Below are 72,089 nucleotides of genomic sequence, written 5' to 3'. Positions count from 1 at the left end.
TTACAAAGCCATTATCAACTCATCAATTTGTATTTTTAAGATCCAAGCTACGGGTCATTCCCCGCCCTTAGCTTGCCAGGGTGTGTTAGACATAATGCACATTAGGGTTTAGCCCAATCATATAATGGGCTTTAGGATTTAGGTTAACAAAGTCTATCTATACCCGATGTAATACATTGTTCAATATACAATAATACAACACAACTATTTGGAATTATAAATGATGATCTATGTATCGAATACCTAACTGATTATAAATATTCAAAAACTTTCCTCTACATAAACCTAAAATAACTTGTTTTGACCATAACCCAACCGTCTAACTTGCCACACTTATTGGGAGTAAAAATTTGTTAAAAATATATAAATAACGACCTACAAGAAGCACAAAAGTTAACGAATAACGATTTCCTCACTTTCCTTTCGTTAACATCTTTTAAATAGTTCTTTGTAAAAACCATAATGGATTACATTCAGATTACACTTGAATGTTTGGTGTATCTGATACCTAAGCACTTGCAACAGATACACAAAAAGGTCGTCATCATTGTAAGTTGAGATTTGTGTTTACAGATATTTAGTGAAGAGACAAAGATTTAGTGAACTACTACAAGGTTTTCTCTAACTACCAACATGCATATATTATTTTATAATATATGTATATGTATATATATGTATATATATGTATATATGTACATTTAATACAGATGAGGACACATATACCCGTGGAGAAAAACGTATACCCGAAGGTTAGTAAGTAAATGGGGACCCGGATACTCATGGGGAAACCTGTTTACCCGATAGTTAGTAAGTAAATGGGGACCCGAATACCCATGGGAAAACCTATATACCCGAGATAGTTGGTAAGTAAATAGGGATAGGCAATAAGTTAAACTTTTTAGTATCTAACTACAGCAGAATGATTACTTCTAATGACAACATACGCAATAAGTCAATATAACTATATAAACAGAAAATCAGGAGAGCAGATATACAAAATAAATATTACCTGTTGGACTAGTTATCCCAGCTGAACGTTGCCACGTCTTCCGGTGGTTCGATCCAAAGGCTATCAAATGACTCATCTTCTCCCCAATCATGACACTCTTTTCGAGGATAGTAACGTTTATGTTCAAGAGAGTACGATACACATTTTTTCCCAAAAAAACAAACTTTAGAGAAATAAACACTATTCCTCATTATTCCTACCATATCAGTTCTCGCATGTGTCGACAAAAAACTCGCAAAGAACGTCACCCCATCAAGATCCTTCACTTCTACCCACTCTTTCTTCCCTTGATCGAGCTTATAAATAATCGGGTTTTCACTATAACATGTGTATATAATAAAAATATCACCTTTATATTCCGTTAAAAACTTACCCTTCCACCATGTTTTCAAAATGAACTTATTCGGACATTTCGGTGGAGGTACATTACAAATACTCCAAGTCTGCTTCACTGGATCATAAACAATCAACCAACCCGTTAAACTCAAAACATAAAACAACCCGTTACAAAAAACAAGCTTATTCCAAATGCTACTAACATACGGAAACTGATTATGATAATTAACCGTAGTCCACTCATTTGCTCCTGGGCGACAAGTACTAACCGCAACAACGGTGTGGCTCACGTGCTTAACGGTAAAAACGATACAGTCGACAGACTTTGGTGAGGCTGAAAACGCAAGCATTTGATACGTCATCTCGAATTGTGGTAAATTAATCATTTCCCGCGTAAAGGGATTAAAGAATAGGACACGGTGTGTAGTTGGTTCGAATAGCAATAACCACCCAAATTTATTGTAACAAATTCTGCAATCATGTAACTCGGGCAATTCAACAGAATATGTTTTTCGTTTTGACGGATCATAGAATTCAAATAAGTCACTGTTGTCGAGCACTGGTAAGTACATAAGCCATGGTCACTTATTGACTTTTCGAAGAGAGATAGCAACTGACAGCCATCGTTTGCATACGGAAGATGTGCGAATGTTATCCTTTAAACTGAACCGCGAAAATATTAACTCCAAAAGTTCTACAGGAAGGACAGACCATGACTCATGATGCTCCTCATCGTTACTTTTTTTTATTGACATCTTTTTATTGTCCTTACATGTTTCTGACAACCTACATACACGCATTATAAAATTAGATCAAGAGCATTTGAGTAATATATTAATATATGTGACAATCTACAACACCCATTTCTATGCTTATAATTCAAATGAAACCTGGAAAACTTCTAACCAGTGTTGCAGAACTCGCAATTACTCGGCGAGTACTCGGTCAAACTTGATCAAAAATTGGTCAAACTCAGCCAAAAACTCGGGATTACTCGGAAAATCGGTCAAAACTCGGATTACTCGGGAAATCAGTCGAAATTAGTCAAAACTCGTTCAAAGTCAAATTTAGTCACATCCAAGTAGTCCCTGAGTACTCCCCGAGTTGCCGAGTACTCCCTGAAAATTCTGGACCGAGTACTCTCCAGTAGCAATTTTTGAAACCTTGGTTCTAACCGAATTCATTCAGGGGTTCATATCATAACCACATAACTAGTAGTCCGTACAAAGTAATGGGTATATAGATGTGTGCCATTATGACTACACGATGTCACAAAAACCAACTTTGCAATATTCGTCGAATCTGCTTGTATTTATACATTTAAGGGCAAACAAAATCCGATTGAGAAATGGGCATAGGAATTGATGTAACAAAACTGATTCATGTGAGTTTAACCAAGATTATATATATTAATATATATACCAGTAATTTTGATGGTAAGTGGTAACTATAGATTTTTCGAAATCCAATAGGTACGAAAGACGGTTTACTCAATCTAGTGCTAAAAAATATTTGGTGCGAAAGACAGTTTACTCAATCTATGGCAAAAAGAATTTGGCGCGAAAGAGAACTTACTCAATCCAGTGCAGAAAAGTTTTTGGCGCGAAAGAGGTTTACTCAATCTAGCACTAAAAGTATTTGGTACTTAAAGATCTTACTCAATCCAGTGCTAAAAAGTATTTGGCGCGAACGACAGTTCACTCAATCCAGTACTAATATTATTTGGCATCACAAGATCTTACTTAATCCGGTTCTAACAGTATTTTGCGCGAAAGACGGTTTGCTTAATCCAGTGCTAATAATAGTATTTGGCGCGAAAGATTGATCACCCAAATCTAGTAGTAAAAGTAACTGACACAAAAGACTATTTACTCAATCTAGTGATAAATGTTTTTGGGCGAAATATGGTTCTCCCAAGCTAATGCTAAAAGTATTTGGCGCGAACGTTTTCAAATGTAGGAAAATCAAGAGCCTACATTTATGTCCCTAAAAGTATAAAAATGCACAATTTAAAAGTTAATAAACCATTAAAGTTCTTGAAATTTTATAGTAATCACAAACCCAATCTAGCAACAAGATGGAATGTGACCGCCTAAGATCAAACCCTCAAAAAAAATTTCTTTTTTTTTTATACTGAAAACCTTAAAAAACCTAAAATGTCAAATTTAATAATCAAAATCACCATCCATCAACAAAGTAGACAATCCAATTAAGAAACTATCAATAACCCACTTGAAAGTTCTCAAATTTATAGCGAATTGGCCTAAATTGAATTCAATTAAACACACAAAGTACCTGAATTATACAATCAGACAGAGATCTCATGTTTATAAACCCTAAAGAACCAATATTTATTAAAACCCCAATAATAATAATAACTTTAAATTCAAAGTTTCAAATAAAATCGATCAAGATTCTTGAAATCCAATTGGAAAGTGCTTAAATTTCTTGAAATAAAATAGAAAAACTTACAATCTAAGCTTCTTTCTTTTCCTTCCTGCCATAGGTGTGTGTAACTCCGCCACTACTGTGTGTGTAAAGATATAAATCGAGAGACGTTTAAAATGAGCGTTTCGTTGAAAGTGAGAAAGCTATTTAGCATTGCTTTACTATTTGCACGTGTACATATTGAAGTCATCTAGTGTGACGTGTCCAGGTTTACGTGGCAGTGATTACTAACATAGTGTTTGGTATAGGATTAAAAAGCTGACGTGGGCAGAAGTAACTGGTTGGAGGGAATGAGGTGTTTGGAATATATTGGATGGTCTCACAACAACACTTGTATTGGTAGAATGTTACTTGACTTTTTGATTTTTTTTTTTAATGATTAAGACGTGTTTCTTTTTTAAGTGAAGTAGTGATGGTGTTTCTTTTTGGTGTTTCTTTTTGGTGTTAGTTAGGAGTATTGTAGTGATATGTTAAAATATAATTGGGTTAAGTATTAAAAAGGGATAAAAATAATATTTTTAAATTAATAAAAAAATATAAAAAAATAAGTGACACAAGTTTCTTCTTTCGTCACTTTCTAACGGACGCCTAAGTGACACCGTAGAGTGACACCCCGATACGGCCTCACATACGTTTCTTGCTCGCCACATAAGCAAGTGACGGCGTCACTTGACTCCGATACAAATGGTCTCATGGTCAGTCTCGTGTTGATGTGGGAGAGGAGACCAGATGGTTGAATTTTTTAAGTGTTGAGTTGTCAACTACAGGATGACATGTAATAATGGACTCAATCCGGCCCATACCATTAAATAAAAGAATAGCTCAATTTCAGGATTGATGGGCCATGGATCCTGCAGCCCAGTGACCTGCAGTCCAAGTGTGAAGTTATTTCGCTTGCAGTTTGAATAAGAAGTTACGCACGTGATATCCTTAATCTTTACCACCTGTTCTGACCCTCTTAAGGGCCATATATCCACTGTCAAACTGATAAATCCATTACAAATTGTGTATTAGACACTTGTACAGTACAACTGTGATGACCCGAAAATTTCCGACCAAATTTAAACTTAATCTTTATATGGTTTCGACATGATAAGCAAAGTCTATTAAATTGAATTTCAAAATTTTTGAACTATTTTATGAAATCATTTGACCTTCGACCAGTTCCGACGATTCACGAACAATTAGTTGTAACTTAATAAGTGTATATATATATAAATAATAATTGGAAACATAATTTTAAATATTGTATGTTGTTGTTACTAAAATTTATTTATGTAAAGTAAAATAGGATATTATAATGATTATTATTTAAAAAGTATCTCTCTCTATATATATATATATATATATATATATATATATATATATATATATATATATATATATATATATATATATATATATATAAATAAAGTGTATTGAATATATATATATATATATATATATATATATATATATATATATATATATATATATATATATAGTTTCGAATTTATTTGGAAAATGATAGTAACACTAAATTATCATCCGATTGATAATAAACAAGTTATAAACGAACTTATGTGATTTTAAAATAAACGGTGATCCGAAAATGAGCTATATAAATTTTAGGCTTATTAAAAATATATTTAGAAGCTAATAAATAAATTTCAACATTTTTCATATTTTACCCATAATCGAGAGGGACAGTTGATGTAATTTTTATTTATTAAATTAATGATTGAATTTTATACCATAATGACCAAAATAAATAAATATAGTTAATTTAAAAATATGGGATCTTTCTGAACACTTTTTGTAACAACCCAAACCAAACCACGAACAATCCACTTAAAATACCAAAATAAAAAAAAAATTGTTCGTTCAGCAACTGGCGCGGCGCGCCATATGGCCGCGCGGCGCGCCAAACTGGTCTGTCCCAAAAAGTTTGAAATGCGAAAAAGATCGGTCACTTTCCGACATAATTAGACAAAACGCTTTCAACCACACATTCATATATGTAAAACTAAAACGTTCCATTAATAAAATTAGTTTTACGAAGACCGGGCTCACATCGGCCGTTTTACGACTTTCGTACGAAAATACAAGTTTTCAACCACACGATTTGTAATACAAAATAAAGGCCGAGCATGGCGATTGGGGATACGCTACCCAATCCTAATTAATCCAAAAGCAAACCTTCTAAAGCAACTACGCGAGCCACTAGTCCCCGCTTACCCGAGCCTCTGCATCCATGCAATCTATAAAAAAAGTCAACAACGAGAGGGTAAGCTAACGCTTAGTGAGTGATAATATACTACATACATATATATGCATAAAATGGACACGCCACACAAATAATCAAATACCGCATACCGGAGCATCCATGTATAAGGCAACTATACTAAGCATACCGTACGATCTCTAAGCAACAAGCTTAAAGATATCAACAAAATATAAGTTCACCAACGGCGACGTGAACAACGCCAAATAGCTACACCTGGAGGGTTAGCTACATCACAACAATACATTAATATATAACAATATATAAACGCCCAAGGTTAACCCCTTAACCCAATACCGAAAACCGAATACCACAATGAAGATTGGCCGAACTACACGAGCCCTAGTAATCCGAAACCACACGAGATTACTATCTTCACAACATCGAGGTTGGCCGAACTACACGAGCCTTAGTAATCCGAAACCACACGAGATTACTACCTCAATAAGATGACCGAACTACACGAGTCATCGTGAATCTGAACTACACGCGATTCACTTCTCCAATAACAAAACCCACGGTCACGGGATTATAAAATCCACCACATCGGGTTATCCAAATCCACATCACAATACATGTGATAACGTATACACAATTGTACACCTCGCCAAAAGGAGGTCAACCAAAACGCACAACTGTGCCAATTGAACTCATATAAAAGTCCATTAAATCCACCTATATGTGAAGTGAGCTCTATAACCGAGAACCACTTCACCCGACCCGCACTCATCCTACACATACATATGCACATAGGATATTAACACTCACCTTGTCGCCTTGATGAATGCTTCTAAATAATCCGCAACTCATCTATGGAAAGTACCTATTCCATTATCATAAATATCACAACACAATTAGGATGGATTTACAAACCAACCCAATTCGACACTTAGTGCAATTTCGACCCAATTGCACTTTCAAGCATAAACCGTGCCCAAACTAACCAATGATCACTAACACGAGTGATAATGGTCCTAATAAGCCAATTAAACACGAACATAAGTGTTAAACACTTATCGTTCTCAAAATCGCCCATAAACCCTAATTTTGACCCATTAAGTCAAAATCTCACCAATTTCAAGTTTTGACACCAAGACATGTTTAACTCGGTTTTATACTTCAACTTAATCCATTTTAAGTTTATAAACCTCAACGACTCGACATTCGGGTCATAATCATCAACAAACCCTAATTTTGACTCTAGTCAAAATTAGTCAACCACAAGAACCCTAAAGGTCTCCAAATCATCAATAATCACTAATACTAGTGATTATACACCATTCTCAAGTCTTAAACATGGTTAAATCATTAACCAACCCAAAACCCGTCTTTAACACTTATAAACCCGAATCTTGGTGTTAATCTTCAATTAACAACTATATGGGTTCCATAGATGAATCTTACAATCAAAAGCCTCAAATTTGAATGATGAACACGAAAACAAAATTCGGAATTAGAGCTTACCACTAGTATCACCGTGTAGCTAAGAACGAGGAGAACAAACTTGTCTACTACGCCAAAGATCAAAACCCGCTTCTTCCTTTCCAAAAATCCCTTTGAATCAAATGGGTGTTTGAGTTCTTGAGAGAAAAATGAAAAGAAAAGGAAAAAGAAATGAATAAATGAAATGGGTGGATGAGGTTAAGTCCCCAAATCTGGCTCAAACACAAAAAGACCAAAATGCCCTTTTAAAACTCTTAAAATAACAAGGGAGTCTACCAGCGACATATGGCGTGGCGCGCGACCAGGTGGCGCGGCGCGCGACTTGCCAGAATCAGAATCCAGGTCTTACACTTTTATCCACCACTGATTATCAACGGGGCACGAATTTCAGTCCGTGAGAAACTGTCGGTAGTATATGGACAACTAATATTCACGAGTGTTTGTTAATTGTTTATTATTAATATTTTATCTTTACTTTATTCTCGTTGTTATGCCCGTGAAATTGAATTAACCAACCCAATTATTGTTTCCTTTACATGTTTCTTTTCTATGACCATTCCAATATATATGTACATGCATAACTAGTTATATAAACATACATCTTCTTTCTTGTTTCATTTCGGTAAACCATTGAACCACCGAGAACCAACTTTAGATCACCATTATCTTTGTTACATGCTTCTACTAAGTGGGTTGTCGTTAACCAAAGAAAAACCATCACAAAATACCCACGATCAACCCAAACTGACCATACACTCACCACCATTCGGCCTCCTTCTATATCTATATATATATACATGCATTTTTTTTTTTTGCTTTCTGTTTACTTTCCCAACGGAAAATCACCACCACCATCTTCAAACACTAACCAACACCTTTTAACGACAACTGTTACTCAATTCTGTTATTGTTTGAAGCCTTCAAACAACCACCTTCGGTTTACTTTTGTTTCCTATGTTTCGATAAACTGAACCAAAACCATATCAATACCCACTTGCAACTATTAACCTGAAATCAATATTCGTCTCTTCCGTTTCCTTCGTTTAAACATCACCCTCATCAACCGTCATCCATAACCACAACCTTGGAAAACCATGTAACCCACTTCAAAAACCACGAGACACCACCATTGTTGCACCTTCAATCTACAACCACCACCACCGGTTAATCCCAATCTCGTGAACTCACACCATCACCACCTCACACCCACTTCATCGATCACCACCTCCTTCTCCATGCCACCACCATCGTGAAGCCATAATCAACCGGGAATCACCTTCGACATTATCACTATCTTCACCTCCGTTGAACTACCCCGAGAACCACTACCCGTTACCATTCCCACGTCCACCTATCACCACCCTTCATCATCATGATCACGATAACACCGCCATAACCAACGTATACAACTTTCTTTCTCCACTCTCTCTAATTTTAAATTGTGAAACGTGTTGCTGCAAAATATTGATGTTTCACGATTTATTTTGTCATTAAACAAGCCACCATTGATGTCCAAATACAACGGTTATATATATATATATATATATATATATATATATATATATATATATATATATATATATATATATATATATATATATATATATATATATATATATATATATTTTACCCTTTCGATCAAGACCCATAAACCAATGGACTATTACAGCGATTCTTGAAAAGACCCATTCATATACATTATAAACGATTCACAATAGTTAATTACATCGCGAGGTATTTGACCTCTATATGATATATTTTACAAACATTGCATTCGTTTTCAAAAGACAAACTTTCTTTACATCGAAAGATGACGGCATGCATACCATTTCATAATACATCCAACTATAATTGACTTAATAATAATCTTGATGAACTCAACGATTCGAATGCAACGTCTTTCGAAATATGCCATGAATGACTCCAAGTAATATCCTTAAAATGAGCTAATGCACAGAGAAAGATTTCCTTAATACCTGATAATAAACATGCTTTAAAGTGTCAACCAAAAGGTTGGTGAGTTCATTAGTTTATCATAATCAATCATTTCCCATTTATATAATAGACCACAAGATTCTCATTTTTTCATAAATCTCATTACACTCGCAAGTGCATAAAAATCATTCATATGATGGACACCTGATAACCGACATTAACATAATACATATAGAATATCCCCCGCATACTCGCAAGTACGCCATAAATATTGGCAATCGCAATCACCATTTAAATCAAAGTACTAAAGCATTCCAAATTTCAGAATGGAGTTTGTTAGGCCCATAGATCTATCTTTAGGATTCGCGTCAATTAGGGGCCATTTCCCTAATTCTTAGGTTACCAGACTTGAAGGGGAGATATTCGGTATAGTAATCCAACCATACAATGTAGTTTCAAGTACTTGTGTCTATTTCATCAAACATTTATAAAAAACAGCGCATGTATTCTCAGTCCCAAAAATATATATTGCAAAAGCATTTAAAAAGGGAGCAAATGAAACTCACAATATTGTATTTCGTAGTAATTAAGCATATGATGGCATTGAACAAGTGCAAGGTTGGCCTCGGATTCACGAACCTATATTAATTATATATATTTATATGTTTGATCAATATCTGTCTAACAATTTAGGTCAAGTCGTAGTGTATCACAATCCTAATGCTCGAGACTAAATATGCAAAAGTCAACAAAAGTCATATTGACAAAAATGTCTTCCAAAATTTATACATGATTATTATATAGTTTAAATATAGTCGTTTTATATATTTAAATATTTTTAACAGATTTTATTAAAGTAAATAATATAGTTCTTTTATTAATAAATAAAATTTTATATTAAAATTTATATAATAAAAATATACTTTTATATATCTTAAATAATAAAATTTATAAAGTTCATTTAATATCATAAAAATAATATGATAGGTATTATTAATGTAATTATATTATACGTAGTAAAATATCTTTGTATCACATATTTATTTGATAAAATAATATTGATAATAATAATAATAATAATAATAATAATAATAAGTAAAAGTTGTATTATTTTGTAATAATTATTATTATTCTACTAATAAAAATAACAATAATTATATTTTCTAAAAATGATAAAATGATAATTTTTATTAATAATAGTACTAAAATGATAATAATAATAATAATAATAATAATGATCTTTCATATTAACAATGATATTTTATTAAAAATAATAATTTTAGTAAAAATGATAGTTTTAATATTAATAATATTATTAATAATAATAATAGTAAAATAATAAAAACGCTATTTTTTCCTTTAAATTAATATCTTACAATATCTTAATTTCATCGTGATACTCATACTCATTATTTCCTAATCGCTTCGTTTAATAGCTTTTAAGCTTTTAGTTGTCTTTTATATAGCATTCATATTAATAATAATAATAGTAATCATAATAATTAGATGTTACTAATATTAGTTTTAATTATAATAATACTAATAATAATAATATTAATGATAATACTAATAACTATTTGAATGATAATAATAATAATAATAATAATAATAATAATAATAATAATAATAATAATAATAATAATAATAATAATAATAATAATAATAATAATAATAATAACCTTAACGATAATAACGATAATAATAAAAATAAAAATAACAATAATATCTTTTATTAATAACGACAATAATAATAATAATAATAATAATAATAATAATAATAATAATAATAATAATAATAATAAGATTATAACGACGATAATAACGACGATAATAATAATCACTTTTACAAAAATTCAATTGACTATAACTTCTAAACCGTTCATCGAAACCATTCGATATCTAAATGAAAAGATCTCAATTTTTCGCTAGCTTTCCAACGACGTGCATATCATATACTTTATCTTAATAGCATATGTATTTAATTCAAGATTCGACATAAACTATCTAACAACAATAACGAACGTATAAGCATACATAATCCTATATACTCGAGCACTAGTCAGGGATACACTAATAATATATAAAAGTTAAGTTATGAGTGCTCTCGTATCAATATTGAGATTCAATATTGTAGGAAAAGTACGTAGACGCAACGGGGATGATAAACACTAGTTTGACTCACGAGCAATACTGCCGAACCATACCCATAACCTCCATAGCTATAACCCATAATTTCCTTAGCTCTATCTCACTCGAAAAACAATTTTGAAATCACTTGGATAGCACTCCGTCGTAATATTTTATGTATACTAATAATATCTTGAAATAATACGGAGTAAATATATATATATATATATATATATATATATATATATATATATATATATATATATATATATATATATATATATATATATATATATATATATATATATATATATATATATATATATATATATATATATATATCTATGTATATATATATGTATGTATGTAAATCGATTGAGAGAGTTTAGAGAAAAATATTTTCAATTTTCTATGAAATAATGAAACCTATTGAATTCTATTTATAATAGATTTTTGAATTATTAAAGTGAATTATTAAAGTGAATTATTAAAGTATGAATTATTAAAGTGAATTATTAAAGTATGAATTATTAAAGTATGAATTATTAAAGTGAATTATTAAAGTATGAATTATTAAAGTAAATTATTAAAGTTAAAGTAAAGTAAAAATAAAGTAAAGGTAAAGTTTAAGTATAGTAAAAGTATAAAACTATGTACGTATAATACGCGTATAAATATATATAATATTAATTTAAATCGTTATATATATTTAATAAAATAAAATATAAATATCGTTATCTTTATCATACTGGTTAAGTAATGAGTTGTCAAAAGTGGTTCTAGATATTTATAAAAGTTATATACGTTTTAATAATAAAGTTTTTTTTAAACTGAAAACGTGTTTGTACGTTTGAAACTAAATCAAATAAATATGATAATTTTGTTTTCCAAAACTAAATTTATTTAAGAATTATTTTGTTGAAAGGTTAAAATAATGGAAATCGTTATATCATAAAACGTTTTAGAAAAGTAGAATCATATATATTCATAATAGGTTTCAAGTTTTTAAATTACAGTCTGTTGGTAAAGTATGGAATAAAGTCCAAAGGTTAAATAAACGTATGAAATCATCTTAATGAAAAATGTCGAGTTACTTAATTTGTCAATATCCAACATCTAAGTTATTTACACTCCACGTTCTTACTTATAAATCAATTTACCATTTTCCGAATGTTGTCAAAAAGAATAGATTTCTTAAATCACAGTGAACCTCATAACATGGACCCGTAATCATATCACAATGTATCTGATAAATTAATCATTTGATATTATCTTCTAATTTCATCGATAAACATATTGAAACAAATACGTTCGTGTAAAGTATTATACGTTTAATACTTTATTAATATTCTCAAGTTATAATATATATATATATATATATATATATATATATATATATATATATATATATATATACATATATATATATATATGCATATATATATATATATATATACATATATATATACATATATATATATACATATAACGGTTCGTGAATCGTCAGAATTTGGTCGATGTTATAATGAATGTATGAACACAGTTTAAAATTCTTGAGATTTAACTTAACAAACTTTGCTTATCATGTCGGAATAATATAAAGATAAAGTTTAAATTTGGTTGGAATTTTCCGGGTTGTCACAGTACCTACCCGTTAAAGAAATTTCGTCCCGAAATTTGAATGGGATGGTCATGGCTGACAATGAGTATGTTTTCATGATGTATACGAGTTGAAAATTAGAGTTTTATTATCATCAAGTAATATAGATAAATCAATTTGATTTTTGTGAAGAGTACGAGTGAAGTTATCACAAAAGAATGAAATGAGTAAATGCACATTCTTTTTAACCAATGACATAGTCACGGCTGATTTTTGGAATTCAAGAAATTTAGAGAAAATCTTCGTAATAAGATTTGGTTCTTCAGTAATTAAGGAAGTTAGGATCCGCTTTGATTAAATACGATAATCTGTTTTGATTGCTCTGTCGGATATTTTACTAAAAATCCACCCCCTTCGTTTCCTTGTAATTTACACCTTCTATTCTTTCTCCCTCAACTCATATTTTAAAGTATTCGTCAATATGCTCCATCCAGTACTGATTCTTGATATACTCCTCACTTTCATATCTGTCATTCTTCTCTTTCATCTACCACCAGAGGATTTTATTTATTTCTACTATTACATTGGGGTTATAGTAATTTTAATACTCTCGTGCCTCTACGTGGCAATACGTATTGATATGCACGGTTTGTAAATTATGTGTTGTTGTCGAGCTTTATATTTTCTTTTATATTGAAGAGTTCCATACTTTTGTCTCCCCTTCCCGACTTCAAGTCAAGCGAATAATCGTCCAGAATTTGTAGGTATGGATTTCGGAATGAACATAATTAATGTTTTAAGAAAGGAATTGTAATGACAAAATCTTGATTTGTCAAATTACTATAATACCTCGGACAAGACCGAATCATCAAGAAAATATTTTTCTTGATATTCTTAGGGGTTAAATAGAATACCAGAATCGTGTAACATGGCACATGATGATGTTATGATCTGTGAATCATCACGTTCCATTTAGAAACTCAGCATGACTTACTGTAATATAATCACGTTGATCAAGTGTCATTATATTATACTAACTCATGCTTCAGTTTCCAACACTACTTCAAAAACATTCTTATTTTAAACTTGAAGGTTTCAGAATTTAGAAACAAAAATAGTTTCTTTTATGATGTAATACAGATAGTGCGAAGAGGTAAATGATTTCGGATAAGAATAATTATGGAATTATCTTCAGAAATATGGAGGATATTTATAATGAAAGATACGATGATATCTTAAAATTTATAATATCAGAGGATGATGAAGAATATTGTCCGCAAGGGTTTAGAGTCAGGAGCAAGGTATTCGTTAATGACTTCAGCAGATACTGAATCATTTGGATTCTTTGAAGGCGGTTTAGTCTTTGTGATTTGTCCACAGCCTCCTTCATAACTGGCTCAATCCGTTTTCCTGTTCCAAACCTTCTCTTTTTCTGAGCTTTGCCAACACACTATTCTTTATCATCAAACTTTTTACTGTTAAGGTCGTTTACAGTTTTTGCTGCTTCATCGGTATTTTTTCAAAATTTCGAGAACTAGTTCGAAGTTTAGGGTGTTTTTTAGAAACTTCACATTCGAAGTATGTAAGTCCAGGAGATAGATGTTATATGTACACATATAATTGTTGGCGTAGACATGCTGCGAGATTTCAAAATACGGATTGCTAATTCCCGATGATTCGTATGGGAATTCCCGTTACAAGATGCAGATGAGTAAATGATGGGGGTTTTGATGATTTTTCAAAAAATCCTAGATCATTACGGTTGCTGATAAGTTTACTGCTAATGTGGTGGAATATAAATGGTTCCCCGGTAACGATGGCGAAAGGGCAACGTATATATCAAGGTTATAATAAGGTTAGTCCGACTGAAAAGTTGAAGTCGACTTGCTGGAGCTGTGACAAAACTGGCTACTTTGAAAAGAGATTGAAAAGTTATTTTAGCTAATAAATGCCAAAGGGTCTGGCACGGATACGTGTTAAACTATGACTTTGGTTTCAAGAGTTTTTCAGATACATAATTGTGGGTAACATGTGGTTGGATCATCATCTCGATTGTTCATTATTTGAAGTGTCTTCAGGAATTTCGAAAGGTTTGAACACAGATTGTAATCGTTAATATACATATGATGTTCTAGCACAGTTTTGAAGTCAAAGTATAACTTGGAAAGATATAGGAATCTAAGAGTGATGATACTGGTTATATTTCGAATTGAATTCTGCGATTTCAAGATCAGCATATGTAATTGAATTTGAACGAGTATGGTTGTTTTGATTTTTATAAAAGAATGTATATTGCTGAGAAAATAGTGTGTATAGTTGTTGATTGCTGAATCAGATTCGAAGAATGTACCATATTAATTGTGAATTTATATATCTCTCGGGTATTACCTACCCGTTAAAAAAAATTCACAATTAATATTTTGTTCAAAAGAATTTTATTACAATCTTTACGAAAATATATATGTGTATATTTTCTTTAGATGTAACATAGATTTAATGAGTTAATATTAAATTAAACTCATCTGATTTATGGTTGAAACTAGAATTGAGTAATTGATGTCGTAGCGTGGGGGTACGAAATAGCTTTATTTTTACAACGAAAAACTATTAAATACGATACATTTTTACACAAGTTATTTATTTATTTACAGATGGGATATACCTAAACCTTGCTACAACACTATAGGCAGTGTACCTAATCGTAGAGTAGTGTAGTTTTTAGTAAGTTCGGTTCGTTCCACAGGGAGCTGGCTTATTTTACACTATATGTTAAACAATTATATTCGTACAAAATATATTATATTAATAATATATAAAAGGGGGTTTTACCGTTTAATGACCGGTTTGTCGATTTTATATTTTAAGCAAAGCGTAAAGTAAATGACGATATTTAACTAACAATATAAAATAAATAACAATAATTAAAATGACAATAAATAAAAGTACGAGGAAATATGAAATAAAATATATTATGCTTATTTAAACTTCCGTAATCATGATGTTTGACGTGTTGATTTTTAGTTTATTCCTATGGGTTAATTGTCCTTTGTCCTGGATTATTTAATATGTCCGTCTGGTTTTTGTCCAAAACAGTCCATCAGTCATAAATATAAAGTGCGAGTGTCCTCGTCAAATTATCCTTATACCCGAAGTTAAATATTCCAACTAATTGGGGACTTAAACTGTAACAAGGTTTTAATACTTTGTTTAATAAATACACCAGGATATCGACTGCGTGTAACCCAAGGTTTTAATACTTTGTTATCAATTATGCCAAGTGTCCTTGTACATAATTTCACCCCTGTTTTAATAATTCCATAGACTATTAATCCATTCCCGTGTCCGGTTAAATGAACGATTATTCGTACATATAAATACCCCGCCCATCGTGTCCGATCGAGTGTATATGGTTATTTATAGGGACGTCCAATTGTAAATCTTTATATTAAAATTAATAAACTATCATTTAGTTAAATAAATATAAAGCCCATTAATAGCCCATAGTCTAATTTCCACAAGTGTCGTTCTTTTGTCCAAACCCCAATTATGGTACAAAGCCCAATTACCCAATTTTAGTAATTAGCCCAATATCATGATTACTTCATTTTAAATAAGCATAATAATAATTTAGTTATGAGACATTAATTTAAAAAGGATAACATAACTTACATTGAGTATTTATCGCGTAGTGTTACACGGACAGAATTTCGACTTCAAAACCCGTAAAAATAACCTTTACATAACCCGAACTAATCTAATATAAAACTACCCTATACTATATATATATATATATATATATATATATATATATATATATATATATATATATATATATATATATATATATATTTATATTTATATTTATTTATTTATTTATTATATATTACGGAGTATTATTATTATTATGTTTTTTAAACTCGGCAGAATTCGTTGATATTTATAGGACATTTCTGAAATTTCAAACTCCGCGAGTTGCGGCACTTTTACCCTTCAAACTCTGCGAGTCGCGTAGTTCGTAAATCCAGCTCATCCCAGTTTGGAACCTAGCTTGCCGACATAATATATATATAAATATAAAATATAAATAATTAATATAATTATTTATATATTATATTATATTCTTGTGCATAGTAGACTTGTAATTTTTAGTCCGTTGCGTCGGGCGTTGATAGTTGACTCATGTCCCAGTTCCGGATTTTCGAACGTCCTTGCGTACAATTTAAAATCTTGTACTTTGCGTTTTGTAACTTGTACTCTTGTCATTTTTATACGTTTTTCATCAATAAATTGAACCTTTTGAATTGTATCTAGTACATTTGAGCTTTTTGGACGTTTGTGTCTTCAAATCTTCGTTTTCGCCTTTTGTCTTCGCACTTATTTATTTAAACAATTACAATGAAAATATAATACAATTACATATGAAAACCTATTATTTAGGAGGGATATTACTATGAAATATATGTTCCTTTTTAGCCTTATCAAATATCCCCACACTTGAGCGTTGCTTGTCCTCAAGCAATACAGAACTTGAAATAAAAACATACACGAATCACTTTATTATTCATCACACTTTGTACATCAGTGATTTTGATATGGTGGTATAAATAATGATAGTAACGATAGAACCATGGTTAAAGGTGGGTGTGTCATCCACAGTTACCTCGGGTTTAGGTCAACGACACTTGCAATCAAATAGCCGATTTACTTTCGGTTTTCAAAGCAAAGTGCACATTTGAAAGGCGGTTTAAAGTCCCACGTGACAAAGAAAATTTAGATCCTTTAGGAAATTGGATCTTTATGAAAACATTTGATCTTTGAAAATTCAATCTAGCTTTTACCCTAGATAAGTTTTCCGGAATAACCCTTCACCGGTGTTGCAAAATATTTTTGTGGGTTTTGTGGGTTTCAGATTTGAAAATTTTAGCTCAAAACTTATGGTTTTGTGTCACCCACTTGCTAACCTTGTATTAGGAAAGCAACACGTCCAGTTTACTTGTCCCGTATATTACCTTTCGGCAAACTACCGTCCGGTTGTAAAGGAAAGCGTTGAATAAGCAACTGTTAAGGCAATGTCCCCTGACATGCTTTTAATTATGGTCTATAACGTGTCGGACGCAATTACTATCCTTTGTAGGAGCAATAGTAAAGCTCACCCGTATAATTTTTCGGTCTGGCACAAGGTCCTATCTTCGACCATGCTATGCAACCACCGTTCTTACGGTTGACACCCGATTTGGTTCAGGTGACCTAATGAATTCCAGGTGAATTCCTAGGATTTTACGTTCAATGGTAATGAACGCATTGAAAATAGGTTTTCAGAAAACAAATCGGTTTTAATTTTGATCAAAATATTTTCTCGTTCAAGCTCGAGTTTAGATATCATCGAATTCCATGAGTTTTTAATTCTCAATCTTTAAGGTCAATCTCAAGGATTGAGTAATATCAGGCTTAAAAGCTGATTTTTAATCTTTAAGGAGATTATCCTTTCTGGGGGTCTGATTCATTAGTCATATCAAGCTAATTTGCACGGTGCCCCCCCATTGTACGAGATAAATCCTTCTCATGGTTAGGATAAATCTGACCACTTGGCGACCCTGTTTGATGCTGAGGTCCGTGGATTTCTTGCTAATTTTAGTGATGACTTTTCTAGATTTTTCGTCAACCTACAGCTGGTCTGGACGACAACTTCTTGACCTAAATCAAGAAGCGCGTGTCTTTTTTAGAAGACTTTACTTCCTTTTAATGATGGAATTGATTCATCGTGTAGATCCATCTTTTTTTTCAAATATATTACAGTAAATCGGGTAAAACTGATTAAAATCGTCCAAAACAAAAGTACCTGCAATAACTTTACAGAAACATGTGATAGATAGTTTTTAATTGAATAACTTGGTACATTCTCCCCACACTTAGTTTCTTTCTTTGCCTTTTTATTCTCCTTTATTCCATTTTAAATGAATTCAATCGTTTTAGGGTGTTTCTCAATTTATGTCCTTTCCGAGGTAACGATAATTTCGGTATTAACACCTAATTTTCATCGTTCATAAATATGTATAAACATGATTTTGAATTCATTTATTTGAAAATTTTTAAAATTTTCACAAAATTTGGCAAATAAACTAAGTGCAAACCTGAGAGAATTTATAACCTTTCCCCACACTTGAGATCATGCAATGCCCTCATTTGCATGAAATCAGACTATAATTATAAATTCACGAGGGTGATAAGTGTAGAAAAGTGATTAAAAATACCCAGTTTGTAATTACAAAGCTCGTCGAATGATAGATGGCACGCCTCATCGTTCATTCCTTCTTGTTTTATCACACATGTTTTTCTTCAAAAACGGTTGCTTTTCTGGACTGTTTGCTAATTTTTGAAAAAGCGTCTTTTACCCTAATCATGCATTTTTATTAACGAGTTATGCACTAACCCGAACCCCTAATTTCACGTCAAGTGGGGTTAGACTTCCCCACACTTAGCTTACGACATGTGAAGTCGGTAGAATAAGTTCCACGAATTAAAATAGTGAGCCACTTATTTACATCTTGGGTGGTATAAAATATATCAATGGGTTTAAAGTTTAGACCCACCCGAATATCACTACTTAATTCTTTTTTAAGTGTAGCTTTTAGTAAATGGATATGTCTCTTTTCTGGTTCTTGGTCAAATGGATCGATATACACCGACATACATATTATAGGGTGGACAATTTCTAACGTTTCCTTCCGTTCATTCTCGGGATCAAAGGTTTCACCTCTATTACCCAATTGGGTGAAATTCGAGGTGTCATTATCTATTACAGCTCGTAGTTCATTTCCGGTGGATGACTCGTCTATTGAGAATATTGGGTTGGAAGGTTGTGGAATGGTGAATTTCGGGATTGGAGTAGATTCTTCTTCATTAACGGTACTTATCGGTCCCACCACTTTGGTCTCGGGGGTAAAATTTTCAACGTTATCGTTTTCCCAAGAGTACCAATTTGTCACCCTTACTTCTTCTTCATTCATTGATGGATCAATGATTTTGTCGGTAGAGGCTAATGTATCGATATGTTGTGAAATTGGTAAAACTGAATAAAAAGTATCATCGGGATAGTTGGTGATTTCGGAGCTCTCGAATTCATCAAAATTCGATGATATAAAATTTTCTTGCACAATACTCTTTAGATCAACAGGTGTGTAATCTGATAGGGTTTCAGCTTGCCGATTTACAAACTCTCTCATTTGTTCATTTTGAGCATCAAGTTCTTCGAGTTTGATTTTCATATAATCTAAAGAATTTTCAGGCACATAATTTTCCTCGTCTTCTGGTTGTTGAGTTTGGATATATTCTTGTGAATAATCCCAATTAGAATTGTATTCCTCATAATCGTTCCATTCAGGTTCCATGGGTGCATAATTTTCTATAGGAACGTAATAATAACATTCCCATGTTGAGTGATAATCTCCACAGATTTCACAACCAGTTATTGTTTCGTCATTCGTGATCCAAGATTGACCAAACGAATTGTCATCAACATCCTTTTGAGAGTATTGATTAAATTGATTTCGGATGTCATAAAGAGTTTCTAAGATATTTTCGAGATTTTCCATAATGCGTTTATTACCAAATTTTAGCTACAATGTGGTGCATTTACTAATTATCCTATTAGTTATAAAATAAAATAAAAAAATTATATAAGTTATCAAATTAATAGACTTTTCTGCTTTTGCCCACGTTTCGAATAGCCAATAGATGCAGCAGGGAGCCAGAACCCTTTAAATCGGAAGCTCACAACTCAGCCACTAACAAATCCAACTATTACTACGAAGCAGAAATGTTGGATGTCTATCAATTTAACCGCTTAAAATAATTTTTCGTTAAAATTTTAAAGAAATTATAGAGAAGAAATAGAGAAAATTCTAAGTCCTAAAAACTAGATCGTCGAGAAATAAGAAAGAAAAAGAATACGCGTCTAAAAACGTCAAAAAATAAAAATAAGAAAGAAAAACGTCGAAACTTAAAAGTCTAAAAATTATATCTAAAAAGTTGAGCCTAAAGGTCTAAAGGTAAATGCAATTTTATTCAGAAAACGGCAATTACTTAAAGGCACTAAAATCTATTTAAAACTAAAGCGAAAAACGGCGTCGCAAAATTCCAAAGCGCCTAAATCTTAATTTAAAGAAAAAGCACTTAAAGGATTTTACGGCAAAGCCTAAGAATCTATACATATAAAATAACTACGGAAAAACTAATTTTAAAGCTAATTTCGAACAAAAAATATACAAAATATTATGATTACACTAAATAAAAGGATACAAATTATAAAAAGTGATAAAATTACTTATTTTTATAAAAATATTATTTTTATATTTATTTTATAATAGTATTAATTTTTATATATAAATAAAACTAATTAAAATTAATTATTACTAATTAATTAAAATTAAAACTAAATATTAAATTAATTAAACTAATTAGGTTTTTAAAAATAATAATAATTAATATACTCCGTATTAAATGCGATTAGGGTTCCGTGGTCAGGTCTGCTAGGGCGGCTCCGTGAGTCGCAGTGATCCGTACCAGAAAACCTCCGCAAGTCGCGGAGATTGAAAAACGTGTTTTTTTTAAATTTTATATTATTTTTCTAAAATGATATATAATTATATTTATACAAAAATAAATTAAAAATATAGCGTTTCGCCGATTTCCCCGGCAGCGGCGCCAAAAACTTGATGTCGTAGCGTGGGGGTACGAAATAGCTTTATTTTTACAACGAAAAACTATTAAATACGATACATTTTTACACAAGTTATTTATTTATTTACAGATGGGATATACCTAAACCTTGCTACAACACTATAGGCAGTGTACCTAATCGTAGAGTAGTGTAGTTTTTAGTAAGTCCGGTTCGTTCCATAGGGAGCTGGCTTATTTCACACTATATTTTAAACAATTATATTCGTACAAAATATATTATATTAATAATATATAAAAGGGGGTTTTACCGTTTAATGACCGGTTTGTCGATTTTATATTTTAAGCGAAGCGTAAAGTAAATGACGATATTTAACTAACAATATAAAATAAATAACAATAATTAAAATGACAATAAATAAAAGTACGAGGAAATATGAAATAAAATATATTACGCTTATTTAAACTTCCGTAATCATGATGTTTGACGTGTTGATTTTTAGTTTATTCATATGGGTTAATTGTCCTTTGTCCTGAATTATTTAATATGTCCGTCTGGTTTTTGTCCATAACAGTCCATCAGTCATAAATATAAAGTGCGAGTGTCCTCGTCAAATTATCCTTATACCCGAAGTTAAATATTCCAACTAATTGGGGACTTAAACTGTAACAAGGTTTTAATACTTTGTTTAATAATTACACCAGGATATCGACTGCGTGTAACCCAATGTTTTAATACTTTGTTATCAATTATGCCGAGTGTCCTTGTACATAATTTCACCCCTGTTTTAATAATTCCATAGACTATTAATCCATTCCCGTGTCCGGTTAAATGAACGATTATTCGTACATATAAATACCCCGCCCATCGTGTCCGATCGAGTGTATATGGTTATTTATAGGGACGTCCAATTGTAAATCTTTATATTAAAATTAATAAATTATCAATTAGTTAAACAAATATAAAGCCCATTAATAGCCCATAGTCTAATTTTCACAAGTGTCGTTCTTTTGTCCAAACCCCAATTATGGTACAAAGCCCAATTACCCAATTTTAGTAATTAGCCCAACATCATGATTACTTTGTTTTAAATAAGCATAATAATAATTTAGTTATGAGACATTAATTTAAAAAGGAGAACATAACTTACATTGAGTATTTATCACGTAGTGTTACACGGACAGAATTTCGACTTCAAAACCCGTAAAAATAACCTTTACATAACCCGAACTAATCTAATATAAAACTACCATATACTATATATATATATATATATATATATATATATATATATATATATATATATATTTATTATATATTACGGAGTATTATTATTATTATGTTTTTTAAACTCGGCAGAATTCGTTGATATTTATAGGACATTTCTGAAATTTCAAACTCCGTGAGTTGCGGCACTTTTACCCTTCAAACTCCGCGAGTCGCGGAGTTCGTAAATCCAGCTCATCCCAGTTTGGAACCTAGCTTGCCCACATAATATATATATATATATATATATATATATATATAAATATAAAATATAAATAATTAATATAATTATTTATGTATTATATTATATTTTTGTGCATAGTAGACTTGTAATTTTTAGTCCGTTGCGTCGGGCGTTGATAGTTGACTCATGTCCCGGTTTCGAATTTTCGAACGTCCTTGCGTACAATTTAATATCTTGTACTTTGCATTTTGTAACTTGTACTCTTGTCATTTTTAGACGTTTTTCATCAATAAATTGAACCTTTTGAATTGTATCTTGTACATTTGAGCTTTTTGGACGTTTGTGTCTTCAAATCTTCGTTTTTGCCTTTTGTCTTCGAACTTATTTATTTAACAATTACAATGAAAATATAATACAATTACATATGAAAACCTATTATTTAGGAGGGATATTGCTATGAAATATATGTTCCTTTTTAGCCTTATCAGTAATCCATAAAACTTTAGAAATTACATAAGTATTTCTTAAATAATATTGTGAATCAATACTTCGTTATTTGTTGATACATGATGCTGGTTTTTATGAAATTCTTGTGAACTTCGCCAGGTACGAATGATGTTATTTGGAAAGTTTTGAGTACATCGATGATGAAAGTGTAAAATCAAACATATATTTAAATAATACACTTGGTTTATTATGAGTTGAAATTTATTGAATTGAGACAGAAATTGTAGCTAACAATGGTTAAGTTGCGGTCGAAGGACGTACCTCATTGCATATTAGTAATATGAATTAACCGAGTAGTTAAGATTCACACATAATAGCTTAGTATGGAAAGATTTATTTTGATCTCAAAATTTATATATATATATATAAAATATACATATAATTTCTTCAGAGGGAGTGAGTTAATACTTCATAACTCGTTGATACAATATACGCGTTATTGATTCGTAATGATGTCCACAGTGATTCTTGAACTGACGGAGTTTGTGATGTTATAGGTGCTGCTGAATCTGATGACACTGACGGCACTGACTGTGATGGTGATGCTGTTGGTAAAACAAGTCTAGCTTATAAATCACGCATCATTCTTGTCAGGGTTTCTACTCTTCCTTCTATCATTTCGATTCACTCATCTGATTTATGGTTAGGATTAGAATAGATAATCTCTAAGACTTTAGAGATTACATAATCGCCGCGGAGTGTTTCTCCAATGAAGTTATGAATCAACACTTCATCGTTTGTTGTTGTTGGTATTCCTTGGTATCTACAGGGCGTATGACATTGGTGCTCATGGGACAGATTGTAAAGTTGAGGTTTACGACGCGGTTGTGGTTGGGGGTGGTAATGGTACTGTTGGCGTTGATGATGGTAGTACTGGTTATGCTGCTGGTGCTGCTGCTGGTGTTTGTAACCTTTACACAATATTCTCCAAAGCCACTACCCGAGCGCGAAGCTCGTTGACTTCTTCTATTACACCGGGGTGATTGTTGGTTCGGACGAGCGGATAAATAAAATCTAGAATTTGATGTAGTATATAATCGTGACGAGATACTCTGGAAATGAGAGAGAAAATGATGTTTCAGACAGGTTCGCCGGTAAGTGCTTCAGGTTCTTCGCTGTAGTGACCCGAACTTTTCCATGTTTATATATATTAATTGAGGTTGATATTTACATGATTAAATGTTTCCAACATGTTAAGCAATCAAACTTGTTAAGACTTGATTAATTGAAATATGTTTCATATAGACAATTGACCACCCAAGTTGACCAGCGATTCACGAACGTTAAAACTTGTAAAAACGACTTGACGATATATATATGGATATACATATGGTTAACATGAGATTATGATAAGTAAGTATCCCCATAAGTATATTAACAATGAGTTATATACATATAAACAAGACTACTAACTTAAGGATTTCGAAACGAGACATATATGTAACGATTATCGTTGTAACGACATTTAAATGTATATATATCATATTAAGATATATTAATATATCATAATATCATGATAATATAATAATTTAACATCTCATTAGATATAATAAACAATGGGTTAACAACATTAATTGAGATCGTTAACTTAAAGGTTTCAAAACAACACTTACATGTAACGACTAACGATGACTTAACGACTCCGTTAAAATGTATATACATGTAGTGTATTTAGATGTATTAAAATACTTTTGGAAGACTTCAAGACATATATCAAAACACTCATACTTAACGAAAATGGTTACAGTTACTTTCCCATTCTTTTCTTTCATCAAGAATTCTAGTCGTATTCTTACCCGTATTATACACAGCTTCAAAACGTACTTACTATGGGTATATACCAATAGGAACTAGCATGGGATTCCACTCTTGATTATGTCATGTATGACTAATCAATTTTAACTTCTACCATGAGCTAGTCAACTAACTAGAACTCCTTTTAACCCCACTCACCACTCACCAATTAACACTCATCATTCACTCCATTTCACTTCCAAATCTCTTTCTAATTCTCTCTCAACACACCCACACTATTATGAACGTATTTTTCCAGTAGTTAATCATCATCTTCATCAAAAATCACTTCAAGAATCAAGCTATAATCATCATAGGAAAAACACTTCAAGAATACTTCAAAAATCCCTTCAAGTTTACTAATTTACTTCCAAGCTTTCTAATCCATTCCAAGTAATCATCTAAGATCAAGAAACCTTTGTTATATACAGTAGGTTATCTTTCTTATTCAAGGTAATATTCATATTCAAACTTTGATTCAATTTCTATAACTATAAACTATCTTAATTCGAGTAAAAATCTTACTTGAACTTGTTTTTGTGTCATGATCCTACTTCAAGAACTTTCAAGCCATCCAAGATCCTTTGAAGCTAGATCATTTCTTGTCACTTCCAGTAGGTTTACCTACTAAACTTGAGGTAGTAATGATGTTCATAACATCATTCGATTCATATATATAAAACTATCTTATTCGAAGATTTAAACTCGTAATCACTAGAACATAGTTTAGTTAATTCTAAACTTGTTCGCAAACAAAAGTTAATCCTTCTAACTTGACTTTTAAAATTAACTAAACACATGTTCTATATCTATATGATATGCTAACTTAATGATTTAAAACCTGGAAACACGAAAAACACCGTAAAACCGGATTTACGCCGTCGTAGTAACACCGCGGGCTGTTTTGGGTTAGTTAATTAAAAACTATGATAAACTTTGATTTAAAAGTTGTTATTCTGAGAAAATGATTTTTATTATGAACATGAAACTATATCCAAAAATTATGGTTAAACTCAAAGTGGAAGTATGTTTTCTAAAATGGTCATCTAGACGTCGTTCTTTCGACTGAAATGACTACCTTTACAAAAACGACTTGTAACTTATTTTTCCGACTATAAACCTATACTTTTTCTGTTTAGATTCATAAAATACAGTTCAATATGAAACCATAGCAATTTGATTCATTCAAAACGGATTTAAAATGAAGAAGTTATGGGTAAAACAAGATTGGATAATTTTTCTCATTTTAGCTACGTGAAAATTGGTAACAAATCTATTCCAACCATAACTTAATCAACTTGTATTGTATATTATGTAATCTTGAGATACCATAGACACGTATACAATGTTTCGACCTATCATGTCGACACATCTATATATATTTCGGAACAACCATAGACACTCTATATGTGAATGTTGGAGTTAGCTATACAGGGTTGAGGTTGATTCCAAAATATATATAGTTTGAGTTGTGATCAATACTGAGATACGTATACACTGGGTCGTGGATTGATTCAAGATAATATTTATTGATTTATTTCTGTACATCTAACTGTGGACAACTAGTTGTAGGTTACTAACGAGGACAGCTGACTTAATAAACTTAAAACATCAAAATATATTAAAAGTGTTGTAAATATATTTTGAACATACTTTAATATATATGTATATATTGTTATAGGTTCGTGAATCAACAGTGGCCAAGTCTTACTTCTCGACGAAGTAAAAATCTGTGAAAGTGAGTTATAGTCCCACTTTTAAAATCTAATATTTTTGGGATGAGAATACATGCAGGTTTTATAAATGATTTACAAAATAGACACAAGTACGTGAAACTACATTCTATGGTTGAATTATCGAAATCGAATATGCCCCTTTTTATTAAGTCTGGTAATCTAAGAATTAGGGAACAGACACCCTAATTGACGCGAATCCTAAAGATAGATCTATTGGGCTTAACAAACCCCATCCAAAGTACCGGATGCTTTAGTACTTCGAAATTTATATCATATCCGAAGGGTGTCCCGGAATGATGGGGATATTCTTATATATGCATCTTGTTAATGTCGGTTACCAGGTGTTCACCATATGAATGATTTTTATCTCTATGTATGGGATATGTATTGAAATATGAAATCTTGTGGTCTATTATTATGATTTGATATATATAGGTTAAACCTATAACTCACCAACATTTTTGTTGACGTTTTAAAGCATGTTTATTCTCAGGTGATTATTAAGAGCTTCCGCTGTCGCATACTTAAATAAGGACGAGATTTGGAGTCCATGCTTGTATGATATTGTGTAAAAACTGCATTCGAGAAACTTATTTTGTTGTAACATATTTGTATTGTAAACCATTATGTAATGGTCGTGTGTAAACAGGATATTTTAGATTATCATTATTTGATAATCTACGTAAAACTTTTAAACCTTTATTGATGAAATAAAGGTTATGGTTTGTTTAAAATGAATGCAGTCTTTGAAAAACGTCTCATATAGAGGTCAAAACCTCGCAACGAAATCAATTAATATGGAACGTTTTTAATCAATAAGAACGGGACATTTCAGTTGGTATCAGAGCGTTGGTCTTAGAGAACCAGAAAATTTGCATTAGTGTGTCTTATCGAGTTTGTTAGGATGCATTAGTGAGTCTGGACTTCGACCATGTTTTCTTTAAAAATGATTGCTTAACATTTTTGTTGGAAACTATATATTTTTAACATATGAATATTATGTGATATATTAATCTCTTAACGTGTTTGATATTATGTGATAGATGTCTACCTCTAGAACAAGTCCCATTGACTCACCTAATAATAATGAAGAGTCAAATGTAAATTGGAATGATTCGTGGACTGATTCACAAGTTCCCGAAGAGGAACCGGAAGAAGAGTCGGAACCAGAAGAAGAATCGGAATCGGAAGAAGAATCGGAACCGGATGAAGAAATAGAACCGGTGGGGGAAATAATAAAACGGTTAAGTAAAAGAAAATCCTCAACCAATCGACCAAGGTTAATTATGGTCAATGGTGTTTCCGCTAAGGAAGCAAAATATTGGGAGGATTACCAATTCTTCGATGAATCGGATTCCGACGAGAATTCTGATGATGTTATAGAAATTACCCCAACTGAATTTAAAAAGGCAAAAGAAAATAATAAGGGAAAGGGCATAAAAATAGAGAAATCTAATTCCAACCCCGATGAACTTTATATGTATCGTCAACCCCCGAAGTCCTTAAGTTATAACAATGACCCGGGAACCTCTAAACCACCAGGTTTTTCTAAACCAATGTGGAAAATAACGGCTCGTATTAGGGGAACATCATATATCCCTAGAAACTTGGCAAAACGAACCAAAACCGAAGAAGAAGAAACGAACGAGTCGGAATAAGATAGTTGTATTCGTGTGGTGTAATATATGGAATATAGTGTTCTTATGCTTTATGATATATGTAAAAATTGCTTGTATTAATAAGTATTTTTTTTATGAATCTAACTCTTGTCTATTTTACAGTTTAAAAACACAAAATGGATAGACAACCCAATATTTTAAGAGACCTACCCGGAGACATGATTGATGAAATCTTGTCTAGAGTCGGTCAGAATTCCTCGGCACAACTATTTAAGGCGAGATCAGTTTGTAAGACATTCGAAGAACGTTCCAAGAATGATTTGGTTTATAAAAGGCTTTCGTTCGGAAGATGGGGGATATCACATTGGGAAATCCATAAGTTACGATGTGTTTACTTTGACGCATATATTGCGGGGAACCCAAATGCTATTTTACGCAACGGGTTAAGAAATTATTTTGACTCAGTATATCCAAATATAGGACTTCGTGATTTAGAAAAAGCGGCTAACATGCAACATAAAGAAGCATGTTATGCTTACGGGTTAGTAATGTTCGCTTCTCACCAAAGTGAGAACAAGAACATCGGGCTACAACTATTAAACAAAACGTTCCCTCAAGTGACGGAGTCGGTAATTGGGGTAAGAAATGAGGTTTTTAGGTTATTACGAGACTGTTGGTCATTACGTAACCCTCGTCCCTTTGACGACGTTACAACACGCTGTCTTATCAACGGCCATAACGGTTATGTTCCACAAGACCAAGGATGGGAAGTAATCCTAGTAAAACCAGAATGCATGACTTGTTTCTGGACGTATGAATTACGTGTCTTTATTGCCTTTGCTGAACGACTTGTGTACTAGCTAGAATTATCTTCACAACCATCTTGTATCAAATTTATTGTGTGCTATATTTCATGCTATATGTAAAATAAGCGGTATTGTAAGTTTGTAAAATATTGTGTAAAAGTTTGAACGCGAAATATTATTACAATCAGTTTTTCATATAGAATTGTAGTAGTTGAATTGTATATTAGCTACTAAGTATGAACTTAACGGGTAGGTACTACCCGAATTTAAACTTATAAAACGCTAATATGAAGAAAAAGCTTTTATAAATGAGTTCATATTATGCTACGAAATACTATTAACTACTCTTAATATTCTGTATGATTAACTTGTTCCATTTAACTATTTTGAAGGAAATGGCACCGACTACTCGACACACCGTGAATATGAATGAAGAGGAATTCCGTACTTTTCTAGCTTCAAACATAGCCGCAGTACAGGCTGCGCTATATACCAACAATAACCTTGGATCTGGCAGTACAGGAAATCGTGTAGGATGCACCTATAAAGAATTCACTGCCTGCAAACCTTTGGAATTTGATGGAACCGAAGGACCGATCGGATTGAAACGGTGGACCGAGAAGGTCGAATCGGTGTTTGCCATAAGTAAGTGTACTGAAGAGGACAAAGTGAAGTACGCTACGCATACCTTTACAGGTTCTGCGTTAACATGGTGGAATACCTATCTAGAGCAAGTGGGACAAGATGATGCGTACGCACTACCGTGGTCAGCATTCAAGCACTTGATGAACGAGAAGTACCGTCCCAGAACCGAGGTCAATAAGCTCAAGACAGAACTTAGAGGGTTACGAACCCAAGGATTTGATATTACCACGTATGAAAGACGATTCACAGAATTGTGCCTATTGTGTCCGGGAGCATTCGAAGATGAGGAAGAGAAGATCGACGCGTTTGTGAAAGGATTACCAGAAAGAATCCAAGAAGATATAAGTTCACACGAGCCCGCCTCCATACAACAGGCATGTAGAATGGCTCACAAACTAGTGAACCAGATTGAAGAAAGAATTAAAGAACAGACTGCTGAAGAGGCCAATGTGAAGCAAGTCAAAAGAAAGTGGGAGGAAAACGGTGATAAGAATCACCAATACAATAACAACAGCAATTATAACAATAATCGCAACAACTATCCTAACAATCGCAACATCAATCGCAACTACAACAAACGGCCCAACAACAACAACAACAACAACAGCAACCACAACAATCATCTTAACAACAATAATAACCACAACAACAACAACAACAATCAGAAGCAGCTATGCCAAAGGTGTGAAAAGTATCACTCGGGGTTCTGCACCAAATTTTGCAACAAGTGTAAAAGAAATGGTCATAGCGCGGCGAAGTGTGATGTCTACGGACCAGGGGTTAACAGAACGAAAGGAACAAATGGTGTCGGAACAAGTAATGGCGGAGCAAGTAGTGTCGGAGCAAGTTATGCCAATGTAGTTTGTTATAAATGTGGAAAACCGGGCCACATTATTAGAAATTGCCCGAACCAGGAGAACACGAATGGACAAGGCCGCGGAAGAGTTTTCAATATTAATGCGGCAGAGGCACAGGAAGACCCGGAGCTTGTTACGGGTACGTTTCTTATTGACAATAAATCTGCTTACGTTTTATTTGATTCGGGTGCGGATAGAAGCTATATGAGTAGAGATTTTTGTGCTAAATTAAGTTGTCCATTGACGCCTTTGGATAGTAAATTTTTACTCGAATTAGCAAATGGTAAATTAATTTCAGCAGATAATATATGTCGGAATCGAGAAATTAAACTGGTTAGCGAAACATTTAAGATTGATTTGATACCAGTAGAGTTAGGGAGTTTTGATGTGATAATCGGTATGGACTGGTTGAAAGAAGTGAAAGCAGAGATCGTTTGTTACAAAAATGCAATTCGCATTATACGAGAAAAAGGAAAACCCTTAATGGTGTACGGAGAAAAGGGCAACACGAAGCTACATCTTATTAGTAATTTGAAGGCACAAAAACTAATAAGAAAAGGTTGCTATGCTGTTCTAGCACATGTCGAGAAAGTACAAACTGAAGAAAAGAGCATCAATGATGTTCCCATTGCAAAAGAATTTCCCGATGTATTTCCGAAAGAATTACCGGGATTACCCCCACAGCGATCCGTTGAATTTCAAATAGATCTTGTACCAGGAGCTGCACCAATAGCTCGTGCTCCTTACAGACTCGCACCCAGCGAGATGAAAGAACTGCAAAGCCAATTACAAGAACTTTTAGAGCGTGGTTTCATTCGACCAAGCACATCACCGTGGGGAGCTCCTGTTTTGTTTGTCAAGAAGAAAGATGGTACATTCAGGTTGTGTATCGACTACCGAGAGTTGAACAAACTTACCATCAAGAACCGCTACCCACTACCGAGAATCGACGACTTATTTGATCAACTACAAGGCTCGTCTGTTTATTCAAAGATTGACTTACGTTCCGGGTATCATCAAATGCGGGTGAAAGAAGATGATATTCCAAAGACTGCTTTCAGAACACGTTACGGTCATTACGAGTTTATGGTCATGCCGTTTGGTTTAACTAATGCACCAGCTGTGTTCATGGACCTTATGAACCGAGTGTGTGGACCATACCTTGACAAGTTTGTCATTGTTTTCATTGATGACATACTTATTTACTCAAAGAATGACCAAGAACACGGTGAACATTTGAGAAAGGTGTTAGAAGTATTGAGGAAGGAAGAATTGTACGCTAAGTTTTCAAAGTGTGCATTTTGGTTGGAAGAAGTTCAATTCCTCGGTCACATAGTGAACAAAGAAGGTATTAAGGTGGATCCGGCAAAGATAGAAACTGTTGAAAAGTGGGAAACCCCGAAAACTCCGAAACACATACGCCAGTTTTTAGGACTAGCTGGTTACTACAGAAGGTTCATCCAAGACTTTTCCAGAATAGCAAAACCCTTGACTGCATTAACGCATAAAGGGAAGAAATTTGAATGGAATGATGAACAAGAGAAAGCGTTTCAGTTATTGAAGAAAAAGCTAACTACGGCACCTATATTGTCATTGCCTGAAGGGAATGATGATTTTGTGATTTATTGTGACGCATCAAAGCAAGGTCTCGGTTGTGTATTAATGCAACGAACGAAGGTGATTGCTTATGCGTCTAGACAATTGAAGATTCACGAACAAAATTATACGACGCATGATTTGGAATTAGGCGCGGTTGTTTTTGCATTAAAGACTTGGAGGCACTACTTATATGGGGTCAAAAGTATTATATATACCGACCACAAAAGTCTTCAACACATATTTAATCAGAAACAACTGAATATGAGGCAGCGTAGGTGGATTGAATTATTGAATGATTACGACTTTGAGATTCGTTACCACCCGGGAAAGGCAAATGTGGTAGCCGATGCCTTGAGCAGGAAGGACAGAGAACCCATTCGAGTAAAATCTATGAATATAATGATTCATAATAACCTTACTACTCAAATAAAGGAGGCGCAACAAGGAGTTTTAAAAGAAGGAAATTTAAAGGATGAAATACCCAAAGGATCGGAGAAGCATCTTAATATTCGGGAAGACGGAACCCGGTATAGGGCTGAAAGGATTTGGGTACCAAGATTTGGAGATATGAGAGAAATGGTACTTAGAGAAGCTCATAAAACCAGATACTCAATACATCCTGGAACGGGGAAGATGTACAAGGATCTCAAGAAACATTTTTGGTGGCCGGGTATGAAAGCCGATGTTGCTAAATATGTAGGAGAATGTTTGACGTGTTCTAAGGTCAAAGCTGAGCATCAGAAACCATCAGGTCTACTTCAACAACCCGAAATCCCAGAATGGAAATGGGAAAACATTACCATGGATTTCATCACTAAATTGCCAAGGACTGCAAGTGGTTTTGATACTATTTGGGTAATAGTTGATCGTCTCACCAAATCAGCACACTTTCTGCCAATAAGAGAAGATGACAAGATGGAGAAGTTAGCACGACTGTATTTGAAGGAAGTCGTCTCCAGACATGGAATACCAATCTCTATTATCTCTGATAGGGATGGCAGATTTATTTCAAGATTCTGGCAGACATTACAGCAAGCATTAGGAACTCGTCTAGACATGAGTACTGCCTATCATCCACAAACTGATGGGCAGAGCGAAAGGACGATACAAACGCTTGAAGACATGCTACGAGCATGTGTTATTGATTTCGGAAATAGTTGGGATCGACAGCTACCGTTAGCAGAATTTTCCTACAACAACAGCTACCATTCAAGCATTGAGATGGCGCCGTTTGAAGCACTTTATGGTAGAAAGTGCAGGTCTCCGATTTGTTGGAGTGAAGTGGGGGATAGACAGATTACGGGTCCGGAGATTATACAAGAAACTACCGAGAAGATCATCCAAATTCAACAACGGTTGAAAACCGCCCAAAGTCGACAAAAGAGCTACGCTGACATTAAAAGAAAAGATATAGAATTTGAAATTGGAGAGATGGTGATGCTTAAAGTTGCACCTTGGAAAGGCGTTGTTCGATTTGGTAAACGAGGGAAATTAAATCCAAGGTATATTGGACCATTCAAGATTATTGATCGTGTCGGACCAGTAGCTTACCGACTTGAGTTACCTCAACAACTCGCGGCTGTACATAACACTTTCCACGTCTCGAATTTGAAGAAATGTTTTGCTAAAGAAGATCTCACTATTCCGTTAGATGAAATCCAAATCAATGAAAAACTCCAATTCATCGAAGAACCCGTCGAAATAATGGATCGTGAGGTTAAAAGACTTAAGCAAAACAAGATTCCAATTGTTAAGGTTCGATGGAATGCTCGTAGAGGACCCGAGTTCACCTGGGAGCGTGAAGATCAGATGAAGAAGAAATACCCGCATCTATTTCCAGAAGATTCGTCAACACCTTCAACAGCTTAAAATTTCGGGACGAAATTTATTTAACGGGTAGGTACTGTAGTGACCCGAACTTTTCCATGTTTATATATATTAATTGAGGTTGATATTTACATGATTAAATGTTTCCAACATGTTAAGCAATCAAACTTGTTAAGACTTGATTAATTGAAATATGTTTCATATAGACAATTGACCACCCAAGTTGACCAGCGATTCACGAACGTTAAAACTTGTAAAAACGACTTGACGATATATATATGGATATACATATGGTTAACATGAGATTATGATAAGTAAGTATCCCCATAAGTATATTAACAATGAGTTATATACATATAAACAAGACTACTAACTTAAGGATTTCGAAACGAGACATATATGTAACGATTATCGTTGTAACGACATTTAAATGTATATATATCATATTAAGATATATTAATATATCATAATATCATGATAATATAATAATTTAACATCTCATTAGATATAATAAACAATGGGTTAACAACATTAATTGAGATCGTTAACTTAAAGGTTTCAAAACAACACTTACATGTAACGACTAACGATGACTTAACGACTCCGTTAAAATGTATATACATGTAGTGTATTTAGATGTATTAAAATACTTTTGGAAGACTTCAAGACATATATCAAAACACTCATACTTAACGAAAATGGTTACAGTTACTTTCCCATTCTTTTCTTTCATCAAGAATTCTAGTCGTATTCTTACCCGTATTATACACAGCTTCAAAACGTACTTACTATGGGTATATACCAATAGGAACTAGCATGGGATTCCACTCTTGATTATGTCATGTATGACTAATCAATTTTAACTTCTACCATGAGCTAGTCAACTAACTAGAACTCCTTTTAACCCCACTCACCACTCACCAATTAACACTCATCATTCACTCCATTTCACTTCCAAATCTCTTTCTAATTCTCTCTCAACACACCCACACTATTATGAACGTATTTTTCCAGTAGTTAATCATCATCTTCATCAAAAATCACTTCAAGAATCAAGCTATAATCATCATAGGAAAAACACTTCAAGAATACTTCAAAAATCCCTTCAAGTTTACTAATTTACTTCCAAGCTTTCTAATCCATTCCAAGTAATCATCTAAGATCAAGAAACCTTTGTTATATACAGTAGGTTATCTTTCTTATTCAAGGTAATATTCATATTCAAACTTTGATTCAATTTCTATAACTATAAACTATCTTAATTCGAGTAAAAATCTTACTTGAACTTGTTTTTGTGTCATGATCCTACTTCAAGAACTTTCAAGCCATCCAAGATCCTTTGAAGCTAGATCATTTCTTGTCACTTCCAGTAGGTTTACCTACTAAACTTGAGGTAGTAATGATGTTCATAACATCATTCGATTCATATATATAAAACTATCTTATTCGAAGATTTAAACTCGTAATCACTAGAACATAGTTTAGTTAATTCTAAACTTGTTCGCAAACAAAAGTTAATCCTTCTAACTTGACTTTTAAAATTAACTAAACACATGTTCTATATCTATATGATATGCTAACTTAATGATTTAAAACCTGGAAACACGAAAAACACCGTAAAACCGGATTTACGCCGTCGTAGTAACACCGCGGGCTGTTTTGGGTTAGTTAATTAAAAACTATGATAAACTTTGATTTAAAAGTTGTTATTCTGAGAAAATGATTTTTATTATGAACATGAAACTATATCCAAAAATTATGGTTAAACTCAAAGTGGAAGTATGTTTTCTAAAATGGTCATCTAGACGTCGTTCTTTCGACTGAAATGACTACCTTTACAAAAACGACTTGTAACTTATTTTTCCGACTATAAACCTATACTTTTTCTGTTTAGATTCATAAAATACAGTTCAATATGAAACCATAGCAATTTGATTCATTCAAAACGGATTTAAAATGAAGAAGTTATGGGTAAAACAAGATTGGATAATTTTTCTCATTTTAGCTACGTGAAAATTGGTAACAAATCTATTCCAACCATAACTTAATCAACTTGTATTGTATATTATGTAATCTTGAGATACCATAGACACGTATACAATGTTTCGACCTATCATGTCGACACATCTATATATATTTCGGAACAACCATAGACACTCTATATGTGAATGTTGGAGTTAGCTATACAGGGTTGAGGTTGATTCCAAAATATATATAGTTTGAGTTGTGATCAATACTGAGATACGTATACACTGGGTCGTGGATTGATTCAAGATAATATTTATTGATTTATTTCTGTACATCTAACTGTGGACAACTAGTTGTAGGTTACTAACGAGGACAGCTGACTTAATAAACTTAAAACATCAAAATATATTAAAAGTGTTGTAAATATATTTTGAACATACTTTAATATATATGTATATATTGTTATAGGTTCGTGAATCAACAGTGGCCAAGTCTTACTTCTCGACGAAGTAAAAATCTGTGAAAGTGAGTTATAGTCCCACTTTTAAAATCTAATATTTTTGGGATGAGAATACATGCAGGTTTTATAAATGATTTACAAAATAGACACAAGTACGTGAAACTACATTCTATGGTTGAATTATCGAAATCGAATATGCCCCTTTTTATTAAGTCTGGTAATCTAAGAATTAGGGAACAGACACCCTAATTGACGCGAATCCTAAAGATAGATCTATTGGGCTTAACAAACCCCATCCAAAGTACCGGATGCTTTAGTACTTCGAAATTTATATCATATCCGAAGGGTGTCCCGGAATGATGGGGATATTCTTATATATGCATCTTGTTAATGTCGGTTACCAGGTGTTCACCATATGAATGATTTTTATCTCTATGTATGGGATATGTATTGAAATATGAAATCTTGTGGTCTATTATTATGATTTGATATATATAGGTTAAACCTATAACTCACCAACATTTTTGTTGACGTTTTAAAGCATGTTTATTCTCAGGTGATTATTAAGAGCTTCCGCTGTCGCATACTTAAATAAGGACGAGATTTGGAGTCCATGCTTGTATGATATTGTGTAAAAACTGCATTCGAGAAACTTATTTTGTTGTAACATATTTGTATTGTAAACCATTATGTAATGGTCGTGTGTAAACAGGATATTTTAGATTATCATTATTTGATAATCTACGTAAAACTTTTAAACCTTTATTGATGAAATAAAGGTTATGTTTGTTTTAAAATGAATGCAGTCTTTGAAAAACGTCTCATATAGAGGTCAAAACCTCGCAACGAAATCAATTAATATGGAACGTTTTTAATCAATAAGAACGGGACATTTCATTCGCCAAGAGGGCAATGTGGCGGATGGAAAGGATCGCCTTCCAATGATTGAGGAGGCTACGAACCCATCCCCAATTCATCCAAAATAGATGATTACTGATTGGTTGATCCATTCCAGTCACACTGCTTTCGGAGCTTGAGTGGGATTCCACATCGGAATTCGAGGGACTTGAACTAATGACGAATTCCATTTCGTTCGATTGAATAAAGGATTTTTAGATATGAAATGATTTTCCGGCTATCGGGCGGTATTCTAATTACATAGAATATCTATATATATAGCGCAAAAGATTTCGTAGATTACGGAGGAATTTACGGGATATGTCAGGCAAAGTTTACAATAACAAATACGCTAAGATATGAATTTTGTCTATACACTATTCATGTAATCAATGCAGTAAGACGTGTCTAGACTAAGAATGATAAGCAGACGATTTCTGACAAAAATGATAAGCAAAACTTTTGACATGCAGACACGGTCGAAGTCCAGACTCACTAATGCATCCTAACGACTATCAGTTAGACACACTAATGCAGACCTGGTTCGCTAAGACCACCGCTCTGATACCAACTGAAAGGACCCATTCATATACATTATAAACGATTCACAATAGTTAATTACATCGCGAGGTATTTGACCTCTATATGATACATTTTACAAACATTGCACTCGTTTTCAAAAGACAAACTTTCTTTACATCGAAATTTGACAGCATGCATACCATTTCATAATACATCCAACTATAATTGACTTAATAATAATCTTGATGAACTCAACGACTCGAATGCAACGTCTTTCGAAATATGCCATGAATGACTCCAAGTAATATCCTTAAAATGAGCTAATGCACAGCGGAAGATTTTCTTAATACCTGAGAATAAGCATGCTTTAAAGTGTCAACCAAAAGGTTGGTGAGTTCATTAGTTTATCATAATCAATCATTTCCCATTTATATAATAGACCACAAGATTCTCATTTTTTCATAAATCTCATTACACTCGTAAGTGCATAAAAATCATTCATATGATGGACACCTGATAACCGACATTAACATAATGCATATAGAATATCCCCCGCATACTCGCAAGTATGCCATAAATATTGGCAATCGCAATCACCATTTAAATCGAAGTACTAAAGCATTCCAAATTCCAGAATGAGGTTTGTTAGGCCCATAGATCTATCTTTAGGATTCACGTCAATTAGGGGCCATTTCCCTAATTCTTAGGTTACCAGACTTGAAGGGGCGATATTCGGTATAGTAATCTAACCATACAATGTAGTTTCAAGTACTTGTGTCTATTTCATCAAACATTTATAAAAAACAGCGCATGTATTCTCAGTCCTAAAAATATATATATATATTGCAAAAGCATTTAAAAAGGGAGCAAATGAAACTCACAATATTGTATTTCGTAGTAATTAAGCATATGATGGCATTGAACAAGTGCAAGGTTGGCCTCGGATTCACGAACCTATATTAATTATATATATTTATATGTTTGATCAATATCTGTCTAACAATTTAGGTCAAGTCGTAGTGTATCACAATCCTAATGCTCGAGACTAAATATGCAAAAATCAACAAAAGTCATATTGACCAAAATGTCTTCCAAAATTTATACATGATTATTATATAGTTTAAATATAGTCGTTTTATATATTTAAATATTTTTAATAGATTTTATTAAAGTAAATAATATAGTTCTTTTATTAATAAATAATATTTTATATTAAAATTTTTATAATAAAAATATACTTTTATATATCTTAAGTAATAAAATTTATAAAGTTCATTTAATATCATAAAAATAATATGATAGGTATTATTAATGTAATTATATTATACGTAGTAAAATATCTTTGTATCACATATTTATTTGATAAAATAATATTGATAATAATAATAATAATAATAAGTAAAAGTTGTATTATTTTGTAATAATAATTATTATTCTACTAATAAAAATAACAATAATTATATTTTCTAAAAATGATAAAATGATAATTTTTATTAATAATAGTACTAAAATGATAATAATAATAATAATGATGTTTCAGATTAACAGTGATATTTTATTAAAAATGATAATTTTAATATTAAAAATAATTTTAATAATAATAATAGTAAAATAATGAAAACGCTATTTTTTCCTTTAAATCAATATCTTACAATATCTTAATTTCATCATGATACTCATACTCATTATTTCCTAATCGCTTCGTTTAATAGCTTTTAGTTGTCTTTTATATCGCGTTCATATTAATAATAATATATTAATAATAATAATAGTAATCATAATAATTAGATGTTACTAATATTAGTTTTAATTATAATAATACTAATAATAATAATATTAATGATAATACTAATAATTATTTGAATGATAATATAATAATAATAATAATAATAATAATAATAATAATAATAATAATAATAATAATAATAATAATAATAATAATAATTATAACCTTAACGATAATAACGATAATAATAAAAATAAAAATAACAATAATATCTTTTATTAATAACGACAATGATGATAATAATAATAATAATAATAATAATAATAATAATAATAATAATAATAATAATAATAATAATAATAATAATAATAATAATAATAATAATAATAATTAGATTATAACGACGATAATAACGACGATAATAATAATCACTTTTACAAAAATTCAATTGACTATAACTTCTAAACCGTTCATCGAAACCATTCGATATCTAAATGAAAAATTCTCAATTTTTCGCTAGCTTTCCAATGACGTGCATATCATATACCTTATCTTAATAGCATATGTATTTAATTCAAGATTCGACATAAACTATCTAACGACAATAACGAATGTATAAGCATGCATAATCCTATATACTCGAGCACTAGTCAGGGATACACTAATAATATATAAAAGTTAAGTTATGAGTGCTCACGTATCAATATTGAGATTCAATATTACAGAAAAAGTACGTAGACGCAACGGGGATGATAAACACTAGTTTGACTCACGAGCAATACTCCCGAACCATACCCATAACCTCCATAGCTATAACCCATAATTTCCTTAGCTCTATCCCGCTCGAAAAACAATTTCGAAATCACTCAGACAACACTCCATCGTAATATTTTATGTATACTAATAATATCTTGAAATAATACGAAGTAAATATATATATATATATATGTAAATCGATTGAAAGAGTTTAGAGAAAAATATTTTCAAGTTTCTATGAAATAATGAAACCTATTGAATTCTATTTATAATAGATTTTTGAATTATTAAAGTGAATTATTAAAGTATGAATTATTAAAGTGAATTATTAAAGTATGAATTATTAAAGTGAATTATTAAAGTTAAAGTAAATTAAAAATAAAGTAAAGGTAAAGTTTAAGTTTAAGTATAGTAAAAGTATAAAACTATGTACGCATAATACGCGTATAAATATATATATATATATAATATTAATTTAAATCGTTATATAAATATATTTAATAAAATAAAATATAAATATCGTTATCTTTATCATTCTGGTTAAGTAATGAGTTGTCAAAAGTGGTTCTAGATATTTATAAAAGTTATATACGTTTTAATAATAAAGTTCTTTTTTAAACTAAAAACGTTTTTGTACGTTTGAAACTAAATCAAATAAATATGATAATTTTGTTTTCCAAAACTAAATATATTTAAGAATCATTTTGTTTAAAGGTTAAAATAATAGAAATCGTTATATCATAAAATGTTTTAGAAAAGTAGAATCATATATATTCATAATAGGTTTCAAGTTTTTAAATTACAGTATGTTGGTGAAGCGTGAGATAAAGTCCAAAGGTTAAATAAACGTATGAAATCATCTTAATGAAAAATGTCGAGTTACTTAACTTGTCGATATCCAACATCTAAGTTATTTACACTCCACGTTCTTACTTATAAATCACTTTACCATTTTCCGAATGTTGTCAAAAAGAATAGATTTCTTAAATCACAGTGGACCTCATAAGATGGACCCGTAATCATATCACAATGTATATGATAAATCAATCATTTGATATTATCTTTTAATTCCATCGATAAACATGTTGAAACAAATACGTTCGTGTAAAGTATTATACGTTTAATACTTTATTAATATTCTCAAGTTATAATATATATATATATATATATATATATATATATATATATATATACACACACATACATACATACATACATACATACATACATACATACATACATACATACATACATATACATATCTATTTATATATAACAGTTCGTGAATCGTCGAAATTTGGTCGAGGTTATAATGAATGTATGAACACAGTTTAAAATTCTTGAGATATAACTTAACAAACTTTGCTTATCGTGTCGGAATAATATAAAGATAAAGTTTAATTTTGGTTGGAATTTTCCGGGTTGTCACAATTCTGTTTCAATTATTTCATGGTTGCTACTGGCACACTGCTTCTACAGCTACTTTATATATGTTTATAGTTTACGAATAAAAGGAAGACGTATGGAAAGGATGAAGATAAAACGATGATACAAAGAAGATGATGAATAGTATTTTTTTTCTATGTTACAACGAATTTCTATGGCTGTATCCAGTGTTGTAAATCTCCCGAGATCTCCCCGAGATCTCTCCCGAGATCTCATTTTTAGAAGGCGATCGAGACAAGATGTTCGTCTCCCGAGATTTCTCGATCAACGGGTTCAAACTTAGTCAAAGCCACGATTTCTCGGTCAACGAGATGTATCTCCTTTAGCTTCGGTTTAGTGAAAATAATTTGATAATGGTGGTGATTGATGAAATACACAAAGATGATGAGTAATCAACGAGATGTCTTGGTGGCCGACAACTATAGCCCACGAAACCATTCACAATATTATTATTTTTTGCTGCTACCGAATTCTTTTAAAAACGTTCATGTTGATTTGGGCAATTAGTTTTGGGCTTGTGAAATCATTAATGGGCCGAGACCCAAGATTGTTTAGACTGATTTCGTACGTGATGATATCTCGATAAATTTGATGGCAGTGGCACCAAGTTTGTTGGAATGTAAATGATGACGAGTTAAAAGTAAATTAATCAGTAATTATAATAGAAATTAAGAAGCAGAGGAATGGTTAGGGTGTTGATGGATTAAACGAGAGGTCTTGGGTTCGAGCCCGGGGTGTGGCAATTTTTTTTTATAAGAAGAAGAAGAAGACAGACATTTGTATTAGGATAAATAGATTTGGTGTATCAATTAAATCAGAATTGAGGTGGCAAAGGAATGGTTAAAGGCGTTATCGGGTTAGCGAGACGTCGCGGGTTCAAACCCGGACTTGGGCATTTTTTTTAAAGGCTAGTTCTTTGAGGTAGTTTACTTATTACCCATTATTATTATTATTATTATTATTATTATTATTATTATTATTATTATTATTATTATTATTATTATTATTATTATTATTATTATTATTTATTATTATTATTATATATTATCATTATTATTAAAATTAATATTTTTATTAAAATTATCATTATTATTATTTTTATCATTATTAGTATTAACATTATTATTAATATTTTTATCATTTTTAATATTATTACTATCATTATTATTACTTTTACCAATACAACTATATTATTATTATTATCAATACTAATATTAATAATAATAATAATAATAATAATAATAATATTATTATTATTATTATTATTATTACAATAAAAGTTAGTTACATAAAATATACTTAATAAAATTATAGTTTATAAATTAATTATTTAAAGTATATAAAATAAATATATTAAGACATGAATTACTAAAATAACAGTTATATTAATAATAATACATAAATTATTCGACTTCAATTATATGTGTTAATATATACATAAATGATATAGGTTCGTGAATTCGAGGTCAATCCTGCATTGTTCAGTTCCGTCGTATGCATATTTTTACTACAAAATATCGTACCGTGAGTTCATTTGCTCCATTTTACTCTTTATATTTTTGGGACTGAGAATACATGCGCTGCTTTTATAAATGTTTTACGAAATAGACACAAGTAATCGAAACTACATTCTATGGTTGGATTATCGAAATTGAATATCACCCTTTTAGCTTGGTAGCCTAAGAATTAGGGAACAGACCCCCTAATTGACGCGAATCCTGAAGATAGATCTATGGGCCTAACAAACCCCATCCAGGTTATGGATGCTTTAGTACTTCGATTTTATATACAAATGAGTGTACCTGTATATTTGGGGATATTCTATATGCATTTGTTAATGTCAGTTACCAGGTGTTCACCATATGAATGATTTTTATACAGATGAGTGTTCACTGTATGATAATTTCTATTTCCAGATGAGTGTTCCTGCAGTTAACTATGAAAATTAAATCTTGTGGTCTATTAAAATGATGGAAATGAATGTTTATGATAAACTAATGAACTCACCAACCTTTTGGTTGACACTTGAAAGCATGTTTATTCTCAGGTATGAAAGAAATCTTCCGCTGTGCATTTGCTCATTTTAGAGATATTACTTGGAGTCGTTCATGGTATATTTCAAAAGACGTTGTATTCGAGTCGTTGAGTTCATCAAGAATATTATTAAGTCATTTATAGTTGGATATATTATGAAATGGTATGCATGCTGTCAACTTTCGATGTGATGAAAGTTTGTCTTTTAAAAACGAATGCAATGTTTGTAAAATGTATCATTTAGAGGTCAAATACCTCGCAATGAAATCAAATCAATTATTATGTTTCGTTTATAATCGATATGAACGGGGCATTTTAACAACTATCTAATGCGCAGTTAAAGTGGATCTATCAATTTTCGTAGTTGAAATATCAATGCGTCTTGAGTATATCATTATCAAACGTTGTCATGTACCAATTTTTGTTATCTCACCTTCGATTACCATTGCCAACACTATGTTCTAGTTTGTAATAATACTTATGTAACAAAATATAAATAACTAATGAACGACTCATCACTCAATTATATGGACAAACAAGATACTAGTAGTATATACCAATCTACGGAACATTAATTTTATTTGTTGAGTTTAATCATGATTATCGAACCGCGCAGATAAACTGGATTACAGATAAAACATAGCATGAGACCACCTAAATATCTTTCACAAAAGCGAGTGAAAAGGTAACCAAGTTAACACTAGCACATAAATCTGAAATAGGATATCAAAAACTTGAGTCACGATGAATGTGGGAAAGTTTGTTGTTAGTGGCTCATCTCGTCATTAAACATCTCTATCTTTCTTCCGTTCAACGGCTGAACAGGTCTCGAGTTGCTTTTGCATCCAATAATCAAAGGTGCTTTTAAAGCCGCTACTTGTTCTCGTGAAATAGACCTCACCTATGAGTTTGATTAGACCACGGTGTTAAAAACCATAAAATGAAACAAATGGAACAAAAATAATTTCTCATGAAGTAATCATGTGTTTATACCTTGCCAAGAATGTTCCATATAACTCCTTCAGTGCATGGAGGTGTGGAAAAAGATCCTACATATCGGTAATACTTGCGTGTATGTTTTCTAATTTCATGTGTTGTGATGGTTCCGATAGCTATTTGAGTTTGTTCGTGAGATGAGCTATGAACCATCTTCTGCAGTTGCGCCAATTTGGTTTGTATCTGTTTTGTGCAAATACTTTAACATCAATTATTTGTATTTGTAACAAGGGGCACACCTACTAGGTTAGCACCGGTAACACGAGCTAATAATGAAATAAGCCGTCTAATAAATTTTTATTTTTGAGTTTAACTAGTGACACCAGTAGATATTTTAAATTTTATTAAGTAATATCATTAAAATAAGTCATCTAGTGAAAAAATTTTGAAGCTTTTCACGAATGACACCACTGTCTTTTCTAGATCTGACACTTAAGTGTAACCATATTTTTGGTTACATGGAATATTAGTTAAACTCATAACGTATATATATTTTTTAATTTAGTTGAAGTACATTACAATTTTGCCGACACAATTATAATTTTTAAAGGTTGAAAAAGTGATCCGGATTCAAGTTAATAACTAGATGTACTATACAATTTTAAACAATAGCTTAGTGAACTGTTTGAAGCAAATATGAATGAAATACGTACCTTAGACAGTAGAGGGTCAGGATGGCCATAACGGTAAAGAACACCTATAACGGACACTTCACCATCAACAGATTTGTGAACCAAATGAAGCTCAGCATCATACCTATAGACATAATATGTATATACTAGTGTTTTATTATCATACGTTCCGGCTTTAATATTTACTCGTACAACATATGGTTAGGAAATAAGGACATACCGAACGCCACCAAGGTGATGCTCTGAAGGCGAATGCCAATGCATTTGTACAAGACTATAGTTTTTTCCATTCAATCTAAAGATTCCTGCATTTCCATCATAATTCATCTGCACCAAATTTCAGATTCAATTCGTTGATCAACATCACAGTAGAAACTAAAAAAAAACAAAAGCCAAGGTTGGTTAAAAATGGAAAAATGATGAATACGAACACAAAATTCAAAGACTAAAAAAATCAGATTCGAAGCCTCAACAAGAAAATTTCATAAAAAATAAGTGGAAAACCGAGAAGATCAGTTCAAATAAAAGAACATAATTGGAGTCAATACTCAATACTGAACTCATTCAAGTAAATGGACCAGCAATGAGCAAAAGTAGAATCACAACTAGAAAGTTGAAAAAACCACACTTTTTAATTTGAAAAATACCAAAACTTACAAATGATATGACAGTGGAGTTTCACGAATGTAATTACACATCTTTTTCTTTTTCTCTTAACTTTATTCTTCACATAATTGGTCCACTTTATTTTATAATACTTTTTATACAAATTTTTGTAAGTGTAGCGTCTCACTTTTAGTTTTCAACATTATTATTTGAATTTATCAACAACAAATTATTTATTTTGTAAATCGAATAATTATTATTTTATATCTAGTTTTTATACAGAAGTAGAGTTAAATAATAATTATTGATGTTGAAAAATGCATATATACATTACATATATACACAATAAGATAGAAATCTAAAGAAAAACTCACGGTGTAGTTAAACCGATAAGGATATCTCTTATTCTTTATTTTCATAACCGAACTGCAAACTTCGGTTAGTTCATAATCTTAACCAAAACCACAGTTATATGCTTAGTTTAGTATTCGGCTCGATTTAAGCAATTATCTAAGGTGTCAAAAGACTAAAATACTCTTTAGGGAGTAAAAAATCCTCGTGAAGAGTAAAAGTATGTTTTGTATTGATATAATTATAATTATGGTTTGGTGTTATCGAATTTTTTTACAGACTTACAATAGATGAAATTTACTTTTTGTACAAATATAAATTAACATCGGTCTATTTTAATAACTAAAACGTAAAAAATTGAGTTGACCAGATTAAAATTCAAGATTCTAAAATTATAAAAAGTGCAACGGCAACGTTAATCTTGACTAGAGTCAACATTATGGAATTAAAAGTCAAAATGAATTAAAAATAGATAAGAAAAAAATACAAACCGCAACATTGAAAAGATTGTCAACAAGAGTAGCGTTCACAGCAACATGATATTCGATGTCTAATTGCTTTAAGTGTCGACCGGAAACACATTTTGACTTTATGATATTCACCGGAGACTGAAATTTACCATTAGAACAAGCTGAGTATGTTGGGCTTAAACTCCCCCATCTTTGTGGGCCTGATGGGCCCATGTAACTAAATTGTGGTCCACCACCACTCACTGTTTGTCAACAATCAATCAACATCAACATTCTACGAGTAACATTTAATTCAAAAAGCTAATCACAAACCCGAACTCAAATCCAAATTCAAATCAATTTAATGGAAATAGGTCACGTAAGATATTATTGTTTGGATAATAAATAGATTATGCTTTTTATAATCTTATAAGACATACGACTATAAGAGGATTATCAATTAATTAAGCTAAAGCTATTACGGTAAGATTAAAGTCACGTCATACCTAAAATTCGAAACCACCTAGAAGTAGAACCTAATTATTTATATATCTATATACAAAAAATTCATTGATTTTTTAATTTTTTTTTATAATAACTAAGTATATATGTATGCGCGGGGAGTGTTCTGTAAAACTAGATGGTAGCTCAAAATAAAAGTTTATATCTAGCTTGATTTTATGTTTCAAGCTGGAACCTCAAGCTTATGTTTATAAGACTTCTCTAAGTTAGCTGAAGATTAAAAATGTAAAATGACATATAATAACAAAAGTAAAGAATATATAAAGACACAAGGTGTAAATGTAACTATACAAATAATATTTCCTAAGTTCCTAACTTATTTTTAGATTCTACTTTAAGTGGCTTATTTTTCAACATAAGCTAAAAATTTAATTTACTAAAGAATGCTACTAGATATTAAAAAATGAGATTATATTTTCATAAGTTAGTAAAGGTACTATAAACTTGTGCAAGTGTAACGCACTCGTAGTAAACAATAACCATACATATAGAAAGGGGATCATACCAAAGTAAGGAGATATTGTAAGAAACAAGAGTAATGACATGAAGAATAAGAAAAGAACTTGAGAAGCCATGAACGAATGGAGATAGGAAGATGCAGATAGTGAAGAAATAATCAGTAATGCTATTTGTATTGTCACTTGCATATGACATGTTTAATTGTTGTCTATATATAGAAACAAGGTAGCTTTTGGAGGGTAGCTATAGAGATCTAAAGAATAAAGCATGTGATATTATGACCAAGCATATTTTGTTTTTATATTTATTATTATTATTATTATTATTATTATATCCAAAGAAGACAGGCACGAATATTTGTTACTACGTATTTACTACTGGATAACTATATATTATTAATTGTTTAAAGTTATCAGAAACTTTAAATGCATAAATACTTCTAATTTTTTTTTTTTTTTTTTTTGAAGGCTACTAGTTATTATAGATTATAGCACAAGACTAATTTGATAGTGTCATATTTTTCTGATTAATGCTTTAATGAAAGTTTTCGACCACAAAAAATAAATTTACTTTATGTATGAACTGCTTTGTAAATTGTATACAATACAATATACAAATACAAATAATCCTGAGCCATCCAACATGGGTCTTACATTTGACCTCTTGAGGCCCTACCACAATACCAATAACATTTCCAATAAAAATGAACGATCTATAAATAAAATGCTACATAGTTCGATGATATTAATTTAAATATCTAAATATATATGAAACGAACTCAAACCAACACTCATAAAAGACATTTATTTTTTAAATAGTCACCGAAAAATTTCGGAGGTAGCACTGTAATCTTACGGTCCCTGAAAACTCGCCATAAAATCGCAACGTATTTTTACGCCACAAACCAAATTTCAAAACAGACAACTTGGAGGCTCCCATCGCAAAATTACAGTGGTCCGTGCAATTTTGAGCAAAACCACAATTTCGATCCATTTATCAAATCACATTTTCAAATAACACTTCCGACAACAAAGACCAAAGGTTCTTGCGATTAAATTCTGATCCATTATTGTTAGTGGTTAATTCAATATCATAAATTGTGGACTTGGGACCAAGTTGTCTTGAAGACCGTGTTTTGGACATGAGGGCCAAGTTGTATCTTGAAGACGGTGATTGTCCATGAAGACCAAGTCAACCTTAGAGACCGAGTTGTATTTGGTGACCAAGTTGGAATTGATTATAAAAGATGGTGATGCTTTCATTCTCAACTCGACAGTTACAAACAATATACTTTAAGATTTAATGAGAGTCTTTGTAAGAGAATATTGGGTTTAAGAGAGAATTGTTAAATAAATGTCTATGTCAATGTAATAATTTATGATATATTTAGCTATCGGATCTGTGTCACTGTACAAATTTGTGATATAGTGTGTTTTCTCTCTTTGAAGGCATGTGGTTTTTCTCCTTTGGAGTTTCCGCGTTATATCTTGTGTTATGGATTATTCTTATTTCTTTACTGTTTATCATTGGGCTGGGTGGTGAGAAGTGAGGACGTAATTTTCCAACAACTCCCATGTGATGCGGAAATATTTCTCTTGTGCTTACCCGTCTATTTCATGGGCCTTGGAGATTTCGGATGTCTATGCGTTTGAGCCTCATCCGAGGGGGTTTTATCATACGCAATGCCCGTATAGATACGTCGTGGGGTTTCCTCCTGAAAAGCGGCAGGATTGTATATGGTTTGTCCAAGGAATTGATCGAGTGGGTGGGTTCTGACATCGCGTTCGGACCTATCACTGACCCCTTCCTGCCGTAAAAAAAAAAAAAAAATAGAAAAAAAAGGCTTGGGTTTTGTCTGGGTTTTGATACCCATAAATCCCGTAATTTATCAAAGGATCGTTGGCCTAGCAGTATCAAAGTGACTCCTCCAACTTTAAGGTCATTGTGGGTTCGAGTCTCTAATAGACAAAAATGAATATATTCGTGTAGCGTGTGTGATTTTGCGTTTAAAAACTTCCGTAATTTTATATGTCAACTTTCATGTAATCAAGTATAGATCTCGATCTTCTATGCTTTTGAACCTTTCGGTTATAAAAATGTATGGTTTATTTTTCTTGGATCGTTTTAGAAGTTTCTTGTGACTATTCAGTGGACTTGACATTATATTTAACAAAGTTAAAGTTAATGATCTCCGTTGAATTAAGTTGAAGTAATGGACTGTGTTCTAATGACGCAAAACCTCTTATATGGTCATTTCCGATTGCAATGGAGACGATCATACATGCCACATAAAGTGGTGGTCCAGAACTTTTTAAATATATATAAAAAAGATACCGATTTGAGTGCACCACGGCTCGAAAGCGATAATCATTGTGTAACCATTTCCTTACAGTAAGTGTATAGTTCTGTCATCTTATAAGAAGTCAAATGATATATTCATGCAATGGATGAATGAAACATGTAAAAAAATCGAATAAAGGTTATTTGGTGAATATTATTATTAATTTTATTAAAAATAATAAAAGAATGAAACAATGAAACTCATAAGCAACAAGAGAGTATTGAAACACCATATAAACAAACCAGGCTATTGGGTACTTCCGTTTCAAATTATCATGTACTTTGGCTTTGCATCATTAATGACTTAAATCGGACAAAGAAACCGTACTAATTCGGGTTCACAACAAATAACCGGTAATAGATGAAATAATATAAAAATCACTTTTAATCAAAATAATTCATTAACTATTGTAATTTAATGTATGTGGATTGACCGTACACTATCATTTTTAGCCATATAACACCAAACACGTTTTAAAATATTTTAATTGCACAACACTCTACGGCACATTTAATGCTATAGCGAAAAAATAGTGATGTATAAATCACACCTTAATTTTTTTTTTTTTGGGTAAAAAAACGATAACATAGAACAAATTCGAAGCTCAAACAAGTACAACTGAATACAAAGGAATCCAAAACCTAGCTAAAACAAACGGCACAAAATACAAGCCTAAATCAAAATTCCTACCAACAGGGCGTAACACAAATAACTAGGAAAGTAAATGCCTAACAAGCTAACAACGAAAACCTAAGTAAGGGTTGTACTAAATTATACATTAAACATAACAATAAACAGCGACAACATTCGGGAAAACGGCAACCATTGCCGCAACAACAATCATACAATGGATAAACACTAGCGAACACTAAGCACACCGAGCTGCCTTAAGAAGGGTCTAAACCGCATAAAAACAGCTCCTCCACCGGATTTGAAACCAGATATCCAACTGGGAGATCGTCGCCTGAACCATTCCCAAATGTAAGAAGATGTTATCAACTTTATTAGTCGACCCATTATGCAATATGAATATGAGATGTGTTTATGGGCAAAAAAGCTGCAGTATGTGGATAGGTCTTTTGATCTGAGCTTCAGAAATGGCCAAAAATGGACCCATATGAACCACTTTGGATCAACTTTGACTTACTAGAAAATTCTTATTTCAACAATGTGAGGACCAGAAAGAGATAATGCATGACACATTCCCTTATTTGTGGTGATGTGACCCAATTTCTATGCACTTTCTAATTCTATTGCTGCTTATTAAATTTACCGATTAGGCTTTAAGAGATTGGTTATTGAGTTCTATTAATTACATTAATCAACAACAACAAAAAAACCTAATACACAGTTGGAGTTAGCTCTAAGGTTTATTGTTAAGCAAAATTCTTATCTTAAGAATTTATGTAGCTACGTTGTAGTCATAAGGGCGTATCTTCTTCTTAAATGTTCACGCCAACATGTATGATATCATTACGGACCATGCCAAGTATGGCATTTTTACGTCACTTTAATCGATCGAGCTGCTACCGTGTAAGTACTCTAATTCATTGGTGCTGCGTTTAAGTCATGATCTCGTAATGAAATTTTACAATAGTTGGTTGCCGCATCATCATGAAAAATAAAACTAATATCATGTTAAGTACTATATTAACTATTGAAATAAAACTTTATTCTTCTACGAAGAAAAATCAAGAGACATAAACAAAATCTTCTTAAACGATGTTTACAGGTTCTAACAAAACTATGAAATGTTGTTGTGTTGGATATACGATGATACAGTAGTTTTCTTCCAATTAAGTGTTCACGTTCCACCACGGCGGCTGAAATAAATATCTAACAAAACTATGAAATTTTATTGTGTCGGAAATAGATTTAAGAGAAACTTACTCTGGAGTATGGTAGCCAAAACTTCCCAGCATTATGTTGAATACAGTCAAGCTGAGGTGTCATAAAACTGTTTGGTCAGATTGAAATCAGTGATTTCGGTTTAAAAATCATCAAGGCATAAATTATCGCAGGAACAAATATCTACAAAGAAACTTTTATATTAGCATTCATATAAACTATTTGGCACACAAATCATCTATCGAAAAGTGAACTTCATACAAAAAGTATTTCGGGTCAACCCGGCATGTTTAGACCTGTTACCTTGACCTACAAATTTTGCCACCTCAAGTTTAAATGGTCCAAAGGCCCTCCAGCCAACACATTCATCATAAATTAACATAACTGAAATATGTAAGATTGAGCTTTACCTTCACCATTAGATAAAAAACAAATGATAACAGAGCCAAGAAAGGTCGTTACCTTATAATTGATACGAACCCCTGTTGCAGTCAGAAGTGTCTTATATCTCACATCATTAGACTTCACGCTAGTACCAAGTATTAGTACATGAACATTGAAAACCTTATCCATTTACTCCTTGCAAGTTATCAAACTGAATCGAAATAAAACCCAGGATCCATTATGCAACATATGGGCTGGAAGAACCATGTTAGACGTTGTTTGACTCTTACCTTATCCATTAAGACCAAAATTACGATATGAGCCGGAAGGTGCATACACGATACAAGCGAATCACATAACCAAGTTTAACTATACGATCGTGCTATTTTTAACCACATGTGAACTGCCAAACACCTAAGAATGAAATTATACAAGGTTTTAAGAATTAGACTTATGTTGAAGCTTGACATGTTATTGTTACTTCTATTTTTGTGTATTGATAGGGTGTAGCAACTCTATATAAAGAAACTGAGAATCTTAGCACAACTCATGTACCCAACACCACATCAGTAGAGAGGAGGTAATTTTGACCCATAACCCATAACCCATTTCTCATATTTCCTTCTTATTAGCTATCAAGGATGAACCCAGTGGCGACTTTAGTTAGAGACCCGTGGGGTCACGGGACACCACTAGTTCGAAAATTTTTAGTAAAAAGTACCCAAAAAATTGTACAGGACACCAATAAATTTAACTGCATGACCCCATATATTTTTCGGATTTATAGTTTTTTCTTTTAAAGTGTATAGTAAACCACAAAATTTAACTACTCGGACCCCTTATATTATTCGAATTTATAGTTTTTTAAAGTAAACTAACAATAAAATAACATTCAAATATATTTAGTTCTGAAAAAAAAATTTAAAGACCCAACATTGAATTATAATCCTGTAATCGCCACTGGATGAACCACAAAGAAGCTAAACTTCTCAAACAAAATGCTGTGTTCTTAACATTTAAAACATTAACATCAACATGATAGAAAATCACAACATCATATCTTATTGGTAATCAATTAAGATAAAATAAAAGGCTACAAAAATCACAAGTGATGGTGAAAAGTACAAGTTGTATAGTATCTTCTTGTTCATGAGGGACGAGAAGAATTAACAGAATTCCAAATATTAGCAACTGAAGCAGCAACTTGAGGTAAGATATGAAACACAGCTCCAGAAACAATACCAATTGCTAATGTTTGTGGGTACCCTGGTTTAGAATTTAACTTAGATTCTAGCCTCCTTATTGTTGTTGCTACATCATCAGGCTTGTGATTGTTATAATTCTTCTTGTTGGTGACAACAACTTTGAGTAAAAGATCCTGAAGATCTTGAATTACTTTAAGAGAAGCTTCTTGAGGCTGCATACCTTTAGATTCATAGTGTGCCACCATTTCCTTTGGGCCTGGTAGTTTTAATTTCCGCGTATTCGTTTTATTAATATTCCCTCCTCCTCCTCCTACTGCTGTTGTTGTTGTTGTTGCAGGTGATGATCCTTGCATCGTCCCTAATTTGAAACTGAAAACCTAAAGGATAAACCTCTATTCTCAAGTCTAAACCCTTACCTACGCGAGCGAACAAAAATTAGAGATAAGCTTATGTGTTTTATCATCTTCATTCCAACCCTACTACTTGGCCCATTGGGTTTTATCATTTCTATTGGGCTTACTGAATTACTACTTCATCCAAATAACTACAGGGAAATTGATCAAAATACACTTTTTTAAAGGCTTCAAACAAAATATACTTTTTAAAAAAAAATTATTATCTTTTTACACCACTCAGTAGACGGGAATTCTGTCTACCACCTTTATCTGTCGTCGACTACCATTTTTACAAAGTAGTCGACGGTTTTTTCGTCGACTACTCAATACAGGTGGTCTACTATATAGTCGACGAAGTTATAAGGCAGTAGACGTAACCTTGGTAGACTACCTAAAAAACAAGGCAAACTGTTTACTACCTTGTTGTTACTGTCTACTGCCTTGTTAGTGTCTACTTCCTTGTTTTTACTGTCTACTGTTTTTGTTTTATAATATTTTGGACTTTTTGATGCTAGGTACTATTCCCAACACTGTTACAGACTTACAGTAATAGTACCTAAAAAGGTAGTAGACAGCAACAACAAGGCAGTAGACAGTAACAACAAGGCAGTAGACAGTATGCCTTGTTTTTTAGGTAGTCTACCAGGGTTACGTCTACTGCCTTATAACTTCGTCGACTATATAGTAGACCACCTGTATTGAGTAGTCGACGAAAAAACCGTCGAATACTTTGTAAAAATGGTAGTCGACGACAGATAAAGGTGGTAGACAGAATTCCCATCTACTGAATGGTGTAAAAAGACAATTTTTTTTAAAAGTGTATTTTGTTTGAAGCCTTTAAAAAAAAGTGTATTTTGATCAATTTCCCATAACTACTATATCAGTCTCATTACAAGTGCACACTTACATTTACACTCAGTTTTAGAAAATCTCACTAATTTTATTCTCCACTAATCAAAAATTTTCTCTTTAGAATAACCTCTTCTGATTGGTTAAAATACATAGTGGACACTTGAAATGGAACATCCCAAAATAGTAATGTGGACGCTTGTACTGGACGAATGAATTGCATACCATGACACTCGATATCGGTTTCGGATGTCATAATCTAACAAAATGTTTAGGTTTAAACCTCACTAATAGTATATTTTATATTGCCGAAAAAAAGAGTCGAAAACGATGATAGGATAACTAGATTAAGTCATGTATATCAGAATATCATAGTAAAAGTACAAATCTTCACAAGATATCATGAATAGGGAAAACTTTATCATTTGCCCCGTTTCCGTTTATATGAGACTAATAACTCCGCTAAATATCGTTAATCTTGCATCCTAATTGGTTAAATTAAATATTACTATCATTATTTACTTAAAAAAATTCGTTTGATCGGATCATGATTTTATGATTAAAGTGTCTATACTTGCATAATACTGTACTTCGTAGAGTGACTAAACTTGAGCACGTTTGTTGAGACAAAACAAATACGATAAAAGTTTGAGGGGCCGAGGTGATTTATAATACAAATATAGATTCATCAAGAAAATGCCCCTTCAGATTAATCACTGATACATTTCTCATATATCTAAAAACATATTACATATTTTGTTCCATTCATGAAAAGAACCAATTTTATTCATCCAACTCAAGTCGAAGTTTGAATATATAAAGAATACAGGTGTTCTGAAAAACATACAGTTGCTATCAACAACTATCATGTGTTAATAAAATACTCTCATAATTTACGTTTCAAAAACATCATTAAATCCACATCATGGTCTCTGGGTGTATGTTTGAATCTGACTACAGAAATGATGTTGGGTCGTGTTTGTTTCTTAGTAAACTATTTTACCATAAACGAACTTTTACAGCTACATCCACCAACTGCACTTGGATTTGCTGCCACCTGCACAACAAAACCAGTAGGTTTTCGTTAATCTTAGTAAACAGTAGGATGTGCGTCGAAGAATAACTTGAACTGCAAACGAAAGTTTAAAAAAGTAAGTTACCTGAAATCCAGAACGGATAAGCTCTTCAACATAATCAACCGTTGCACCTTTTACAAACCCCAATGATATTGTGTCAACCACCAATTTAACACCATCCCTCTCAAAAATCCTACACGATTTCCATATATACTTATGAAAGACTAGTCATAATACAAAATTTTAAACATATCAATTTGTGTATGAATAGCAAACCTGTCATCATTATTGGGTTTCTCTTCTAGTTCGAAGTTGTATTGAAAACCGGAGCAACCACCTGCTTCTATGCTTAATCGAAGCATTTTCTCCTTAGCTTCATCAGCTTGCAATTCTTTCATCCTCTAAATAATTTAAGAATAAAGTATATATAAGTGGTTTAATATATTTTGAGTTCTAAACAGTGTTCTCATTTAACAGCAAAATGGGTGTACGTGCATTTAAAAGTATGGAAATCAAAAGCATGAAACAAACATCATTCCTACTACCTTTATGTTATAACAACTTGTACCAAACTGAATTAAACAGAAAGTAACATGAAAGGAGCGCCCAATATCTAGAGGACATGTCACTTTTTTCTACGTAAAATAAGACTAGGCTAATCCAAATGCATGGCCCTATTCTGTGTCCTGAATTGTTACTGAATACTACTATAATAGAACCATTTGCAACATTAAATGTAGCTCAAAATGAAACAGATCATAAAACCGAATGAGGTTGACAAAGGCAAAACTTCACAGAGCATTAGTAAAACTAAAGTTGTAATCGCTAGCTATTAATTCCATATCTAGTGCTTAGTGGTATAATTGCATGATATATATGTCCCCTGCTCAGCATTCTTCATGGGTTAATCTGATTCACAGTTGCTAATATGGATGTATCAAGAAACAATTATCTAGTATACGTGTCTTAGATCATTGCTTCAAAAACTTTTTTCAAAAGGAACCGTCAATCAATTAGTGGTGACGGACTATTTTCATATGTAGCTGCCAATAATGGTACTCAATTGGCTTTACATTGAGTTCATTTCTCAACATCGTGATAGCAAGGTTAAACTAGTCGGCAGACGGAGACGAGTCGGTTGAGACTTTAAAACGACTAGTCGGTCGAGTCGGTGACTAGTCGGACGTCGACTAATGTTGACTTTTAGTAAAATATATTTTAACATATATATTACAGATAAATATTTCAAACGTAATATCTCAAACATATGTATAGGGCACAAAATCTGACTAAAAAAAACATTAAAAATTTGACCTAATATTGACCAACCTTGACTTTGACTGTCTCAGACCCGCCTCATACCGACTTTGACCGACTTATTAGACGTTTTGGGCGAAATGGGACGGGCTAGTCCCAAACCCACTAGTCGGCCGAGACGGCCATCATTTACAACAATGCGTGATATGATCTTGACAAAGCCCCCATCTCAATGAGGAAACAAGCTTTTGAAAGACATTAATATTACGGCTAGTATATTAATAGTAAAATATGTAATCGATACTTAAATGTTGTCAATCTAATGCTCAAGTTAGTCCATCTTCATTTATTTTTTTATTTTATTTTTTTTTGTAAAGGCAAGGCCCCAAAGGGCAAAAAAGATAACTTGGTCACATCCAACTCACAAAATCGAACTATTATATTTTTCTTGATTCTTGTCATAGTTTAACAACTAGCAACCTTCATTTTCTTTCATCTTAAGGAAAAAAAAAAAAAAGACATCCTCAGGCACCATCATAATATCCGAATATTTATGGAATCCATCAATAAACCTCGACTATAACAGATTTTTCTGTTCAATATAGATCTGTCTGCATATTTTAACGGCTGTAATGCCTGATACACATGCTTACGTAATGTGCTAACTAGCTACAATGCCATTTTGTGATCCTAATTCATTATTTATTATATAATTATATATTATATATAATATAAAAACAATATTTCTAAGTATTTGAAGTAAGGCTTTATGTAAAGATCCTCTTACCTGTATAGCGTACACCATAGGTCTGATCTAAAACAGATAGAAGGGACCAACATGAATCAGATATAATCATTCGAAAAGGTTTCTAAACCAAATGCACACCATAGGATGTAGAACTGAACATATATGGTGTGATTCAACTTAGGACTTAAAAAGTAGATACATGGGTCGCATACGGCCTACAACATATCAATTGTTTGGTGTATAAAGGATTATGTACATCTACATTGATATCCTTGAGCTGCATTAATAATTTTTTTTGTCAAATTCATGTATGATTTAGTTGTATATCCTCACCAGATTGCTTCAAGCTGAACACATATAGCTAGTCGCTTCTAACCTACATCCTATTGTACAAACATATCACATACGCATCTCACATAAGAAGCCAAGCACATAAGTTCTCAATATCAAAATAATAAATAGCTAAATCTTGGAGACATATATTAGCTTTTGAACTCTCAATATAATCCGTTGAGTATGGACTCACATTGATATACAACTTTAATTACAAATTTAACTAAATCATAGCACTTCTTGTCATCGTTTGTGGCAACCAAGTTTTTATCCGAAATCTAAGAATTTGGCACCTCCCTCGAATTTGGGATTCTAGTTGTTACATTACTATAACCGAACACTCTAAAAGTATATAAAACTATTTTCATATGCTTTATCCATTCAATTTCCCAAAATGAAGCGATTCAACACATATTAGCAACTAAATAATGCATAAAATTGGCAAAAAAACAATTTGATGATGCTCATGGATGTCGATGTACACATGAACTTATATACAACGTACTAGACATTTGAAATGTTTAGGTGTCCCATTTAAGTATTTAACTAATCAAACCCAGAAAACTTATTCAAATGAGGGATTTCCCATTATTTCATTAAGAGGTTAAGCTCTTAATATATAGAATAACACAAGACAAGAAAAATAAAAAACAGATAAGTACAAGGAAACCAAATACTAGGGTATATATAAAGTAGGTAACTGAATTAAAACTGATAATCCTATCTCTAATCTCTACACTCCTGAAGTTAAAGCAATGATGTAAATCATTACAAACTTGCACAGGAATTTCATCTTGTGCTAATTCAGTGATAAAGGGCTTTGGGCTATAGCGAAACAAGGACAAGAACAGAAACATGGACAGCGACATGAACAGGGACCCGCAACAAGGACAACCGCCTACAGGGCATAAAACTAGAAAGAAAAACGGAATCGAACCCTTGGATCATGACATGACCAAACTGGATGGTGAAATTAAACTAAGACTAGGAAAACAGAAAATTAAACGACTACAAGGAAACCAAACAAAAGGATAACGCTAAACTAGGTAACTGGATAAAAACTAGTATTGATCCTATATTTTTATTTATTTTTTAAGGCAAACGCGCACACCAACACAATTTTTACACGAATACATACATAATGTCCATCACAACACTTGAACCCCATGACCTCAGGTAATACTGATCCTATCTTAATCTCTACAAAATTCTATTTCAAAGAACATTATATTTGTACCATTGTAAATTTGTCAACATGTGCATATTGTTCAAGAAATTCGTATGTTCAATTGATTTAAGCTACATCATGTTTCCCACTTTTAGCCGGGTTTTAGATTATACCTGTGAGATGCTTTTGCTACATAACTACATAAGTTATCACTATGATTCTCCATATCATGATAGTAGTTGAAATGCGTCTCTCATGGTGGATACCAAATAAGATTCATTTCCACAACTGATATTAGATTATTTTCAGAGCCAATATTTTTGGGTTAAAGTGGTGGAGGGAGGACTAATGAACCTATCAAAAAATGGTTAAGAATATTAACTTATTAACTGCTAACAATTGTTAGTAAGTTAACAATTCAGAATATCAATGAACCTACAGATTGTGCATCTTATATTCGGAAGAACAATACCCCCTAAAACTATCTCATTTTACTTATGTCAAGCACATCGAATCACAGTGTACTAAACCTAAACTTCTGTTGCAAAGTTAATATCATTATTTACTCGAATTTTGCTTTGCATCTTGCTTATAGAATCTTATTTACATAAACTAACAATAACGTGTATCAGAGCCTTCAAATAGCATGAACACATCTGTATATCTAATGTCTGTATCATTATATAACAAAAGATAAAGAAAGTACCCGAACGCAATTATCAGACAAGTAGACAGATTCTTGTTCGGAAGATATGGAAGACGATTGAGGTTCTTTAGCAAGAACTGATGAAGACGTTGACGTTGAGCTAAAAAGCCTTGAATTCTGACGAATTCGGGATGCGAAAATTGATGCCACGCGCTGAACCAACGGCCTTGATGACTGCATAATATTGTTGTTGTTGTTGTTGTTGTTTCAGTGAGTTTTAGGGATTGGTGAGGATTAATGAAGGTTTTTGGGTGAATTGATTGAATCTGAAATCGAATTGATAAATTTGTTGTGTTTGTTATATCGTCAAGAGCAGAAAAAAGTGTTGGCTGAAATGTTTGATTTTGAGAATTCGTCGTTTGGGAGATGGAAGCTTCGTGCTTTGGTTAAACAGGCACCGTGGGTTGTGTTGCGTGTTGAAGCCACAAGTATTGGTGTGTTTGGTTTCAAATTGGATTTTTCATACCCAACCCTCAAAATTGGATTTCACACCCAATCCTTGAACATCATCCAAACCTATTGTACCCGGACTGTTTACAAAAGTATCTGGACTTTGGATGGCTTGGATATATATGATTAAGGTTGCAAAATTCGCTATTGGTTGATTAATCGGTTAGTACTTTTCAATTACTAATTGGCAATTTGAGAATTAATGAGAATTAATCGCATTCTACTTTATACATTTAAATATTAAATTTTGAAAATTATTATAATTATTATTATTTTTCTGAACGGCGAATTCGGTTAACACTCACACACGCGTTAGGAAGAAACTACTCACATCCATCGAGCAAAGCGTACCCGTAATACTTTAGGTTATCTTCTTGGCCCGCAAGGAGTGAAGGATACCATAGACACAACCTTGGAGAAAACTCCTCCTAGGATTCGAACTCACACCTATTCTTTCAAGGATACGGGCCCATAACGAACTAAGACTTTTTACCACTCAACCAAAGGTTCGGTGGTAAATTTTGTAAATTATATGTGTAAATATAAAAAAAAATCATAAACATAAACTTTAACATAATTATCTAAAATTGTTCATTTTGTCCATAAACTCTATAGTTCTACTTTAAATTCATGTTAAAATGTTGATCAATTTTGACTTCGACCGCTTTGATTACAAAATTTGATTTTGACCCAGCAATCGATGTTGGCCGATTAATTAAACGAGTTTTGAAAATTCGAAACGGAATGCTCTTATAAATGAGAAATCTGGGATTAGTCGGTGATTAATCGGGTTTTTTACAACAGTGGATATAGACAAAATGAAGGCTTATAATAGCATACATTTATATTTTAAAAAGCTCGAGTTATAAGCTTTGTTTTGTACAAAAACTTATTGAAGCTTATTAGAAACTTAGGTTTTGTTTGTTTTTAGTCCGCGTATATTATTATGTCTTATGTTTGCACGCTCGAAAACGTTTTTATTACATATTAAATAATGTTTATTCTGTATACAGCCTCACAGACTTAAAGTTATTTTTCTTAGTGATGCAGACTGTAACAACCCTGATTTTTCCGTTACTTCCGTTAACCTTCCGTTAGTTTATTTAACGGCGATTATTTAACTTTTATGTGTTTATGTGCAATAAATGCATACTTGATCTTCGGATGGTTACAATAATTAATATGGGTTGATATTAATTCAAATAAATATTTCGGATAATGAAATACGATAAAATGATACGATTTTGATAATAGCTTTTTGAACAACGAAACGCTCGGGTTTATTTTAATAATTAATTTTATTAATTATTAACTTTTTAAAATATTTAACTTATTGGATTTTTAATAAATTAAGCGATTGGTTGTGTTTAACGATCGGGTTAGCGTTCCGGGCCTTCGGTACGACTAAATGACACTTAAAACGGACCACGATTACACGGAATTGCAAAACAAGAGCCCGGGATACCCATAGAGGGCCCCATTCGGCTGACCCCCTCCCCTCTCCCCTTTATTTTGTTAAAAGTTGGTTTAGTTGAGGGACTTAAGTGTATTTATCGATATTAGGGCTAAATATATATACTTGTGATAAAATTAAACTGCCTAATAATTCCCTAACCCTACCAGTCGACTGATTTCTCCCTCCCTGGCATCTCTTTCACGTCGACCTTCACCACCAATACCACCATCAATTTTTGCTTTTTAGCTTAAGTGTTCAACATCTGTGATGACCCGAAAACGTTCGACTAATTTAAACCAATTCTCTTTATGATTTAATATTATGTAAATATACATATATGTATGTATATATATATATATATATTATAAGATGTACAAGTAAAAACGACTTTCCTACAGTAGAACATTAATTGCTACAGTAAAAATGACTTTGCTACAGTAAAACACTATTTGCTAAAGTGAAACCGTATTTTGCTACAGTGCTACAGTGAAAACAACTTTGCTACAGTGATTTGCTACAGTAAAACACTATTTGCTACAGTAAAACACTATTTGCTACAGTAAAATACTATTTGATGTCGACAAACTAGCAAACAAAAACAGAAAAGGCGGCCATGCGATCGCATGGCAAAAACACTGAAAACTCATGCGATCGCATGAGCTACAGTAAATCGAAAAGTAATATAAATACGCAGTTTGTTCGACGAAGTTTTTTCATATTTCTCTTAATATTTATATTTATATTATAATTATAATTTTAAATTTAAGTTTAATAATAATAAGGTATATACGAGGGTGTTTTTAATTCGGGTTTCAAACCGCTTTAAGCTAAGGAAATATTAGGTATTATTCGGGGTATTGTTCTTGAATCCAAGGCCAACCATACAGTCATCTACCATCATTACGTCTACGCAATTTGCCTACAATATTGAATCGCAATATTGAACTGTGAGTTATAGTCTCCCTTTTTAAATGCTTTAAATATTTTTGGGCTGAGAATACATGCAATTTATTTTAAACGCAATAAGACACAAGTACATACAAAATTCTACACTGAGTTAAACCGAAAATCCCTTAGCTTTGGTAACTAGTAGCTGCCAGTACATAGGATATGGACTGGTGGGCGCGAATAATTGTATATGGATCCATAGGGCTTGACATCCCCGTCCGAGCTAGAGCGCTAGCCTTTTAACGGACGTATATTATTTGAGTTTAAGACACGTTGGTTTGCGCGTATTAAAACGAATGGGGTAATTATCACTATAGCGTTAAGTTTAGTTACCAGGGTGCTCTGTTACGTAGAATCTATTGATAAACTTTTGATGAAATCTTGTGGTCTATCTTTATATATGTTTATGACTCGAGCAATTAAACCTATAACTCACCAACATTAGTGTTGACTTTTTAGCATGTTTTATTCTCAGGTCCTTAGAATGCTTCCGCTGTGATGTGCTTGTTGCCTGCATGGAGTCTCTCATGCTTTGTACAAAGTTTATTGCATTCAAAATAAAACTGCGTTGTGTAATAAATAATTGGACTGTGATGTCAACCTGTAAATTAAAGACTTATGTATTTTGGGGTTTCGCTTATACCTAAGCACTCGCCCACATGTTTATAACTTTCTATGTTTAGAAAGTCACTTATTTTAATGAATGCAATATTTTATCAAAACGTATCATATAGAGGTCAAAACCTCACTGTGGAATCAATGATTAACGTGCCGCGTCAATAGCAATTTTGACGGGTCGTTACAGTTGGTATCAGAGCTTGAGGTCATAGGGAACTAGAAGTTACATTAGTGTGTTTAACTGGTAATTGTTAGGATGCATTAGTGAGTCTGGACTATGATCATATCTGTTTTTACTGATTTTTGCTTATTATTTGGTCAAAAACATTATATGTGATATATTTATATGCTAACGTAATTGTTGTTTCAATTATGTGATAGATGACTTCTTCTAATCCTATCATTTTGTACTACTCGGAATCGGACACTGAATCTATTCTATCCACAACTGAAAAGGGCGTTCCAATACCTATTAAAGAAGAAATTGTGTTAGCCGGGGAATCTCAACTCCCGGTAAACCCAGAGGAGGTTCCAGCTCCACCCAACTCTAGTTTTCCGGAGCCACAGTATCGTTGGCATGGACCCATGATCCCTGGAGTAAACGAGGATCGTCCATTTCTAAACAAATATGGACATTGGTCCAGATATACCGCCGACGGGCGGGTTGTGCCGATTACGCCTGGCAGATTTCGGTTCATGACCACCGGTACATATTCTTGCAGTTCGTCATCATATTCTCCTACACATGACTCAGACAGTTCGTCATCAGACGAGATCAGTAAGGAGGAGGATTTCGCTAATGAAATAAAAGAGATCACTAAGGAGAAATTCCAACTTGCTATAGATAATAAAAACAACCACAATAATAAAATGTCCTTAATTATTAAAAAAGAACAGGACCATTCGATCCGTAACCACCCTTATTGTATTAAACCTACTGAGGCAACGGGTACCTCAAAACCCCAACTAAAAATAAAATACACTGCCAGAATGTCTGTCGGACCATGTGCACACAAACAATTGGCAGAGAGAACCAAATGGGAAGAAGTTTCTGATAGTTCTGAATGAACGACCTCGCAACCATAAATCTTCCATGCGCTATTTTATTGCTTATGTGTGCTACTCTATCTTGTTATGTAAAATAAGCATATGTAAAATATCAGTATTGTATGGTATTGTATTATTTTGGTTTATTAATAATAAATGCATGGAATGATTATTTGTATTATTACTACTTCTTATTATTATTATTACATAATAATGTAGTAACTCGCTATAATTTTCATAGTGGAATATTATTAGGATTTTAGTAGTTAATTCCTTGTACTAGCTATTATGTATGAACTTAACGGGTAGGTAATACCCTAGAAATAATTATAAAATGCTAATAAGAAGAAAAGGCTTTTATAATAATCGGTTCATATTATTAATATGCTACGATTAACTATTGACAACTCATTTTACCTATAATATTCTATATGATTAAATTATATCTGTTGTGTTTATTGAAGAAACATGTCTCAAATGTCGGATGCTGAGTTTGAGCAACTAGTCGAGAAACGTGTGAATGAAAGAATTGCTGCAGCCGAGGCAGCAAAAGCAACAGCCGAAGCAGCAGCCAAAGCAGCAGCCGTAAACACAAACTCACGAAACGGATGCTCATACAAAACTTTTCAAGGATGTAAACCACAGACGTTTAGTGGAACCGAGGGACCAGTCGGTCTAACCCGATGGTTTGAAAAGATGGAGTCCGTTTTCAAAATCAGTAATTGTGCGAACGGAGACAAGTCAAAGTATGCTTCGTGCACGTTGCAAGACGGTGCACTTACTTGGTGGAACAATTATGCTAAAGCAGAAGGAATAGATACGGCATATGATATCTCTTGGGAAGAACTGAAAAAGATGCTAATCGAGGAGTACTGTCCTCGAAACGAGATCAGAAAAATGGAATCTGAGTTACGTAATCTGAAGGTTATCGGCGCGAATCTCAATAACTATGAAAAGCGTTTCATGGAACTAGCCTTGTTGTGTCCCGAATTGGTGCCAAACGAGAAACGAAAGATAGAAATGTATATTGATGGTTTATCGCTCAATATCAAAGGAAATGTTACATCGTCCAAACCAAATACGATGCAGGAAGCCATGACAATGGCACACCAACTCATGGACCAGATCACAGAGAGTTCGATTAAGGCACCAATTACCGAAGTCAAGACAACTGAAGGAAAGAGGAAATGGGAAGACTATAAGGGCAAAAGTACTCACCTGAAGAAACAAGAAACTTTTAAAGGTAAACAAGATGGGGCAACTGCAAGTCCAAACTATAAGGGACTCCATCCATTCTGCAAAAGATGTTACACACATCATGCAGGTTATTGTCAAGTGGTCTGTGATAAGTGCAACAAGAAAGGACATGTGGCGAAAGATTGTTATGCCACCGTTTCTGAAGTAAAGACAAAACTGACCGATGTCAAGAAATGTTTTGGATGCGGGAAGTCTGGTCACTTTATAAATCAATGCCCTGATAAGGAGAAGAACAAAGAACCCGCACGTGGGAGGGCATTTAATGTTAGTGCCAGTAAAGCACGTGAGGATCCTAATCTTGTCACGGGTACGTTTACCGTTAATAATCAACTAGCTTCTATTATGTTTGATACGGGTGCTGATAGAAGTTATATGTGTAAAGACTTTAGTTTTAAACTAAAATGTGCATCATTACCTCTAGACGATAAATATACTATTGAATTAGCTAATGGTAAACTGATAAAAGCCGATAAAATTTGCCATGGTTGCGAAATGAATCTCGCTGGTGAAACTTTCAAAATTGATTTGATACCCGTAGAATTAGGAAGTTTTGATGTAATCGTTGGCATGGACTGGATGTCCAAAACAAGAGCGGAAGTTGTTTGCGCTGAGAAAGCAATCCGCATCCCTCGTAAGGATGAAACGCTATTAATGATTTATGGGGAGAAGAACAACTCAAAACTGAACTTTATCAGCTGTATGAAGGCCCAGAAACTTATAAGAAAAGGTTGTTATGCTATTCTGGCACACATAAAGAAGATCGATACTGAAGAAAGAAGCATTGATGACATGCCGGTTGTAAGAGAATATCCCGGAGTATTTCCAGAAGAATTACCGGGGCTACCTCCACACAGATGTGTAGAATTCCAGATTGATCTCATACCAGGAGCTGCACCTGTAGCCCGATCTCCATATAGACTTGCACCTTCAGAAATGCAAGAATTACAAGACCAGTTGCAAGAATTATCGGACCGTGGATTTATTCGTCCTAGTTTTTCACCTTGGGGTGCTCCTATTCTGTTCGTCAAGAAGAAGGATGGATCTATGAGAATGTGCATAGATTACCGAGAATTAAATAAATTAACGATCAAGAATCGGTACCCATTACCGAGGATTGATGATTTGTTTGATCAATTGCAAGGATCAAGTGTTTATTCTAAGATTGATCTACGCTCCGGATATCATCAGCTGAGAGTGAAGGAAGAAGATGTTCCTAAAACAGCGTTCAGAACCCGTTACGGTCACTATGAATTTTTAGTCATGCCTTTTGGATTAACTAATGCTCCAGCAGTATTCATGGATCTAATGAATCGCATCTGTAGACCGTATTTAGACAAATTTGTCATTGTTTTTATCGATGACATATTGATTTACTCGAAGAACAAGGAAGAACATGAGCAACACTTAAGACTGGTACTGGAGATACTCAAGAAAGAAGAATTGTACGCAAAATTTTCGAAGTGTGATTTCTGGTTACAAGAAGTACAATTTTTGGGCCATGTTGTCAGTAAACATGGAATTAAAGTTGACCCCGCCAAGATCGAAGCCATTAGTAAATGGGAAATCCCGAAGACTCCAACACAAATTCGCCAATTCTTAGGTCTTGCTGGTTACTACCGAAGATTCATTCAAGATTTCTCTAGAATCGCCAAACCCTTAACTGCATTGACTCAAAAGGGAAAGAAGTATGATTGGTCCACAGAACAAGAATCCTCATTCCAGTTATTAAAGAAGAAGTTAACGTCTGCACCCATTTTGTCATTACCAGAAGGAAATGATGATTTCGAGATCTATTGTGACGCTTCACGCCAAGGTTTAGGATGTGTATTAATGCAACACACAAAAGTTATCGCATATGCCTCACGACAACTAAAAATTCATGAAAAGAACTATACGACGCACGATTTGGAACTTGGAGCAGTAGTTTTTGCACTCAAAATATGGAGACACTATCTATATGGCACCAAGTGTACAGTGTACACCGACCATAAGAGTCTTCAGCATATTTTTGATCAAAAACAACTCAATATGAGGCAACGTCGCTGGGTAGAGTTGTTAAACGATTACGATTGTGAAATCCGTTACCACCCCGGAAAGGCTAATGTTGTAGCTGATGCCCTAAGTCGAAAAGAAAGAGTAAAACCTCTTAGGGTCCGAGCTTTGAATATTACAATTCGTACTGATCTCACAAAGCAAATTCAAGCAGCACAGTTAGAGACTTTAAAAGAAGAAAATGAAAAAGGCGAAATGAGCAGAGGGTTAGAAAAACAGCTTGAAGTAAAAGCCGATGGAACCCTGTATTTTGCTGATAGGATATGGGTACCAAAACATGGTAATCTAAGGCAACTAGTACTAGATGAAGCACACAAAACGAGGTACTCAATTCACCCAGGAAACGGGAAAATGTACCACGATCTCAAGAAGTTTTATTGGTGGCCTAATATGAAGACAGAAATTGCTACTTATGTAAGCAAATGTTTGACGTGTGCAAAGGTCAAAGCTGAGCACCAAAAGCCGTCAGGATTACTGCAACAACCAGAAATTCCGCAGTGGAAATGGGAAAGAATAACTATGGATTTCATTACGAAATTGCCAAGGACTGCAAGTAGTCATGATACTATTTGGGTGATAGTTGATCGTCTAACTAAATCAGCTCACTTTCTACCAATAAAGGAGACAGACAGTATGGAGAAATTAGCACGCCTATATTTGAAGGAAGTAGTTTCCAGGCATGGTGTACCCATCTCTATCATATCTGATCGCGACACCCGATTCACATCACGTTTCTGGCAGTCATTACAAAAAGCATTGGGAACTCGATTAGATATGAGCACCGCTTATCACCCACAGACAGATGGTCAAAGTGAAAGAACAATACAAACATTGGAAGACATGTTACGAGCATGCGTGATTGACTTTGGAACCAGTTGGGATCGACACTTACCGTTGGCAGAATTTTCATACAATAACAGCTATCATACGAGCATCAACGCAGCACCATTTGAAGCACTTTACGGTAGAAAGTGCAGATCTCCTATCTGTTGGAGTGAAGTAGGAGAAAGACAACTTACTGGACCAGAAATTATTCAAGAAACCACCGAAAAGATCATTCAAATACAACAGCGATTGAAAACGGCCATGAGTCGCCAAAAGAGTTATGCTGATGTAAGAAGAAAACCGCTAGAATTTCAAGTGGGCGACAAAGTCATGTTGAAAGTGTCACCCTGGAAAGGCGTTGTACGATTCGGTAAACGAGGAAATCTAAGTCCTAGGTACGTAGGACCCTTTGAAATCACCGAAAGAATTGGAGCAGTTGCTTATCGATTAAAGCTACCGCAAGAACTTAGTAGTGTTCACGACACATTTCACGTGTCAAATTTGAAGAAATGTTTAGCTGAAGAGGATGTCGTAATTCCTCTTGACGAAATACGAATTAATGATAAACTCCATTTTGTCGAAGAACCTGTTGAAATCATGGACCGTGAGGTCAAACAATTAAAACAAAGCAAAATACCGATAGTTAGAGTTCGTTGGAACGCAAGACGAGGACCCGAGTTTACTTGGGAACGTGAAGATCAAATGAAGCAAAAGTATCCACATTTGTTCACTGATATCGCTCATGAAACAGGTACTACTCAAAATTTCGGGACGAAATTTTCTTTAACGGGGAGGTACTGTGATGACCCGAAAAAGTTCGACTAATTTAAACCAATTCTCTTTATGATTTAATATTATGTAAATATACATATATGTATGTATATATATATATATATATATATATATATATATATATATATATATATATATATATATATATATATTATAAGATGTACAAGTAAAAACGACTTTCCTACAGTAGAACATTAATTGCTACAGTAAAAATGACTTTGCTACAGTAAAACACTATTTGCTAAAGTGAAACCGTATTTTGCTACAGTGCTACAGTGAAAACGACTTTGCTACAGTGATTTGCTACAGTAAAACACTATTTGCTACAGTAAAACACTATTTGCTACAGTAAAATACTATTTGATGTCGACAAACTAGCAAACAAAAACAGAAAAGGCGGCCATGCGATCGCATGGCAAAAACACTGAAAACTCATGCGATCGCATGAGCTACAGTAAATCGAAAAGTAATATAAATACGCAGTTTGTTCGACGAAGTTTTTTCATATTTCTCTTAATATTTATATTTATATTATAATTATAATTTTAAATTTAAGTTTAATAATAATAAGGTATATACGAGGGTGTTTTTAATTCGGGTTTCAAACCGCTTTAAGCTAAGGAAATATTAGGTATTATTCGGGGTATTGTTCTTGAATCCAAGGCCAACCATACAGTCATCTACCATCATTACGTCTACGCAATTTGCCTACAATATTGAATCGCAATATTGAACTGTGAGTTATAGTCTCCCTTTTTAAATGCTTTAAATATTTTTGGGCTGAGAATACATGCAATTTATTTTAAACGCAATAAGACACAAGTACATACAAAATTCTACACTGAGTTAAACCGAAAATCCCTTAGCTTTGGTAACTAGTAGCTGCCAGTACATAGGATATGGACTGGTGGGCGCGAATAATTGTATATGGATCCATAGGGCTTGACATCCCCGTCCGAGCTAGAGCGCTAGCCTTTTAACGGACGTATATTATTTGAGTTTAAGACACGTTGGTTTGCGCGTATTAAAACGAATGGGGTAATTATCACTATAGCGTTAAGTTTAGTTACCAGGGTGCTCTGTTACGTAGAATCTATTGATAAACTTTTGATGAAATCTTGTGGTCTATCTTTATATATGTTTATGACTCGAGCAATTAAACCTATAACTCACCAACATTAGTGTTGACTTTTTAGCATGTTTTATTCTCAGGTCCTTAGAATGCTTCCGCTGTGATATGCTTGTTGCCTGCATGGAGTCTCTCATGCTTTGTACAAAGTTTATTGCATTCAAAATAAAACTGCGGTGTGTAATAAATAATTGGACTGTGATGTCAACCTGTAAATTAAAGACTTATGTATTTTGGGGTTTCGCTTATACCTAAGCACTCGCCCACATGTTTATAACTTTCTATGTTTAGAAAGTCACTTATTTTAATGAATGCAATATTTTATCAAAACGTATCATATAGAGGTCAAAACCTCACTGTGGAATCAATGATTAACGTGCCGCGTCAATAGCGATTTTGACGGGTCGTTACAACATCAAACTTGCAATTCCCTTCGTGCTCTACGCGTTGATATAATTCTTTTCGCGATCAAAGGTATATTTACATGAACCCTAATATTAAAACTCTGATTTTTAATAAAGTTTCATAGTTATGTTGTCAATTGCTCAAGTCTATACGCGTACGTGTTAATCGTTATCGTTATTTTAATTGTTTGATGCGCTAGGGTTTAAAAACGAATTTGTTTTTGCATGATCAGAAAAATTAAGTTTTTCAAATGTTAATTATTATGTTATAATCAGATTCCTTGCGAAAAACTATTGAG

General features: G+C 32.7%; 3 protein-coding genes and 1 pseudogene across 4 annotated transcripts; all 4 read right to left on the bottom strand.

Annotated features, from left to right (window-relative positions):
- Nucleotides 1-1,015: 1,015 nt before the first annotated feature.
- Nucleotides 1,016-2,145, bottom strand: LOC139841616 (F-box/kelch-repeat protein At1g57790-like; annotated as a pseudogene).
- Nucleotides 2,146-45,028: 42,883 nt separating this feature from the next.
- Nucleotides 45,029-48,679, bottom strand: LOC139876510 (alpha carbonic anhydrase 1, chloroplastic-like). 2 transcript variants are annotated; one of them, XM_071863846.1, is made up of 6 exons: nt 48,549-48,679; nt 47,564-47,816; nt 46,336-46,442; nt 46,137-46,239; nt 45,481-45,666; nt 45,029-45,388 (listed from the first exon to the last, which is right to left on the bottom strand). In XM_071863846.1, exons 2-6 carry the CDS (start codon nt 47,753-47,755, stop codon nt 45,254-45,256), a joined length of 723 nt encoding a protein of 240 aa, XP_071719947.1. In that variant the 5' UTR covers nt 47,756-47,816; nt 48,549-48,679; the 3' UTR covers nt 45,029-45,253. The 2 variants fall into 2 exon arrangements, with proteins under 2 accessions (XP_071719947.1, XP_071719940.1); XM_071863839.1 differs by having other exon boundaries at nt 45,031-45,388; nt 47,564-47,784; nt 48,549-48,678.
- Nucleotides 48,680-54,222: 5,543 nt separating this feature from the next.
- On the bottom strand, nt 54,223-54,525 carry LOC139841612 (uncharacterized). The gene has a single exon (XM_071831827.1). It carries the CDS (start codon nt 54,523-54,525, stop codon nt 54,223-54,225), a length of 303 nt encoding a protein of 100 aa, XP_071687928.1.
- A 1,090-nt stretch (nt 54,526-55,615) lies between these two features.
- Nucleotides 55,616-61,330, bottom strand: LOC139841607 (iron-sulfur assembly protein IscA-like 2, mitochondrial). Its single transcript, XM_071831822.1, has 5 exons — nt 60,813-61,330; nt 56,877-57,001; nt 56,685-56,793; nt 56,528-56,581; nt 55,616-55,783 (listed from the first exon to the last, which is right to left on the bottom strand). The coding sequence occupies exons 1-5, from the start codon at nt 60,990-60,992 to the stop codon at nt 55,616-55,618; spliced, it is 636 nt and encodes a 211-aa protein (XP_071687923.1). The 5' UTR covers nt 60,993-61,330.
- Between the last annotated feature and the right edge of the window lie 10,759 nt (nt 61,331-72,089).

Source organism: Rutidosis leptorrhynchoides, chromosome 1 (assembly GCF_046630445.1).
Source record: "Rutidosis leptorrhynchoides isolate AG116_Rl617_1_P2 chromosome 1, CSIRO_AGI_Rlap_v1, whole genome shotgun sequence".
Classification (NCBI taxonomy): Eukaryota; Viridiplantae; Streptophyta; class Magnoliopsida; order Asterales; family Asteraceae; genus Rutidosis; species Rutidosis leptorrhynchoides.
This window is presented reverse-complemented; position numbering and strand designations above follow the sequence as displayed.

Coding starts and splice junctions, on each gene's coding strand:
- LOC139841612 (XM_071831827.1), bottom strand. CDS start 54,525: ATGGTGGCACACTATGAATCTAAAGGTATGCAGCCTCAAGAAGCTTCT.
- LOC139841607 (XM_071831822.1), bottom strand. CDS start 60,992: ATGCAGTCATCAAGGCCGTTGGTTCAGCGCGTGGCATCAATTTTCGCA. Junction 56,794..56,876: donor AAACCCAATAATGATGACAG/GTTTGCTATTCA, acceptor GAAATCGTGTAG/GATTTTTGAGAGGGATGGTG. Junction 56,582..56,684: donor TTATCCGTTCTGGATTTCAG/GTAACTTACTTT, acceptor TTTGTTGTGCAG/GTGGCAGCAAATCCAAGTGC.
- LOC139876510 (XM_071863839.1), bottom strand. CDS start 48,618: ATGGCTTCTCAAGTTCTTTTCTTATTCTTCATGTCATTACTCTTGTTT. Junction 47,785..48,548: donor TACAATATCTCCTTACTTTG/GTATGATCCCCT, acceptor GTTGACAAACAG/TGAGTGGTGGTGGACCACAA. Junction 46,240..46,335: donor CATCACCTTGGTGGCGTTCG/GTATGTCCTTAT, acceptor TTATGTCTATAG/GTATGATGCTGAGCTTCATT.